This window comes from Emydura macquarii, unplaced genomic scaffold, assembly GCF_026122565.2.
Source record: "Emydura macquarii macquarii isolate MOO-44397 ecotype Brisbane River unplaced genomic scaffold, CSIRO-AGI_Emac_v2 contig_705, whole genome shotgun sequence".
Lineage (NCBI taxonomy): Eukaryota > Metazoa > Chordata > Testudines > Chelidae > Emydura > Emydura macquarii.
In genome coordinates, this window is record NW_027130842.1 from 8,617,072 (window position 1) to 8,689,160 (window position 72,089).

Consider the following 72,089-nt stretch of genomic DNA (forward strand, 5'->3'; position numbering starts at 1 on the left):
TGCAGGCATAAACTTTCGTGGGCTGTAACCCACTTCATCAGATGTAAGGAATAGAAATCAGATTGGGGGTATATATATACATCTAAGGTTAAGGAACAACAGTGGGGAAGTTAGGTATAAGCAAAGTCCATTTAATTAGAGTAGTTGAGGCCTATTCACAACCATTGATTAGGAGGTGAGAATGTGTGAACAGTGACAATTACTTCTTGTAATGAGATAACCATTCCAAGTCCCTATTTAGACCCAGTTTGATTGTGTCAAGTTTGCAGAGGAGTTCCAATTCTGCAGTTTCTCTTTGAAGTCTGTTTTTGAAGTTTTTTTGTAGAAGTATAGCAATTTTCAAATCAGCTACAGAGTGTCCTGGGAGGTTGAAGTGCTCTCCGATTGGTTTATGGATATTACCATTTTTTATGTCTGATTTGTGTCCATTTATTCTTTTGCATAGTGACAGTCCGGTTTGGCTAATATACATGGCAGAGGGACAACCAGACGGGTACCCAGAAGTCACCTACTACAGGACAGACCCAACAAAGAAAACAACAGAACACCACTGGCCATCACCTACAGCCCCCAACTAAAATCTCTCCAACACATCATTAAGGATCTACAACCTATCCTAGCAGATGATCCCTCACTCGCTCAAGCCGTGGGAGGCAGACCTATCCTTGCTTACAGACAGCCCCACAACCTGAAGCAAATACTCACCAGCAACCGTACACCATACAAGATCACTAACCCAGGAACATATCCCTGCAACAAACCCCATTGCCAGCTCTGCCCACACATCGACTCTAGTGACAACAACACAGGTCCTAACCACATCAGACACAGCTCATTTATCTGCACATCTACTAATGTTATATATGCCATCATGTGCCAGCAATGCCCCTCTGCCACGTACATTGGCCAAACTGGACTGTCTCTACACAAAAGAATAAATGGACACAAATCAGACATAAAAAATGGTAACATCCATAAACATTCATAAACCAAAGCCTGATTCTCTTCTCACTTACGTCATTGTAAAACAGAAATAACACCACCAAAGCCAATAAAATTCCATAAATGTAAAGCCAGCATGAGAGCAGAATCAGGCCTGATAGACTTAAGTCTTATAGAAATTTATCCCTATATAAATTTTACATTAAACTTCTGATTTGATTATACATGAATTCGAGAAAGGAAATCTTGATCTTGTTATAGGTATTATTATGTCTAAATTTTTGTTTACTTGTCTGGAAAACAATCTTACAATCTGCAAGATAAGTGCACTATGAGTGTAGCTCTCCTTATTAATACATTCCAGTGCATGTCTGATGCTACCAGCTCCGCTTGCCCCTATGCCTGTTTTTGTCCCTTTCTGCCACAGGAGTATCTGCACCTTCTGCTGTGCCACCCAGAACAGCCTTGCTTTCCATGTGTGCCTACCAGCCTTGGTTTCCTCCTTTTAGCTAGCATTCTGCCCCTAAGCTTTATTTAGATGCTTCCTATTACCACTCCGGTCTGACAATTATATAATACAGATTTTAAAAAGAAAACCCTGGAAGTTAATGTAGCATGACAAATGACTGAAAACCTAAAATGAAAGCTTAAAATAAAATCTGTCTCCCAAGATCAATTCTCTTCTGTGTTTTGACACTCAAGTATTCTTCTCACCCATCTCCATCTATACTCAATGCATCATTCTATCTATACACACTGGATTGTAAAGTCCTTAGGGCAGGGATTTTGTCGTACTTTTGTGTCAGACACTAACAATGTGTCCACTCACTTACTGTTTAGCAGCAGATACGTTTTTTAAAACAGGTGAAACATGGTAAACCAAATGCAATCAGTGTTGGCTTCTGCAATGTTATGACAGAAAGCTGTTTTATAATCACAGGAAGCATGTTTTATTGGATACATTTAGGTATAAAGGGAACTGAATTTAGAAGCAAGCATTTTAATGGGAAATTAATGAATGAGAATGTCATTTAGTCCTCTGTTGTGAGAGTCCTTTTAGAGGAATGAAACTTCTCCTATGCTTATTAATAGATGTAAGTGGTGTTATTCCCATGAGCTGAAGTCCCTATAAAATGCTTAATACTAAATCCAATTCCCTTTGTATCTAGTGAGAAACGTCCCTTAACTAAACAAAACACCCCTTTGCCATGATGGTCTCCAGAAAAACGAAATGGAAGAAAACTTGATGGCAGATAGAGAAAGGTAAGTGACAGTTACAGTTTGTCAAAGGAAGCGGGGAAATAACCCTGGGATCAGGCTAGAGTAGGACGACCAGATGTCCTAATTTTATGGGGTCAGACCCAATATTTAGGGCTTTGTCTTATACAGGCACCTATTGCCACTCAACCCCTGTTCCGATTTTTCGCTTGCTATCTGGTCACCCTAGGTTAGACACAAGGAGGAGATGAAGTGTCTGGTGCAAGGCCACAGAGCATGTCAAGGGGGAGGAAAGGAAAACGCTATGGAGAGTCTTTGCTTTGACATCTTGCCCTTGGACATCTTCCCTGCCGCCCTGGCTCCACCCAGCGATGGAAGGGGGCTGAGGGAAGAAAGGCAGAGGCTAAACTGGCCGCCTGATGAGCTATGAAAGAGGCACCGGCATTTATCTGCTGCTGCTGAACAGACTGGAACCCCAGGAATCCCCCACCCAAAAGTCTCGCACGCCCGGTCTGGGCCTGGCAGTGGCGCAGAGGAGCCCTGTCACTCCCAGGGCTGCCCGGCTGCCTCGCACAAGGCAGCACTTTTCAGCCACCAGCCCCGCGCTGGCCTCTCCCCGCAGCGCTACCCGACCGCTCCTGCAGCAGCTTCCCCAGCGCTGGCTCCACGTCGCGCAACGCCCCGGGACTGGCTCCTTCGACACCAACGAGGTAGCGCCCCCCCCACCTCCCGGCAGCAGCAGGCGCCCGGCCGGCGCTCTGACTCTAGGGGCTGGGCAGCACGTGGGCCGAGCTCGCCTAGACTCATCCTCGCCCGGGCCCCATGAGGCGCTGAGCCGGGGCACGGGGCACCTCCCGCTCCGCCTAGAACGCCCCGCCGACGACCCGCTGCTGGCACGCGGCACCACACGCCACAGCCCGGGGAGTGGGTGGGGTGCTGGCTGCTGCTGGGTGGGGCCTGGGGAAGGGCGGGACCGGCGGCCGGGCAGACCCAGGAGCAGGCGGAAGGCCCGGGCCTGGGCTCCGCCTCCTCCCCCTGCCACTCACCCTCCTCCCGGGGTTTTATAAGGCGCCGGGTTTCCGTGTCCTGTGACTCTGGTCAGGTGGTTGTTGGTTCCCCCCTGTCTCCTCCCTCTGGAGCTGGGGGTAGGCGGGAAGAAGTAGCAAGAAAGTTGCTGGGCAAGAAAGTTTGCGAGCACTGCCTGCGCCAGGCTCGCTTCTTCCCCAGGGCTCCGCGTTGCTGAGGGGGTCCCCGCGGAGCAGCAGGCGCTGGGCGGGCCGGGCACTTTTTTTGCGAAGGGCTCCGCTGGGCCTGCAGGGGGAAGAGGGGCGGCGGCGGTGAGAATGGCAGGCGGGGGCGCCGGGGTGCCCGAGTGCCGGGAGCATCTCTTCAAGGTGCTGGTGATCGGGGAGCTGGGCGTGGGCAAAACCAGCATCATCAAGCGGTACGTGCACCAGCTCTTCTCGCAGCACTACCGGGCCACCATCGGGGTGGACTTTGCCCTCAAAGTCCTCAACTGGGACAACAAGACCCTGGTGAGGCTGCAGCTCTGGGACATCGCAGGTAAGAGCGAGAGAGGCGCTGCAGTGCACTGATTTGAGGAGTGAGCACGTTTAATCTCGCCTCGGGCCCTCCAGTGCACCTGGGCCCCTTCTGGCGCTGTTGCTTTCAGGCAGCAGTAAACTGGGGAGGCAGATGGGCAGCTAAGCCTGTGATGAGATCATGTTTTACTCAGCCTTAATGGGGACACAAACTTTTACTAGTCCTACTCTGGCTTTACAGTCTTCTAAATCTTCACGCTGCCTTCCCCACTCTGGATTTCCTTTTTTCCTTTCTGTGTTCAGAGCAACCGCCTTTAAGGAGGGATCCTATTTTTGGAGACATGAGAAACTGCTCTTTCTCAACAGCTGACTTCAAAAGATAGTGAGTCTTCTTAAGCTGCTGATTTAGGGGAACATAAAACAGTTTATGCTCTGTGACTTATTCCAGAATTTCAGTGGCATGGTAACTGTAAAACTTTAGCTCACTCAGTCTTACCATACTCATGGCCATCATTCTAAAACAGTTTTAAAGTAAGTGTGTAGCCTATTCTAAGTTAGTGCTGTTAAATAGAGCCCCCTGGCAGATTCTAAGTAACTCCAAGCATGTAGTGAAGCTCATCAAATTTAGAGAAAGCATCTTTAGACTGCAGTTCAGGGCTGCCTTGTTAAGTGAAGGGCTAAAGGAGTCTTTCTGCAACTCCTAACTAGCAAAACTCAGGGGATTGGCTCATGCTTAGTTTGTATTATGGACACTGCAAAAAACAAAATGTCTAATTGTAGTACTCACTTGTACATCTGGAAGATGCATAGGAATATTCTTGAGTTTTCCAGCGATAAAAGCCTGCTGTTCACAAATCTTGTTCACAGCCTGCAATTACATAAGAGAGGAAAAGAACGTTGTATGAGACAAACCTTATGCTGCATGTGGGAACATGGGGGGTTAGAGAATTATCCCAAAGTCTGTCACTCTGTCAACTTAACTTATGCTGTGGCAGTAAACAGCCCACCGGGTGTAAAATCACACTTTTCTCTGCTCTTTACACTATAAAATGGATTAAAGATGCAGACACGTCTCTAACATGACATCTCTTTTTTCACCTAGCTTATATCTCCCCCTTAGTGTCCAGCTATACATCTCTTTTCCCTTTCTCATCACCTTGTTTCAAGTGTCTGTCTCTCTCTAGATGTGAGCAATTGGACTTTAATTTGTGTCATTGCTCAGTATTATGTGCTTTCCATGTGAAGGATGGCTTTTAATAGACTGCTTACTGAGAGAGTCTCATGACTTTCCCACTACACTATGTGATCCAAGAGGAACAGTAGCTGCAGTCTTATGCTGGAGTAAGACAGCAAAGCACAAACAGTATAGTGCACTGCTCTCTACCTACATGGCAAATAATGTCATCAGTCACAATTTCAGTTCAGTTTGATTCCTGGGTTGATCTTAAAAACAGAATGTGGATTTTCTAAACCACAAAACCCTAGATGTTAACGCAATATGTAGAAAGTGTTTTCATATACCTCTTTGAAGCTGTTACGCTATAGAGTAGTATGAATCATTCTAAATGTTTTTTGGAGAGTAGTTACATCATGAAGAGGTTTAAGCTATTGCTATAGCAAATGTATCAAACTCAAAAGGGCTGAAGTTGTGATACAGTTTATTGCATTTCTACCCCAACTTTTGATGGAAATGTGACATTCTTCATGCACACAAATAGAAATAAAAATCCTGCACTGCTTGTGCAAGAGAGCTGGAGGGGGTATAATGATGATCTTTATGACTTTTAACCCTGCATATGAACTCCTGACTTCTGCAGTTGAGTTCACACTCGTGAGAATACTGAAATAGGACTCATTTTGGATTCAGCATAACTGTTCTGACTTGCATCAAATATTTATGGAGAAGAAACTGTACTGAAGTTGGTGCATGGACTCTTAGACTACAAAAGCCTTCGTATTCCAACTATGAAAGTGAATGCTAAACATAAGTGACTGTGCAGAATTCAAAATAAATACATTGTAGCAAAAATATACTTACTTTTAGTATATTAAAATTGGGATAGTGGAAGAAACACTTTCAGAGTGTAAATGAACAAGAGCTGTTACTTCACAATAAGTCACTTAGGGTAACATTTTCAAAGGTACCTAAACTGATTTTTCACTAGGCCTTAGGCTTCTAAATCATGTGGGCATTCTTGAAAATGTTACCCTTAAATGTCTGTCTCCTTAAAATGGAGAGACATAAATCCATTTCTTGGATCTTAAGGTAGAAAGACGGGTGATTCAAGAGGCTATTAATAAATATAGGTGTTTTGTCTAGTTTTATCCCGCCTAGGTCAGTAGTGACTAAAAGTTGCCTACTTAGCTGTGACACAAGTTGGTGGTCCCAGTCATTGGACTGATGCCAGTGCAATAAATGATACTGTTAGTAGTAGCCAAAGGCTGAATGGGCACGGAGACTGGATATATTGGCAAAGAGCTTGATACCCTTGTGTTTAGTTGGACTTTGTGTGGAGAACTGATCTGGGATCTTTCATTATGGTCAGGTGGCTGGTCTTGCTACCAACTTCTGCAGTTGCAGGTGACTGGCAGTGGACTTCTGTCTTTAGCAATGTGCATTCTGAGGGTGGGCTAAAGTAGACTGGAAGAATGGTGAGAGAGCTTGTACTGTTGTTGCCAGGGGATTAAAGAATAAAATGTACAGCCATTCATTTTATGAATGATAGCAACTATAGTAATTATATCCTATTAAAAAGATTGGGGAATACTCTATTGTGAGTCTATCACAGCCATCTTCTCACCAGTTTCCACAAACCAGCCCATCTTTATTTTCATGATGTGTTTTGAAAAATAAATATGCAATGGTGTCTTCCAGTATCAGCTGGAGCCCATGTTTTAGTGGCTTTTATCCTATGTCTTGTGGTGCCAGTTCATTAATGGAAGGCATAAATTAAGCTTGTGCTTGTTCCTGATTTCCATTCTGCTGAAACCAGTTAACTTGGCCACTTCCAGATGGTCAGAAAAGCTGCAAAAATGGACTCCCACAGGACTCCACACCTCATTTAAGCACTGCAGTAACACTCAAAAATCCTTTGTGCTAGTATCTGCAAGCTGGTTGCTAGCAGCTGGCTGTGTGGTCTTAGAATGAAAGCTAACACTGTGTTAAATCTGTGCTAGGACTTTTGTTTTTGTTTTTCAAACATCCAATATTTAGCGATAAATCTGCTTGGACTTAACATGTAACTGAGGCCATTAGCAGGTTCAAATGGAAAAAATAGAGAACCTTATTGAAATATTTTTAGTAACAAACTTACTTATAAATGTAACTTGGGTTCTCTTAATAAAGTCTGTCCCTTTCCTTAAGGGTGTGACACTGAATAGTTGAACATATAAGTCATTCCCTCTAGCACCACATATCAGCTGCTTCTAGTTCTGCACAGCTGGATATAAATAATGGGGCTGCATGTCCTTGCAGGCTAAGAACTTTAGACTTTTTTTGGGGAGGGAGAGGGGAGGAGAGAAGGGGTGGAGAAGAAGAATCCTTACAGATAGGAGGGTGCGTGACAGAGGGCTTGTAAGGAAGGTGTTGTCCTTATTGTGGACATCTGGCCTTCCCAGTTATTAGTTATTTACACATGCCATTGTCCATGAGGCTCTGATATGCCTGTCTGTTAGTTATGTAAGTTTCGGCCTAGCTGAAAATTGCCTCAGGCCTAACAAGTTACTTAAATGTTTGTGTAACAGGAAATGCTAGACAGATATGCATGTGTTCTAAAACTCTGACTACAACTTACCCTTAATCCTATTGAGTTTTGGGGCCTGACAGAAAAAGTGCTGTGTAGTACAGTCTGTACCTTATGGAAAAAGAGGCTTTTCTCCCAGAATTAGTTGAAGGGAAGACTAAAGTCAGGGTTCTCCTACTAATTCAGTATTCATATAATGAATTATCACCATGTGGGGTCACCTCCTTAACTGAGCTAGCCCATGATGGGTTCTGATTGGGTTATCACTGGATGATGATTGGTGAGGTAGGTGAATGTCCACAGAATTTAGTCATGTCCCTGAGAGAGGCTAGGCCTTATTAGAGGTGGCATCTTTTCTTTCAATGTAGTGAGTTGCTGAAGTGATTTGGCATTAGTTCACATGCTCTGGTAGGATTTTTTTTTCCATTGAAATTCCCTAGTGTAGAGGTTGTGGGAGTATCAGGACTTCTTGTGGTAGGGTCAGAGGTAACACACTAGCTTAGGGGAATGGTAATGGGGTGATACCATACAAAACACCAGAATCTCTTGTATTCTTGCCTGAATACTCAATTTAAAATAGGCTAGGCTGCAGTCTTTTTGAGGAGCAGTGGTTTAAGTCATAACTAGAGCGGGAAACCAGGTAGTCCTGTCACTGTTAACTGATCTTGAGTGTGGCCTCTGAATCTGAGCAGTAGTGAGTTGCATGCTGGTACAGGAAACAAAATTCTTAAGATACTTAACTTTGTAGTGTTCTGCTAATGCATGATGTCCAATACCTTTGCCTCAATTGGTACCTGATATACTTTGCGGAAGAGATTTTGGAACAAGTTTATCTGAACTCCTGTGAAATGAGGGAGGAAACAGTAGGCAAAATACAGAAGTGATGACTCATTCTGGTGTGCTTTCACACTCCAGAAGAAAGGCTGCTTCATTATAGTTATGTATTGAAATACAGACTGGGGAAAAAAATTCTTAATTGGGTATTCCTTCTTGAGTAACATACCCTATATAATATCTGAAGAAAGAGGTTGAAGGGTGTGCTGCAAATGTGCCTCTATCTAGAAATCAATAATTTCTCTATTTGAAAATCCCTGAAGGAGCAAATTTTGAAGAGACATCTAAGGGTTTTTAAGTCTTATCTTTCTGTCTGCCTAGATATTACCATGGTGATTGAGATTTATAGTTCTATAGAATGTCAGAATCTAGTTAACTGTTATAAAGAAAAGAATAATGCAAATGACAAAATGGTGCTGGTGTTATTAGTCCATATGTTTGTATTAACATCAGAGCTCTAGGGAGAAAGAAGTGGAGTGAGCTGGGAGAGCAATTGATTTTGCTTTGTTTCAGAGTCATTAATTTCAGTGCCAAACTAAAGTAATAGTGGTGTGAAAGCTTCAACAATTATATTACTTCAGTATTTTTTTTGGCAGAAACCCCTCCCTTTTTCAAGGGCTTTCATTGTGGTAAGGAAGAATAGATCTACATTTTTTTAGATCACTAGGATGCTTGCCTAAAACTGCATGGCTATCAAACAAATAAAAGAAGAACTGGAAATGCACGATTTAAGGATTCTGTACTCTTGTGCACTACTTGAATTTGAACATACTGAATTTTCCTTCACCTCAACTAACTCCAGAGTTCTTATTACACGCAAATCTTGAACTACTATAGCTTTCCATCTGAATATCTCAAAGCATTTAGCAATGAGTTAGGAGAGCATATCCCAATTTAAAAGGTGAGGAAACTGACAAAGGTGAAGTAACTTGCTCAAAATGTCAATGGAAAAGCTGTGACTAAAGCTGAGTGGATAGCTTTATAAAGGCACTTGAAGATGCAGATACACACCTACTGGAGTTTATAAAAGCTCACAAATGAGTTAGTCTGTCCTTCCTGCACTCCCTTCCCAGGTTCCCCCAGGCCCATGAAAGTTACTGGGAGTTAGGCACCTATCTGTGGTCCTGATTGACAGTGGAATATGGGGTGGGGGTGAAAATAGTTAAGGGCTGGTTTACTATCTTCCTATGTATAGAAGACAGAATGCAAGTCCCAGTTTTTTTGGAGAGTGGTGGATGATCTCTGAGGCAGAGAGTGCAAACCTTGTATTTGTTCCCTCTCATCTAGAGGGGTAGATTGCTTCAGGGTTAATGAGTTTGCTATGGCCACCTAGTTTGGCTTGATGTATATTTAGACCATTTGGTTTTATTGCAGTAGAACATAAAAGCCCTTGATGGTAAACCCATGTTTAATTCCTACACAAATCAAAGGCTTATTGTGACTAAGTTGTGTGTATATTCTTAGTCACAGTAAGCCTTTGATTTATGTAGGAACCAGTGTTTTTCAGCTTGGTAACTTTTTATTTTTCTTAATACAATCCTAATTAAAAGTCCCAAGTGCAGCATTTAGCTTATTACACAAGGCTTTTCTTCTATTATATCTTGTGCAGAGTGTACCTTCTTACAGATGTCTGCATTTCACAGCAAGCCTCAAACTCTCTACATTTGGTGCGTTAAGAATTTCGTCACTTCAGAAAATGATCATGGTTGACTTGGAAATCTAGTTTCACCTGTGATGTGAGTCATTACCCTTGGAGATATGTGGTGCAGTAACTCAAATGTGTATTAACATGTTTACCTACTTTTCCACTGGGCATGTCTTTGAGATACAAAGAAAAATAGCTTGTCTCAGTTAGTTAATTTAGACTCTGGAAAGCATGCATTCATGTTCTGAGAAATAATAGGATCAGACATGCCTAACTTTGGCAATTTTTTAATTCTTCATCTCAAATCTAAATTTAGCACATGAAGTCTAAAAACTCTTTATAAGGGGAGGTAACTTACAACTCTGAAAATACTAAGTAATCTTTTCTGTAAAAGATTGCTAGCATGCAAAAGTACAGGTAAATTATAAACAAGTAATCAATAAACAAAGGAACTAAAATACCTTGCCATAGTAGAGTACTGCAGTTTTAAAGAAGTATTTCCTAAGTGTAAAGAATTATGGCATCTTATAACTTATTGTAGCTCAAATATAGTACAACTTGTAATACCATGTGCTCTAAACAAATCATAAGCATTATGATCAATTTTGGACTATTCAGTTTTCTTCATTTCAATTAACAAATAGTAACTGGCTGAAGATAAATCTATCTAGCCCAGGTAAACAGGCACTGTAGAAAAACTTAGGTTGCAATGACTTGAGCTCTTGTGTGTATTGCAATATTGTTCTGGGGCATCGGTTTTCTTAGCTAGCGTTCAAGAACTGTTTGTACCATCTTGTTGCCATGGCACAACACACCTAGGATGAGGTCTTATCTAATGCACTGGTTTAACTGGACATTAGTTAAGACCTAGGATGAGGTCTTAACTAAAGTCCAGTTAAACTAGTGCATTCTAGACTGGCAATATCATATGATGAGGAAACCACGAACACTGCAGTTGCACTAGTACATCTAGTAATTTTGTTTCACAATGCATTGCTTTGTGTTAGGAAACCATCATTACTCAATGCAGGGGGTTTTAGGCACTGTGGAATGCATGATGCAAGAGACCCAGAATGCATGCTGAAGTTGTAAGTGTGTTACCTGCCCAACTGGGATCTGATATGAGTGCTTTCAGGAATTGAGACCATGCTTGTTTGATCATGACAGAAAGGCTTTAATTATTACACTTATAAAATGAACCCCCAAGCCAAAAGTCCAGCATATATTAGCTTCACAAGCAATTTTCCTCATCACTGCAGGCAAGAAGCAGTGGTTTTCATTTTTGACAGCTTCTCCGAGAGCTTGGATCCATAGTCTCAGAAGAAAGTTGGGTGAGATGACAGTTCTGTGTCTGGAATGATTTCTCAGTCTTGAAGCACCCTTGCTTGGAGGATTGGTTCCCTCTTTATACTCTTAAGTTCAGTGTTTTTCAGAGCATTTTTGATGATTACATGAGAGAACAAAGGAAGTCCAGACAAAAATGGGAAAGACCATCTTTCTAAGAAGGTGTTAGCCACTTGGGTTTTGCTTAATCAACAATCTAGCACTTGTTTGTTACAAAGTTCCACCCTTCCCTAACAAAAGAGGATTGGGGTTTGCTGAGATGAAAATTGAATAATACCTGAGGTGGTGCCCATCAGAAGATGGGATCAAAAGGTGTCCTTGAAAAATATGGAGCCACTGAGATAGATGAGTTAATTGCAGAAGATAATTTCATTAGGGAGGCTGGTCAGTTGAAAGGCCATTAATCATAGGAAAGGTAGTTACCCATGTGAAGTACCAGACATGCTTAAAGAAGACAACAGCACCTGTGTGATGCAATAAGAAGCAATCACTACTTTTCCAAAAGGATTCCAGCCACCACCATATTTTTGCAATATACTTATTAGTAATATTTGGTAGCTTAATTTTATAAATAGGCCCAGCCTCGCTTGTATTTCATAGTCTGCATGTGTGTTGTGCAGATGTAGTGAAACTCGCCAGTCAAAATGTTGCTCTGGATTTTTGCAACTATTCCTAGAACAAAGATGCAACAAGGATTCCATAGTAGTTTTCTCAATTAGTGTGACATCAGTTTGCAGTACTAAGGGCAAAAACCAAGCACATTAAAGTGACTTTCAAGAGAGGAAAAATATATTCATTATAATGAAACTTGTGCTTTACAGAGAACAGGCAGTCTGTGACAGTCTTACTAGTTATTCTGAAGCTAACTGGCCAGGAATCACTTCTACATAATTAAGTTGGTAAATCTCAATCTTCTCCTCTACAAGCTTAATTTTAAACTCCTGGATAAAACTAGCTTAAAGGGATGTTAAATTGGGGCTGACTTACTGGCTGCCAAAATGTCATCTTCTAGTGAATTGTCCTCTAATAACAAACTTTAAAGCTGGAATTCCTGTTGGTACTAGATGATCAAAACCCTTATAGATCTGAAGTATTAGTGGAATTCTAGAATGAATATTAACCATGTGTCATCTTATCTGCAAAGGTTGGTGAAGACTTAATCTGAGCTGTGATAAACAGACTACTAATTTACCCTAATGAAATAGACCTTTTAAAGGATTATGAATAGCTGTAACCTGAAATGTGTGGTGCTGCATGGATACAGTTCAGTCAGGTACAAGTTGTGTACCATGATTTTATTGTCCTTAAACTGTCCTTGCATCTCCCTGGAAAGGACAGCTTCATGGTATGTGTTGGTTTGGTCTTAAACTAGTTTCCAGACCTTTATGAGCGCCACAAATGTCTCCATTATCTTCTGTTTATGTCCACCACCTTCTTCTTTTCCCCCTTCCACTCCAGCCCTGTTTCATGCCCCAAGTGCTGTTCATTCCTCTCCCTGAACTTATTTAATGTTTGTCACCAGACTCCCAAAGCAGATTTGGGAGGTACTTCCAAAGGTTGAATGTACTGTGTAGGCAGTGTTCTGCCAGGAAGTAAGTGATAAAGAATTGGAGGGTAACTGATCCTGTTGTGTTGGAGACACACATAGTAAACGCTTCTAAAATCTTATCCAAGTTATTTGGAAGGTAGCTTCATGAAAGAAGCTGTACAAAATAGCTTTGTGACAGAACCCTGGTCTCTTACAGGGCTCTTAAAATCAACTCTTTTGAGTTGCAGTTGACCTTTGGAGTGAATGGCTTCACTTTTTTCCAGATGTCTTCATACTAACCTTTTACAAAGAAATTTATTAATCTTGTATCTGCATGTGGCATGGCAATGTAAGAAGGAAGTGGCTTGCAGCTGAGGTATTCTGAATCTCTTAAGTCATAAAATCACAAGCATGAGTTCCCTAAATTCATGAAGCTCTGACTGCTCACATCTTTCTGTGCAGTAGCTTTCAAGCATGACATGAATTGTTACTTCATATAGTAAAGCAATACTTGTTTTAACTAATTAAAGTTTGTCTCCAGAAAAAGCAACAGAACTAAGGTTGCACTAACATAAATTCCATAACATGTAGTAATCTGTTTATTTTTCAAGTGTTGTCTCCTGAGAGTGCACAATTAGCATGTGCATTTGGGAGGCTAATTTTATGTAAATATCCTAAAGGGAGGAGACCAGATTCTTTAGGGGGAAAAATACCCACACTAGAAATGTCATGCAGGGCATGGCGGAAAGCCTTGAACACTTAGTGTCTTTAGAAAGCTAATTCTTCCCCCCCCTCCCCCCTTTCTTTTTGGGGGAAAGAGGGTGTCTTTTGACTGAAGTGTTGCTGTTGAGCTTTATACCTGCTGCTTTCTAGTGAATATTTGTAAATTTTTCTGATATTGATGTTTGAATTTCATTGCTCTATAATCCAGTATAACTTTATAAACAAAGGCATTTGCCTTTTATTTTTGAGTTGAGTTGAATAATACTGACATATGGTACTAACTTTGTTACGTAAGTTTAGAAGCACAACTTTGATCTGCCTAGCTCTGGATCATACAAGTAAAATTGAAAGCTTCTTGCCTCCTATTGTTATAGGAGATGTACAGAATGTAGTGAAACACATGTTAAAACTAACTCCCCACTTTATCAATAAATGATCCATTTCTTACCCCCAATGAAGGCGGGGGGGAGGGGAGTGACTCATGTTTGGATCTGTGTACTTTATTAAAATCCAGATTCTTTTGATCTGTTTCTTCCCATAGAAATATAGCAATATACTGTCAGTCTGGACTTGAATACTCAAGTTGTATGGTTTATCTGATCACTGGATAGCACTAGCAGAGTTTAATTCTTCATAACCCTGTAACCAGAAGCTGTTTCTTGAAGATTGAACTGGGCAACTGTCATTGGCCCAGAAGTGGTCATTCTTTTTACTGTTCTATAAAACACTATGCAGATAACTATTGTACAGGTGCTGCATTCTTTTACTGATCTGCCCTGCCCAAAAGGGAGGAAGCAGCATTCCTTACTGAGACTTCTGGGTTGGCCTTCAAGGAAATGCATGTTGCAGTACTCTAGCCATAAAATAACAGGCATAAATGACTAGCAAAGTCTGCTTGGAGGAAAGGATGAAACTGCCTGGCAAACCAAAGGAGGGACAACCTCTAGTGCAATCTATGAATACATTAGCAAAGACGAACCTTGCAGACCCTCCAAGACTTGAAACCACTCTTGTAATAGATGGGCATCTCCCTCAGTGGCCAAACTGTAATTCCTAATGCTTTCCAAATAACCAGTATTATTTCAGTCAATCACTTACGGTATACTGTTGTCAGAGCAACCCAACCACTCATATAGAGGTAGTAGCATGTGTACAGTGTGTGACTTATTGGTCTGGTGAAATAATCCTCTTGTCTTGGCTGATGCAGGACTTAAAGAAACACAAATAGTAAGAAATTATGTGCTTGGCATACAAAATTTTCACTTTAATTAAAGAGTAACTTGACCTATACCTATTCAAAGGGCAGGGTTGTGTGTGGATACACTTGAAGCGGAAGAAACTCTAGGTCTTCAGTAATCAAACTGCAGTTGCATTGGAGTCTTCAAACAAAGGAATGTCACCCTTCTGAGTACAGCTCTGACCTTAACTGCAGTGATGGTGGATCTCTTGCTCTGTCTTTCTTCCCTGCCAGCTTCCTCTTCCCCCGAGTCTCTCCCATAGCTATTGAAGTCAGTGATCCAATTCTGCAGTGTGAGTTTCTCACTGAATGTTGAGAAACCTGGTTAAGTGAGGACTGCAGTGGTTGTGGATTTCAAGCTATTAAGGGCTTGCTTAGGGCAAATCTAAACTACAAAATTAAGTTGACCGAAGTTGGCTACTTACAGCCACGGCAGTAATTAAACTGCTTTTGCATGTCCACGCTATGCTCTTTGTGTCAGCGGTGTAAATCCTCACCAGGAGTGCTTGCACTGATTCAGCTGTCAGCAAGGGGCATTGTGGGATGGCATTTTGAAAGGCAGCAACAGTCAATGTAAGCAATGCAGTGTCTACACTGACACTACATTGACTTAAGTGCTACGCCTCTTGCACATTACGTAGACTTAACTCCACCTCTGCAAGTTACATTGGTGGGAGCTGCATTTTAGAGTAGACACTTAGAGTAAGGTCAAAGTAAGCTGTCTTATGCCTAAAAACAATACTTCTGTAGAAAAAGGTATTTTGCTTTTGGCTACAGAGGGAACATGGCCACTACATAACAATACTTTGCATTTGGACTAATTTAAAAAAAATGGTTTCTAAGTTTTTCTTTTTAAAAGTCTGGGAGAATGGTTAAGAAAAAAGACTAAATTCGTTCTAGTTTTTATGTTGCCTTTGAAAACAAATGAAAAGAAACTGATAGACCCTTGTTCAGGTGAGAACTTTTTAGAAAATCAAACTAGAGTAATTTTCTACGTAATAAGAGGCACTTTCTCTTTTTAGGTACTGAGTAGAATTCAAGTTCATTAGGCAAAAAAATAATTTGTGAAATGACATGTTTGTTACCATTTCAGAGATGAATGTTTTTTCAGACCTGTGATACAGAATTGGTTATGGGACAGTCTGACTTCAGAGCTACTCGTGTGTGAGTGTGTTGTGAAGTGCTACACAGTGCACTGTGATATCACTGTTAGGTACACATTGCACTGTTGGCTGCTTTCCAGCAAACTGTGGAGGGGAGACTGGCAAGGGCGTGTTCTGGCTCAAGTAGCAACTCCCTCATGCTGTGGCTTTCAGGTCTTTGTTCTAGTTTAGCAGGTTCTTTATCAGAGGATAACTTAAGTATCTGACCAACACTAGTTGAAAGAGGAAGAGGGTTCCCCCCCGCAACCACCATCCCTGCTTGGAAGTGACCGTTAGCTTGTCAAGGCCGAGGCTGAGCTTCTAACTTTCTTTCCCATTGCAGGGAATTGTTGACCAGACCTGAGTTTTTGACTTATCACTGATGGCTAAATAAGTGAATTTAACAGCCTTCAAGTTACAGGATTCCAACAGCTATGAAACGATCAGTTATGTTCTTTATTGCAGCAGCATTGCACAGTAGTATAGCACAGCTTTATTTTGGGGATTTGGTCATACACTTACACTGAACCAGATCTTTTGTGATATCAGATCCTGGAGAAACCTAGCAAAAATGGTCCAGAAGTATGTAATTTTTGTCTCCACTTTTTTGCTTAACAATACAACTTAAAGCTGGCCATTAGCATTTCAACACTAGAAAAGTCTGCCTACTGGAGAAATTCGACCATATAAGACTCCTTTAGTCACACGCCCATGACTCTAGCAGCTCTTCTATAATCTAAACTCCTTAGTGTTGGCGCCACAAGACAGGTATGAAACATTCATGTGCACCCATCGTAATCAAGTAAAGTATTAATTGTCTTATGGAAGATGTCCCTCTGATCTGACTGGATGTGGGGGGGCAAAATGAATGTAGACTCCCTTTAGGGCCACTGAAGAGATTCTACTAAGTGGGAAGGGGGGGGGGGTGAAGATGCATGAATCCCTTAAGCGAGTACCCTTTCCAGCCCAGTATCCGCTTGACAAGCTGCCTCCTGACTGGCTATTGGAATTGGTGAACTGCCTGACATGTGAGATACAAATAGTTCTGGGGGGGGGAGAGGGGCAGGAGGATATAGGGAATACAATCTCTATAAACATGTCAGGTCAGGAGCTCCCATATCTCTTTAAATGAGGAAGGCAAGTGGGCTACGGGGATAAAGATGTCTTATCAGGCCTTGAGAGTACCACGGTGATGGGATGGAACAATTCTGGAAGGTGAACTTGGTCTTCTGTCTAAAACACTGAATTGGGACACAAGATCAAGGTTTTGTTCCATGTCTTTCCCCAGATTGCCTGTGCAGCCTTAGAAAAGTCACTTAACCTGTATCAGTAAAATGAGATAATCTCCATCCTTTTGTCTTGGGTCATATTACAATATCTGAAAACAGTGGATAAAAAGGTGGCCTGACGCTGCCAAAATTTGAGGAACTTCTGAATAGCTAACCCTAAATAACTATGCTGCATAATAGAGTTGCTGATCAGATGAAAACTCTATTTTAAGAGATGGTATTCAAAGCACACACTGGCCTTCCTTTTAAGATTACTACTCCATGACTTTTACTAAAAGTTGCTGTTGCTTAATAGGATGAAATAGAAAAATCCAAGCAACAGCTTTCTGAAACACTTTGGTGAAATCTGTCTAAAAGCACTTTTGATGTCCTAATTGAAATAATGTTAACACAGATCATTCTTCTTGTACTTCAGGGAACTCAGTCAAATTAAAAATTTAACTTCTCTGCATATTCTACCCACTAATACCTTGGATTACAAGAAAAATGACACTTTTTGTGCATTTGACAGCACTTTGTGTACAGCTTCAGCTTCACTTTCTCTATATGGATCCTTCATATAGCAACAGAAATATTTCCTCTTAAATGAAAATGTGGCTTTAAAACCAAACTGGCAGGAAGCTTTAGAATACCATAAACTAATCTTTTTCATCTCTGAGAAAAGCCTAGATTGCAGGGCAGTGTTAAGCCACAGGGTGGTAAGAATACGTTGGAATTCCATCCATACAAATACTCCTACCATTGTTAGTGTTGACCAAGCAGCACTGGTGCTAGACCAGTGGTGTGACTTCTTCAATGCTGAAATGTGGGCAAAGCCTCTGAAACATAACTGGCCTCCAGGGGCTACTGGAGATGCTAATCACTTGTGCGCAGCAGTATTTTATAAAGAGTGGGGTGCCCCCAAGTGGGAAGCCCAGGCGGTATTAAAAAGTTGTCCATTTTAACTTACAGCACACAGCAGGTTTGAAAAGGTGCAATTGGTTTCACTTCCTTGCATGGGTGGAGTTTGAGGGTGCATGGGGGGGGCACCCCCCCCCCCAAACTTATGATGATTTTTTGTTAGGACTTATCTTTTGGCAGGGCCTATAGCTGACCTGGGTGGGCCTGGCGGGGAAAACAAGCGCTTCCAGTCACATGACCGAAAGCCAGAAGTTCAGGAAGTGACCAACTGAGAATAAGCTGCCCGATGCTCCAGTTGCCAAGGTAGCTTAAGCAGAGCATTGGCAGCAGCTAAGCTACCTTAGCAACTGGAGCATCGGGCAGCTTATTCTCAGCTGGTCGCTTCCCCAACTTCCTGCTTCTGGCTACTTGACCAGAAGCAGGAAGTTGCGGAAAGCGACCGGCTAAGAAATTAAGCTGCTTGCTCCGGCTTATATATCTGCTCCAGATTTTATTTTATGTGTTTAAAAAAAACAAACAAACAAAAAACTCCCTACCCTTTGCCCCCTCCCAATTAAGCAGTCAAACTCCTCCTATGCTTTCTTGAAGGGGGCTCTGCTTTCAGAAGTTCAGCAAGCATTGGTGTATACAGAAAACACTTAATGACCACTGGATGTTCTTGTTTCTCTACAAATCTGTATCTGTGCAGGATTTGACTGATTTATTCAACCTCTGTCAATGGGAAGCTTTTCCCTAGAGGTGGGGGTTTGGTCAGAGGAACTTTATCAACTTTTGCAATCCCTAAGCTTTTATTTTAAAGTTGTTTCTAGCACTTCTTGGTTGCAGAGAGATTCTTCCTGTGTGTTTAACATCTTAACTTGTGTCTGCATCTGGGATGCTTTTTCAACCCTAAGAATGCCACATCCTAGCCATCCTTTGAGCAGTGGCAGCAAATAAGAAGTTTCAGGCTACTGACTAGGCTAGATGACTTTCCAGGAATAAACCTCAGACTCGCCTGTTGTGGAAGACTTTTTGTATTCTTGAAGGCAGGCAAATGATGAAGTTGTCAGGCAATTCAGCCCATGGAATGTAAATGATAGTACATGGACTTGCCAGAAATGATTAAAACACACAGCCTTAAGAAAAGGAAACTGAAAGACATTATTCTTCATGAAACACCCAGTCAGACTACTAACTTTTTTCCCTCCACAACTACTGTAAATCAGAGGGAATTTAAAGACAGATTGGTTCTCAAGCATGCCCTTTTAAATTTTGATAGTGGCTTTCACTAACCCACTTCTTGTTTAATGGATCCATTCTAACAGAAAAGATACCTCTGGGTTGTAAACTGAGCTGCTGAACAGGTTCAAAATTAGTGATAACTGATCTGTTACTGCTAACTTGCAGTCATAATGTTTTTTGTCTTAAATTTTTCCCACCCATTAATTCTTACACCAGATTTGTGAAGTTAAGGAATGCTTTGGTTCTAGTATTAAGGAAGTAGTTTTGTTTTAAACATGAGTTCCACTTTATTTCTTGCAAAGAAAGACTTGGAGGAAGGCTAGGGCATGGATAAGCCACATTCTGCCTTGTAGTCACTTGCATCGTAACGGAGTTTGAGCTGTACATGAGCATAATTAAACTCTGAGCCCCTTCTATCTTCCAGTACATCTTAGAGCTTTGTTCCCCTCTTGCCCTTTTGTGAGCTGTAGTAGTTCATCACTCAGCTTGTTCAATCTATTCTCAGTAAATGCTAAATGACTTTGAATTAATCATTGCTGAGTAAAATTGAATGTCTTTCCAAATTCTTTGCTTGCCCTCCCAATACACTGCTCAGGCTAGCCTGGGTGTGAGTCCATTAGGTCAGGTGAGATTGAACTCCAATGGTTAGTCCATGTTGCCACCACCACACTATTTTTAGGCACTAACTCAAGCAAAGCTAGAGTACCTGTCGGCTTGCTCTGGAAAGCATGCTTAGCTGTTGTGTAGACTTGCCCTGAGAGCTGGGTGTGAGCAGCCACATTCAAATTAGTGTGTTCTTCCTCGTGCTGCACTCACCTTGTTGCATTGCTAAGACTTCTGAGGACATATCCCATGGCTCTGTGCTGAAGTGAGTTGATTTACTAGGATTTTTTCCCTGTGAATTGTGGAGAACTTGTTTGTCCTTCTGAGCATGGGGGGAATCATAGGAAGGCAACTGAGGACTAGCAGCAATTTGCCTGGGTCCTTTGTGCAAACTTTGTGAGTTATCCACCTGAGAGAAAGTGGTACCCAAACTTTTTAGCATATACCCACAGTTGGGCCAGCTAGCCTAGGTTGAAAACGCCACCAAACGTGTGGCTAGGGGCAATGCCCGAGTTACTTCTGCAGTGACTATGAACCCTCAGTTTTAACCGCATGAAGTATAATTCACATCACTGAACTCTTTTGTACAAGCTTACTTTTTAGTACTGTACTGCATATATATGAGGTAAAGGGCAGGAGAAGTTGTATCTCTGCTTCTGACATGAGCATGAAATTATATAAATACTGCATAACAATACAGCTTAATGTTCACTAAAACCTGCTTTTTTTGCATTTTCCTCAAGTGGAGGGTGAGAAACTTTGTAAATTAAACATTGATTTTAAGCCTGATAAAATTTTAATGTCATATGGCAATGGTAATATGGGTGTGACTTTTTTTTTTCTTCAGGCAAAATGGAACAATTTTTTCCCCCACTAATCAGCAATTTGAATGGCTTTCATTTGTACTTCTTAAATTATGGCAGAACTTACTTTTACTTCAGCATATGTGACTTTTTTGAGGGGGCAGCAGTACCTAGATTCCAACTGCTCCTGGACACGTCTAAAATTTAAATAGTAATTGCCAACATTGTCTTCAGCTCTGACTTTGGAAGCCAACAGTGGCAGCAGTTAGTAAAGAAGATGGTTCTTTGCCATTATTTGTTGGTTGGAATGTCAGCTAGCTAAATCTGGAATTCAGAAATTCTGGAGGAAGTTGTGGCAGGCTGGTGGCCTTGGTAACATAGAGCTAATAACCATGGGCATCCTGCAAAACTTAAAACTGTCCATATAACCAAAGTTGTTGATCAATTTGTATCTAATATGCAGAAAGTGCAGGGGGGGTTCTTCCAGGTCTAGCCTTCTGGGGATGGGGTTGGTAAGAGGTAGGCATCTGCTGGGATTTTCACTTCAGGCCTGGTCTACACTGACCAGGAAATTTGGTGGCAGTCGACAGGAGATATGCAAGCTACATAGAGTAGCTTGCATATCTCCCATCGACTTCCTAACGTCTACTTACTGCAGCGTCTTTACTTCACTGTGCCGATGGGAAATGCACTCCCGTCAGCACAGTGTTACTCTTTTTCCAGGGATGGATTTATTAAATCAACTTCCAGATCGATTGACCCGAAGTGGAGACCTGCTCAATCAATCCCAAAGAATTGATCTGATGGTGGTGAATTTGTTGCAATCAGTGAAGACATACCCTCAGGCCCCAAGACCTAGTGGAAGATATGGCTAGCCCTTCTCAGGGCTTGTCTGCATTTGAAACATTATAGTGGCACAGCTTCAGCACTTCAGTGAAGGATATGGATATCAGCATAGGTAATCCACCTCACGGAGAGGCGGTAGCTAAATTGATGAAAGAGTTCTCCTGTCAGCCTAGCACTGTCTATATGGGAATTTAAGCTGGCTTACCTGTGCCACTCAGGTATGGATTTTTCACACCCCTGAGCATTTAGTTAAACCAGCCTAATGTTCTAGTGTAAACTGGGCCTCAGGTTTGCCAGTACTGCTCCTTAGTTGGTTGAAAGGTGTTTTGTTACAATAATGCATGGGCATTTGATCTCGTCATGGTTTGGCAAACTGGATAAACTTCCACTTGTGTTTTTTTCATTAGGATTTTTATCTCAGGTGAGCTAACTCAAGGTAGGATAAGGCAGTACATTGTTTTTTGCATGAGTTAGCAGGCCAAGTCAAAGCCTATGGGGGAGTCTACGCAAGTTAACTGGTCAAATTAAAACTATTCTGTGCCTTGTCTTGAGGATTTTACCTTCAGTTCGTTAACACACAAAAATGCATTCTCAATTTGAAAGTGAAGACAAAGCCCCAAGAAGCAGGGAACTCTAATACTCTGCAACTGGCCATTAAATCAGGAGTCAGCAAGTATCGGGCTAAATAAGCTTGGTCTGCCAGTTGCAAAACTGTACCACAGACTTGAACAATTTCATATATACATAAGTGGTACAAGGCAACTAGAACAATGAACTTAATTGTTTGTGTTTTACTCTAGCTTTTTTTGGCCACATCTGTTTGTGTTGTGACTAATGGAACAGGCCAGCAATAAAATATCTGAATGGTACGTAGAAGGTAAAGAGAATGAGGTAATGCCTACCCCAAAAACCTTTAAAAGTGCTTGGAAGAGAACTAGGTTATGTCTTCACTGATGATGGCAAATTCACTGCCGTCAGATCGATCTATCCAGATTGAGCAGTCAGTGAAGACCCGCTCAATCGATCCAGCAGTTGACTTGTTAAAACCACCCCTTCAAGTGGTGCAATGCAGTGAAGACGCCACGCACAACGGAAGTTAATAAGTTGACGGGAGTTATGCAAGCTACTCTGCGTAGCTTGCGTAACGCCTGTCGACTGCCGCCGAATCTCCCGGTAAGTGTAGATCAGGCCCTAGATAAGTGTATATCTTGCAAAGAGCACTTGATGCAAATATTGTCCTTGTGATACTTTCTGGTCAAAAGAAGATATTGCTCAAATTTTAATTACTGCTGCTTTTGCCTGAAGCAGACAATAACAGAGTTGCTTTTCTTTTAACATATCTATTCACTGAAGGGCTTGAACAATGCAAAGTCTGTTATAACTACTTAAATCAACTGGTCTCTTGGATAGTTTGCAAACAGGAAGTTAACTGTTCTTCTTTTTTTAAACTTTAATAGATCCAGAGGGGTAGCCATTTTAGTCTGTATACAGCAAAAACAACGAAGAGTCCCGTAGCTCTTTAAATACTAAGAAATTTAATTTCTGCAGGCATAAGCTTTCATGGGCTGCAACCCACTTTGTGAGGCATCTGAAGTGGGTTACAGCCCATGAAAGCTTATGCCTGCAGAAATTAAATTTCTTAGTCTTTACATTGCTATGGGACTCTTCGTTTTAACGTTAGAGTGCTTCAGAACTTGGCACATCAAAAAACTGCCAGTCATGAACAATAAAACACTAATCAAATTTTGGAACAGGAAACTCGTGTTTGCAAGTAGTTTGTGGTCTAAATTATCTGATGCCGCTGATTCACAAGCAGAACAAAAAATAAGTTTTACCACATCTGTGAAAACTTCTCTGAACATCATATAGTCCAATGTAGGGGCTCTCAACCTTTCCAGACCACTGTACCCTTTCAGGAGTCTGACTTGTCTTGCATATCCCCAAGTTTCACCTCACTTTAACTACTTGTTTACAAAATCAGACAAACACAAGTGCCACAGCTTACTTTCTCATTTTTACTAGATAATTATAAAATGAATCAATTGTAATATAAATATTGTACTTACATTTGTGTAATATATACTCAGTAAATATAAATTCAGTAATATAAATATTGTACTTTCATTCAACATAGTGTATATAGTGTTATAAACAAATTGTATGAAATATTCATTTGTACTGACTTTGCTAGTGCTTCTTATGTAGCCTGTTGTAAAACTAGGCAAAATCTGGATGAGTTGATGACCCTCTGGAAGACCTCTGCATGCACCTGGTTGAGAACCACGTGTCTAATGTGATAGAGGCCAGACAAGGTAGAAAGCTTTTTGTAAAGCTATGTATTAGTCTGTCTTTCTGCTAAATTTAGTCCCATGAAAGTGACCAACTAAAAATTACTTCAAACTCGTGAAAGCATGGCACTCTGCTTCAACCTTGTAAATACTATTTATAGCTTCATTTTTTAAAACTTTTAAACAAGTTAGAATTTTTGTTCAAAAACACTAAAAAAGTCTTTAGCATAATCATTGCAGACATACTCGCATTCAGTTTAAATAAAATTCAGGATCTGGCAAACTAACTCATGACAAACACAAGAGTGAGTTACCTTAGTAAGCCTATGGATAAAAGCAGCCTAACAGCACCTAGTCTTCAGGAGTACAACTAGATTAAACTAAGGAGGGCAATTAAAACATGAGTTGATATACAACAGACCTATTCTCAAGGAGACCAGTTGAGAGATTTGGATTTCCAAGAACAAATAGGTCTCAGAATTTGATATAAACTTACAATAGAATTTATGATATAAGCTGTTATCTGAAGTTGAACTTCAGATAACTATCAATATCTGATATTGTTAATGATATGCTGCCTAACAAGCTTCCCATCTCTCAAGCGCCATCTAGGATTTACATATAAGGCTGAACAAACACATCTCTTTAAGAGTTGCCTTCTAACCAATCACTACAGAATTCTGACTAGCAAAACAAGATGCCATAATTCTGAACCTTCAGTCTTTCAATACAGTCACCTGAAATGCTCTGCCACTAGAGGGAGCATAGGTGGAAATTGAATTTAGGTTACCTTGAAGTTTTTTTTAAAAACTGAAAGGCTAATGCACAACTTTTGAAGTTTTAATCCACAAAATACTTTGGAACAGAATTGGACCCCACTAACTCACCTAGGGCTGCCTCATTAATCTGTACAAAACTACAAGAGAAGCCCATCAAAAATCATTTAGTGTTTGGTTCTCTTCATAAGACTTTTGACAGCCATTGGGATATTCGTGAAAATGTAGGAAATTGGGTTAAATCCTCTCTGGTGAGGAAATACACTTCAGTTGAATCAATATTTTCCTGCTATTTTGCACTAATTATCTATAGGAACCTGAAGTCTTTCCTTCAGGCTGTGTCAAAAGGGCAACACTTATCTTCTAATTGTATGAGGCACAATAGTATTTCTCTCTCCTTAAAACAGAATACTAAGGCCTGAATGACAAGGATGAGGTACCCATTAACGGTGTACAGTGAGAGTCTTGGAGCACAAGCCAAAGAAACTTGACATTTTTTTTTACAACCTTCAATCTAGGTTTTATGGCTTCCTGGATCAAAATTTTCTTTAACGTAGGTGTCTAAACACTGATCACTCAGCCATATTTAAGCATCTAAATGGCATGATCCTCAGAGCACTCACAACTCTTATTTGGTTTTAAAGTGCAGATTAAATATGAAAAGTGATTCTTAAAATGATATGATGGGATTCCATATTTGACTCTGACTCTCATTGCCAGTGATTTCTGTTACAAGAAATCATTGAGTTTACAAAGCTAGCAGAACAATCTGGAATGGGAATTCAGAGCGGAATTGCACACAGTGTCTTATGTACCAAAGAGTGAGGTGTTGGCTGATAGAACACCACCTTTTTCCAGGCCCCTTTATAGCTGTAATTCTTAGGAGGCTTACCCTCAACGCAGCCACTTCAGGTTATCGCTTTTGGGACTCTGTCCCACTACTGGAATTGTTGCACTTAACAAACTTGAGGATGGGAGGAGCAAAACTTACTAACATTTAATGACCACTAGCTCTGTAACAAACTTGCTGTCTTAAAATGCAATTGCCAATTTCCATTTTAAGGTTAGAAGGCTCTCCTCTGTGGGAGGAAGAGGGTGAAGAGAGAGGATCTAATCTCTTTGAGTATTGATGCTGGGCTGGATGTCACTCTGTAACATTCAGAGTACTCTTGGTGTACTACCTATCATGCAGAGCTGAGGGGTAATCCAGGTACCTTAAAATAAATAGAAAATTTGCCGACATGAATGGGCTGCGAAGTTACTGTCTCTTCTCAGAGAAGAGCCAGGGGTGGGAGTGGGGTAAAGAGAAAAGTGGTCAAAGCCCTGCTTTTCATGGAAGAGTAAGAAGGAACAGAACTGTTGGATCTACTGCTCCTCTTCCTGGAGGGGATTGTAGGATCAAAGGTCACAACAGTAACTATGGCTTCCCAGCTCCTTTTCTCCAAAGGCTTCATGCATTTTGTTTGGGTGGAGGGCAGAGGAGAGAGGGATAGAGCCTCAAACTCTACAAAGACACTGGGAAGGGGCTGAATTCTGTAACTGGGGAAGAATCCAGATTGTACTTCCTGGAATTTACAGGAAGAGGGGGATGTCAAAATTAGGTGTACCTATCTGGGGAGAGCAGATCTGGTGGTGTAAAATTTAAACATGGAACTGGGATATGGGGAAGGGAAAAGAACAGCACTCCTCACCCAGGCAAGAAGGCTTAGTTTCTGGCAAGTAAGTACCCAGGGGACTTCTCAATGCCTGTTTCAGGAGGAAGCTACAGTACACAAGACTCAAATGGAGATGCACAGATGCTTGAAGAGGATTTCTTCTCTACTCACTAACCTTCCCCCACTTAACTCTTGGAAAATCTAATCAAAAGTAGAGACCCTTTTTGGTAGCTACTGAGTGAGATGAAATAGGAAGCCATCTCTTCATGTCGTTGGAAGATGGACTGGATAAAATGTTAGAAGTTTTTCCTCAATAATATAGCTCCTCACTTGTATTTATGCAATTTCTATGTGAAAAGTCTGTCTAAAAGTTCACTTGAGCCAAATTAATCTACCAGCATTACCTTTCACAACCCTCTAGTCATGTGGGGGTCGTGTGGTGGATTATTGCTATTTTGCCGTTTACTAAACTGATTAATCCGATAGCCCTTCATTACTGGAACAGTATTAGGGATACTGAAACAGTATCAGCATTACTTACCATGGTTGCTCTTGTGTCATAAAGGAAAGCAAGGCAAAACATTAAATTTCAATCTCTGACATGGTTGAGGTGCATGTCTTGCTTCAAGGAAAGGCATATATAATAGTCTTCAAACAGTCAAGCATTGTTGCCTTGGCTCCATGGTGCCAAGCAAACAGCTGCATAATAGGGACTTCGGTCTCTGTGTGGCTAGGCATAAGCTCATTTCAGGAAGTGCCTCGTGTTTTCTCACCAATTCCCCTCCTTGCCTGTGGCATTGGAAAGGGAGAAACATCCTGAAAAGCAGTTTATTCTGAACTTCTTTTGGAGAACCACAGGAAGTACTTTGTAGACCTTCGCTCTGCCTCACCATATTACCTCAATTCCCTAGCACAACCTGGTTTTGAACACTTTTTCTCTTCAGTACAAAATTTTCAAACTGTAAAACTCAGTGTTACAACATTGCAGACTACTATTATTCTCCAGCAGATGCACAGTCTTAACTCTGCTATGCTTGCATACATTGGAAGGGGTAGTTGTGTTGGGAGGCAAGAGTAGCTTATGGCAGAAAACAATTACGGTTAATGAGTTTTGGGATTGTGCCAGATGAAGAGTAGTTATGCAGTATTGTCTTGTGAAACTGGAGACAACATAAGTAGCTGGGTATACAAAATAGTTAATGGATAACTTTCTGCAGATAGATGACTCGTGGTCAGCTAAGGTTGTATGTTGGATGTTAGTGGGTAGATTGGTCTAGGTTAGTGGTTCTCAAACTTTTTGTATTGGTGACCTCTTTCACACAGCAAGCCTCTGAGTGCAACCCCCCCCCCCCCCCCACCCCCCATAGAAATTAAAAAACACCTTTTTTTAATGTCTAACGCGATGTTCAATGCTAAATTTAAACCCAATTGCTTAAGATTTTACCTTTTCTCACTGCTTTTAAATTAAGACTAAAACACACTTATCAAATTGTTATAAGCATAAAAGTTGTTTTTTAAGTAGCATTTTATTTTAATACTTGATAGCAATTAATCACGAGAAGCAGCCAAAAATCAGTGAGATGGATGATGTTGTTTGACACCAGAAGTTTTATTCTTGGTAGTGGTGTTATAGAAAGGGTGCATCTGATGTCATCTTCTCATCAAGCTAGTTTCGAGATTTCATCTTCATTGTGAGAAGGCTGGAGAATCCATTCTCGCATTGGTAGGTAGTGGGAAACAGCAGAAGGACTCTCAGGGCCATTTCAGACACCCATGGATATTCACTTGCAACTGAGCATCAGAACTGGTTTGGAGACAGCTGTGTGAATTGTGCTTTGACTTAGTCATTGATCATGTCAATCAACTATTCCTGTGCATGAATATCCTCAGTAGGTAACTGCTCTGCTATCAAACTAAATGGGTTCTTCACCAAGGAATGAAATGCTTCTAATAGCGCTGGGAAGTAATGAGAACTCTTTTTGTGAAGGGCTCTCAGATGTTCACTGATAACTGACCTGAGAGCACTATCAATGTTCACTTCCTCCCTCCTTGCTGAATGAGGAAAGTGGCAGAAATGTGCCGTATCTGTGTACAGCTTCCTGCACCACAGACCCAACTTCATCTGGAAGGCTCTGATTTTATTAGTTGGGTCTATTAATGTTGAACATTTTCTCTGAAGTGACAGAGCTAGTCATTAAGGCTATCAAAGATAGCAACTAGGTATGCCAAGCAGAGAAGCCATTTCTTGTCACTGAATTGTTTGTTTGTTCAGCTCTTGTTTTCTCCTTTCTCAGGAAAAACTCTACCATCTCTTCACAAAGTATAAAAACACTCTATAATGTACCTTCCCTAGAAAGCCATCAGACTTGAGTGTGGAAAAGCAGAACTTGGTAATCACCACGCATTTCGTTGCAGAGCTCTTGACAAAGACAACTAGTCAGAGCATGCGCTTTAATGTAGTTCACTGCTCATATAACATAATCACAGCATTCAGGCACGTTGGCAATGTCTTTGCAGCTGTGACTTGACGATGGATTCCACAAAGAGTGACTATCACGCTAGGTGACAGACACTTTATCTTCTGCTGAAAGTCAGACCATGCACCCATCATGGCTGGAGCACATCGGTACAGATGCCACAAAGATTTTTCAACTCAGTGCCATTGTTTTCGAAAAAGGCATTCACCTTACTGAGAATGGCCTGTGCTATTGTGGTTGTTTCAAGTTGTTAACAGAATAAGAACTCCTCCTTAATATCACTGGCATTAAAATACTGTACGAATGCTATCAATTGTGCGCAATTAGTAGCATTGGTAGTTTCATCAAGATGCAGGCTGAACATGCTGAAAGCGGAACGTTTAATTTGATGTGCAACTTGTGGTTTGATATCTTCAAACATCTCACATAGTCTGCATTTCACAGCATCATTCAACATGGAAAGGATGGTAAGCTTTTTTTGCAGTATCATTGTCAAGCATAAGCAACACTATCTTTGCATGCTGGCAGAATAAGCTCCTCACCTATCATACGTGGCATTTTGGTACAGGCAATTCATAGCAACACAGCATAAGAGGCCTCCACAAGTGAGGACGTTTGCTGTCGGAAACTTCCATCTGCATCAAGCCTGGCTTTCTTTGTTGCATCTTCTCTGATTGAAAAAAATTCACATTTTGATTTTTATGCTCAGCATGTTTAGTTTCAAGATGTCTCTGCAGTTTGCCTGATTTTCATCAATTCAGCAGATATAACTTCACAACAAATGACCCATCGTGGTTTTCCAATACCAGAGGTGACGGTGCTGGTAAAAGTGTTTTTATGTAAAATTCCAGAGATTTTCGGCTTTTAGCTGTTTCAACAGTAGAAGTGGTCATTATTTTCAGAACAAAGTATGCACCTGTGTCTGACTGTTAAATAACAAACTACTTCGTCAAATCAAGCCTTCTAACGTTGGCTCTGTCTCAGAGCTGGCCAAAGGAAAAATGGCGCCCTGTGCAAACTTCTGTTTGGCACCATTTCTTTGAAGGCAGAGCAGGGCTGGAGGTGAAGTGGAGTTCTGGGGGGGGAAGCTAGCTTGGAGGGGCTTGGGCTGTGTGCCTGATGAGTCTGGGTTCACAACCCTGCCCCTGGCCAGGGTGGGAGCTCACAGCTCCCCTGGTGGCGGGGATGGAGCTAACAATTCCAAGCCTGGCCAGGTCAGGGCTCATTCACAGCCCCATGGGTGGCAGGGCTTGGAATTGCTTGCAGCTCTAAGCCAGGTGGGGGGTGCCTGCTGGGTCTGGGCTGCAGAAACCTAACTGATACTGGTCACAAACTGTAGTGGTAACAGTCTTTGGTGCCACACATGAGCAACCATAATCTGTTATCTCCCCCACAATGTTTGACAACGTTGAAGATCCGGCTTATAGAGGGAGGCTAGCTAGAGCCCTCCATAAAATAGGTTTATGCAGGGCAGGGGGAATGGAGGTAAAACAATCTCAAACTATTTTCAGACTAAACTAAAATATGTGCATCAAGGAAAAAGTGGCACATCTCTCATTAACGCTGGTTTCAAAATTGGTGCATATTTTCTGATTTCAGTGTTATAATTTGCATGTCTTAAGAATAATAACTTGTCAGCAAATCAGTGTCGGTGTTCAGATAAAACATCTCTTGAAGCTGAATAGGAGAGAGAAAACACTTGTAGCGCAACAAGAATCAAATGGTGGCTCTTTAATTTGTCAGTTTATATGGAAAAAGCTTTAAAACTACCATGTAATTTTGGCTGTCATATGTACAGTACTGTATTGTCATGGCTATAATAAATACTCTAATCTCTTTACCGTTGCATAAATACTTTCAGAAACTTTTTGGTTTCTTTTTGCAAATCCAGTTTTGCAACTTGCATTGCTACTACTACTATGTGGGGAAACTATGAGAAATAAGGATTCTGAGACTAGAATTTTTAAGGTAATCCTAAACTGGGACCGAACATTGTCTCAGTTTCATCCCAGTTACTTTGGTTTGGGTGCACAGGTGAATTAAAAGTAAAAGGTTTTTTCTCTTCTGCCTCCCACTCATATTTATAACCAGCTCCCCTCCACTTACCTGTTGGGCTTAACATCCTTAAGTGTGTCTTTTGCCTTTCTTCTCTAGCTGTTAAGACAATTCCTCCAGAGGCTGAACTGAAGGCCCTTCAATTTGTGTCAAGCATGTGCTCTGTCAGTTTATTCAGTGTAATTTAATATGGCTTCCTTTGTCAGTTACCAAAGGGCACATCTGCATTGCAGGTGAAAGTGTGATTGTAGTGGCATAGGCACACCTATGATAATTTTAATCTAGCTCTAATGCAGGTAATAGTGTAGTATGTCCCCAGCCTCCCTGGTAGGTTTGAACTGCGGCAGCTACCCTGTTTTGCCACATGTCCACTACTATTGTCACCTATGCTAGCTAGATTAAAACTAGCATAAATGCCTAACCATGCTACAGTCACACTTTCCATTTGCCATGTAGACCTAACCAGTGACGTGCGGCAGTGCTAGTGGGGGGGCTGCATGTTTGAGAAAAGAAGTTCCTTTGCTTTCTATCTTCCAGGAAGGAAGAACTTCATCAGAGTGAGAGAACACTATTATCCCTCAGAATACTTTCTCTGCTTCACTTCAGAACTTCTGCTTAATGCCTTCCAGATGCACCTGCTGCTGTAGTTAGAGCAGTAAATATTCTTTCAGCTGTGCTGAGCAAGCTCCATAAAAATCTAAATGAGGCCTGATACAATCAAACCAAAAGATTCCTACTCCCAAAAAGTGTTCATCACTTATCTGCATTTCCTGTCTGAGTACATAATGACTTCAGAATTTATAAATCTTCTCATAAAACTCAGAACACATTTTTATCACTAGACTTCAGTGGTATCAGATTGGATTGCAAAAAGGGGGTGGCGTATTTCTAAACTCTGCCCACATGAGTCACTGCTCACAATAGATTGTGCAGGTGTTTGAAATGTGGTGTGTGCTCTATTGGTTCAGTTTCCTTGTAGGGAAGGGTCTGACTTGATCCATGGGCTGTACTGAGCACATTTTCCTTGGCTTCCTCCTAGGGTGTGTACGCTGCATAAAAAACCTAAGGTAGCAGGAAGTCTGAGCCCAGGTCAACTGTCTTGGGCTCATACTGCAGGATAAAAACTAGCAGTGTCAGCATTTCTGAGGGTTTCACAGGCTAGGAACACCTCCATTGCTATTTTTAATCCCACAGTTGACCCAGGCTCTGAGACTCACTGCTGCAGTGTTTTTTGTAGTGTGGACATACTCTTAGAGGCTTTACATGGTCCACTGGGCTTCTTGTACTGGCTTCCCTTTAGGAAAATGCTTTGCTAGGCTCCTTGGTCTTGATTCCTTGTTGTGGAGGTGGCCGTACTCTGCCAAGTCCACTCCCTGATGTCTAAAAGAGTTGTCACTCGGATTGTACTGATCTTCAAAATCTGATCCGCCTTTCTTACCTGCATAGAACAGTGACAAATGACCTTAAAGTATTACCATTGGACATCTGAACTAACACCCAGGGAGACCATGCTTAACATGAGATGCACTGAACCCTCTCAAAGCTATTGTTTTAAGTTCTGCAAATAGATGTCATTACAATAATTAACTTGATTCATATTTCCAAGGCTTTTAAGGTATGTCTACACTGCAGTTGGACACCCACAGCTGGCCTGTGTCAGCTGCTTCAGGCTGCAGAGCTGTTTCATTAGTGTAGACGTTCCGGCTCTGGCTGCAGCCTGAGCTCTACAATCCTCCCACCTCATAGGGTCCTAGAGCCTAGGCTCCAGCCTGCACTGAAATAGCCCCGGAGCGTGATCCCAAAGCAGCTGGCACAGGCCATTCACAAGTGTCTAATTGCAATGTGGGCATAGGTCTGTCGTGGTCGCTTACGCTTTCTCTCAAAATGTAAGCTTAGATTCTGAAGAACAAGAAGGCAGCATGGAAGAGGTGCACCCAGCTCCTTTTAAGACTGATTTGAAAATAGTTGTGCAAACACGCATTACTGTACGTGTATACAGTCTGCAAGATAGCTTTTTGTCACAAGTTAGCTTTCCCACGAGACTATAGTTGGACAAACATGAAAAGAAATCAGAAATGCCAAAAACTAAAATTCCTGCATAGCCTTAATGCTTTGCCCTATATGCATATGTATTAGTGTCTAGTATGGGTCAAATAACGGCTTTTCTTGCATGACCTCTTACTCCTCCCCCACAATATATCTGTGCAGGTTAGATGACAAATGAGGCAGGTGGTCTGAAGACACTTAAATGTGCATCATCCAGTTTGTACAACAGAGGTGCCCTACAGAAATTATAGTGGGATTGTGTAATTAGTTTCATAACAATTCATTACTCCTTGATTACAGGTGATGAAAAATCTGTATTATAAAAAATCTTTTTTGCCTCTTGGTTGTGAAGATAACTCCTTCTCTGTCATTTTCTGTTAAGTTTTCAGTATGCTGACAGCCTTCAGTACACCTGAAATATCTGAACTGCTTCACTTACCTCAGTGAAGAGCTAACTGAAATCTAAAGAATAAATTGATGCACTGTATCTGTATTTGCATAGCTAGATCTTCTTGTCAATATTGGGGTCTTTGTTCTAGGCACTATGTAAACAAAGTAGAGGGTGGCTCCCTAGTGTTAGTGTTTCAAATTTAAAATGATTGTACCACTATGTATGTAATCTGAAGTGGGCAATCTGCAAAATCATCTGTAACACATGTCCTTCACTCCTTTTCCTATTTAATGATGCTGACTGGTATGTGAAGTTCACAACTGCACTGCAAGCTGCGTGTAACAGCTACCCTTTTGTAGTGAAGCACAAGGCACCTTTAAATGTGCTAGAAATGATTCTTTTGAAGCTAAAATTGAATGTGGCTTAGTATTCAGGTTTAGAAGTTACTGGTTAAGTTCTAAACATACTTTTTTAAATGCTCACTGCTGAGTAGTCTTTCTACTTTGCTTGCCTCAATTGCAAATAGCTTAGTGTTGCTACACTTGTCCTGTATTCTTTGCAGGAAGGCTAAACATGTCCCTAGTTTACCAGTAATATCTCTTCCCCCCTGTACCTTTATCTCTGTCTCCCTCTCCTCCGTCCTCTTCTTGGAAATACCCTACATCTTGCCGAAGGCTTACATGAGGTTGGGATTAGATGATGACTGTACATTTGAAACTCCCACTTCCTTCCTTCCTCCTATCTTGCTCAAAGATCCTGCTTCTATTTCTGAAGTAACATCTGGAGAGGAGCTAGTCAATAGCAATTATTCTTTGTCAAAAGTGTCAAACTGTCCTCCCCTCTGAACTGTTTATACTGCTCCCAAATAAGGGAATACTTCTATACTGTGTTTTTGTGTTGCTAGTATTTGGCTCACAAAATGAGAGCAAGTTGTTTAGTTGAATTCTGCTGCTGTAATCAGTTGCTCACTACAAACACCATCTTCACCAGCCTCCTAGATGTTATCCATCAAGTGACCTCCACGTGTGTATGTCAAAACCAAATTGTCAACGTAACAATACAGCAATTCTGGAGATGGAATGTCCGGTAAATGAAGACATCAAGTGTGTGTAATCTGAAGTGAATCTGACTATCAGATGTTTGCTTCAAACATAAAATTAAAACTCATGATGATCAACAAGTCCTGTGTGTCTGAATTTGTCTACAACCAATGAGAATTATAGAACTTCTGTCCAGAATTGGTTTGAGGAATCAGCACAGGTGAAAACAACCGCAATGAATTTTGGAATAAAACAAACTATTATGCTCAACTGCCAAAACATATATTCCAAGCACCATGGTTTGGTCTGACACTGACTTATCTGAGAAGGTGTTTGAGCTGGTGGGAAAGGGTCAGAGAAGAGTGGCTTGGAAACTGAGGAACATAGGAGGGGAATATAAGGAACTGAGCAGACCGATTCAAAGATAAATTAGATGGGAAGTGAATATATAAGGGCAAAATGTAAAGCACTTCAGAATTGTGAAGAGTAATAATACAAAAGGTATGTTCAGTGGTCAGACTTCTTACCAAAAGGGCTTCTCTGCTTATCAAACAGAATAACAGATCTGATAGCAGAGCCCTCGCTGAGGGTGTGTGATATTAAACACAGGTGGAGAAGTTAATGCACCAACGTGTATGCCTCACCGCAGCCAGTTACAATACAGGATGACAGAGTACAAAGCTGGAACGATCAATCCTGTAAGAAGGAAGTGGTGCATGCTGTTTGAAAATAAGCCTAGGAAAGCATAAGGGGTGAATAATTGGCAAATGCAGTACTTAAGTTACGTGGGAAAATTTGTAACTCCTGTATGGCTCACTAGAAAATGGCTAGGGGATTGGCTGAAGAATTTTTCTGCCCTTACTGAAGAAGGGAGACATAACAATTTAGTAACTATCTCCCTGATATCACACATGAGCAAATTTCTGCTCTATATAAACGAGGATTGCATAAAACAAAGGAGAGAAGCAGAACCACAACAAGCTGATTCTAAAGTGGGCTGAAGCACATGACCTAACTGCAGATATCATCACCTGATTTGAAGAATGCAGAGTGTATGATCACACGTGCTTTATTGACTAATCAAAAGGGTCTGATATTGTCCAACATGACTGTGTTTGGAGCATGCTGATGGTCCTGGGGGTTCCAAAGCAACTCTATTGCAAGTCTCCTCCACAACCGCCACCAACAGATCATGGTGCAAACAGCAATAGATGACTGAGAGTGATTTTCACCCTCCTTTCCCCTCACACTCGCCTCACTGGGCAGGATGTGAGACATGGGTCTTTTTTGTCCCCAGACCTCTAACATATACACAGAGTTTATTATGAGAAGTCTTGGAAAGTTTTGATAAAGTGGAAGATGCTGGGATTTCTACTGGTGAACACCTCTTAACAGACTTCAGATATGCTAATGACAATATTCTCTGCTATACCCACTGATGCAATACAACAATGTTGGTGTGTAAAACGAGTGAGGAATATGGATTAATCCTGAATACAATGAAAACAGTGTATATACATTGACTTTGCTAAGCATGTCGTCTTGTGTCCTGTTTAACGGACAAGCTGTAGAGGCAGTAAATTATCTGGGATCACATCTCCAACTAAGGAGCCTGTTTCAAAGAAATTGAGCTATCTCTAGTCTTTCAATCAGCTATGGCCTCACTTAAAGTATTGAAAAAACATGGCATCTTGAAATGCATGAAGGGGTGACTGATAAGCAATTTAATTTCGACATATGTATGTGAATCATGGGAAGCTAATGCTGACAAGAAAATTGAAGCTTTTGAAATGCTGGTGAAGGTTCTTGCCTATTTCCTGGGGGAGGGGGCAAAGGAATATTATTGAAGAGAAGCAGACCCTGATGTCAGAAATCAGATGCAAACTTATGTATTCTGGTCACGTGAGACAGATGAAGGTAACCTTGAGAGTTATGGAAGGAATGATGGAGAGTTATGATAACGGGATGACCAACCAGGGAATTGTGCACAGCAAGTCACTGCTCAGCAGCTCACCTTCCATTCTAAGTCTGAGATGGATCATGAAGACTTCAGAAAATTCTGCTATGATATCACTGATATGCAGATGTGAATAAATGAATTTACTTAGTATATTAATTACCTTATCAGACTCGTACAGCTTCCTCTCTTATTCTCGTTAAAACACTTGCGCTCCAAACAGGTGGTTCTTGGGGATTCCACCAGTTATTGATGACTCCAGGTGATTCCAGCACAGCACAGGGGTTCTCAAACTTTTTTGCTGGGACCCCCTTTGAAAATATTTCATGTTGTGATGACCACCCCAAAAAGTGAGGACCCCCCCTCCCCCGTGCCATGCTACCCTTACTTTTGTGCTGCTGCTGAGGGCTTTCAGAGTTGGGTACCCGTCCATCAGCTCTTTGGCTACCCAGCTCTGAAGGACTTGGTCTGTCGTCCCCCCACAGTGCTGACAGCCAGAACCCCAGTATGCATGTGGGCTAACAGCTCATGACTCCCTATAATAACCTGATGACCCCTGAGGGGTCCCGATCCCCAGTTTGAGAACCTCTGTTCTAGCAGCTGCTTGGCTGGCACTTTATCCTAGCAAACCCTATTGGAAATGAAACCATCACAGATTACATTTAAGTGCTGATATTACTAAAATAAGGCTATTGGTCTGAGAAGACTTGCTGTTGGACTAAACTTGCTGAGTTCCTTTCCTACACAGTGAGTTGTGCAGTACTGCTAATATTGGTTTACCTCTGCTGGGAAGTGCAGCCTATTGTAGTCAGCTGAACACGTAGACCTTTACTTCAATCTCCTTTGCTCAAAAAAGTAGTTGAGCACTTTCATAAAGGTTGTTGAGCTGACAGTAGCATAGTTGCTATTTTACTACCTCCTACGTTAGAAGAGCTTGCGTAAAGCAGCAAAGTGGTACATTCAAAAGGATTGCAATCATGATGGATTGGATATGGTATAAATATCCTAGATTATAAAATGGTGGAAGGTGACTTTTTTTGGCTCCCTAATTGGATTTCCTAACCCCACTTTAATATCAAAGTATGGTAATACAAATATCTTAATTGTATGCCCAACTTTTTCTCATGGATATTCTAGCATTTGGTAATACCTCATACACTGAAACGTGGCTTTTGGCTAGACAATTATGAGCATTCTTCTAGGCTTTATCCTTTCCAAACAGCAGTAAAAATGAATGCAATAAGAATATATTTAGTCTAAATATATACAAGAATATAGTAATAAAATAAATATTTCTGATCAACAGTTTACAACTTCCTTTAGCAATTTTTTTCCTTAAGGAGAGCAGTCTTCAGTATTTTAGAGACACTTGTGACAACAGCTGGCCTAACTGGCTTTCCAGTATATATCCATGATTTTTAGGTCTGAATGGATTCTATTTTCTCCTGTCTCTAACTCTGTCAAAAAGAGGCTCTTGCATGTTAATTTGGTGTGGTTCCTTGTTCTACTCTCTGAAGTAGCTAATTGTTAGAAGGAATTCCAGAGATGAGTTTGAAAAAAGGCTTAAAATGGCCCATAAATTAAAAATGGGTTCACGGTGGTACTGTGTTTAGCCAGTTTTAGTAGTAACAAATGCCCCTGAGTACTTGTTTACTTCTGGGAAAGGGTTGGGTAATGTTTGTTGCATAGATTTCACTCTCAAAGTCTGATTCCCTAAGAACTGGAGACTCCTACTGTTAATACATGGTAGGTATCAATTCTCAAGGTAACTGCCTCTGACCCCTTCATGGCCTCTTTGAGGGCACTCCAATTAGGTGATGGCAAAGGCTCTGGGACCTTTCTCTGGACAGGATCCTACAGCTCTTTAGGCTTGGGTCTGAGCTGCAATTCCTCCTGCGATTAAGTGGTCATCTTAGTAAATCTGACTTCAGTTCAGCCCCTGCTGTCCTGTTCTCCCAGGAGCAGAGACAGCCAACCTTCATAAAGTATATATTGCATGAGCAGAGACAGCCAACCTTCATAAAGTATCTATTGCATGAGCAATATTAACAGCATGAGCTGTTAAGCATGAGAACATATTAACAGCTTATCAAGCAGTTATTCATCTTTGAAATGAAGACCCTGGCAGGTTTCACAGTACTTCCGGCCCTTTTTGCAGGTTCTGTCACTCTTGTTCACAGTATCATGTAAGTTCTTGGACTTAGCAAAGGAACTATTTCCACTGTCAGGTTGGTGACTTAAACATCCTTAACTTGCTCAAGTTGACCAAATTAGTATGTGCAAGTTTCTCTAGTCCTAGGCTTGCATTAATTACCCCCAGTGACTTCAGTTACTGCAAGAATTGTCTGTAACTGCCCTGCGAGCTAGAATAGAACCTCTAGCTCTACATACCTATATAGTATTCAGAAGGTTGATACAGTACTCTCAAAGACATGATGATCTGTGTCCAGGACAGATGTTATGGTATGCACTATTGAACTAGCTGCTAAACTGAAGCACTCTGTAGATTCACTGTAGGCTCTCTGAAATCTGTTCAACTATAGGGTCTAACTTTAAGAAACCATAAGAGGTGATTTGAAACATGTTTTGGTGTAGGTCTAGCAAGCCAGTGACATTTTAGAGGACGTTGCTTATATCCTAGGAAACACTATCAATGCGTAGAATCCAAACAGGAGTTAAGAAAAACCACTACCACTGACTATTGACAAATGATTGTGTAATATCAACCAACATATAACAGTTGTAAAATATGTAGTGTAATGTAATATGTAATGTAAAATATGTAATGGTCTTCATATGCTGATTAACACAACAAATGGACTTGTTTTTCCAGCTTACCTAAATAGACTCTAATTTTGTACTTAATCCTAGAGTCAGATGTTGTATCAATCAGACAAAACTGCTTTAAAAATGTTTATCCTGGATAATTTCAGTTTATATTCATAGCTTCTGCTGATTTTAAAAACAAATGTAAAGTGATCTCACTCATGTTGCTGCTCTGTTTTGTCTTTCAGGCCAGGAACGTTTTGGGAACATGACAAGAGTGTACTACAAGGAGGCAGTTGGTGCTCTTGTGGTCTTTGATGTCACGAGAGGCTCCACTTTTGAAGCAGTTTCCAAGTGGAAACATGACTTGGACAGTAAAGTGCTACTTCCAAATGGTAGCCCCATCCCTGCAGTTCTCCTTGCAAACAAGTGTGACCAGAAAAAAGATGGTAGCCAGAATCCCTCTCAAATGGACCAGTTCTGCAGAGAAGGTGGCTTTATTGGTTGGTTTGAAACATCTGCCAAGGTGAGCATTCCTAAAAAATAAGGATAGTAAAGTTCTGTTAAGCTAACATTTTGCACTGTTTAATCAGTGATCCTGGAGGCAGGCTAGGCTGTACTTACCAACATCTCATCTGGGACTAATCTGTCATCTTTTGTCAGTTTCCCTTCCTGATATGTGGTTTGTGCTACATCTTATGCTGCTCATGTGCCTGCTCATTGTGAGGCAGAGTATATAAGAACCCCAAATTAAAATCCTGGGGAAGGGGAACTTAAAACGATGTCTTCTGAGTCACTGGTTTAGTTAAACCAATGATACACAGTAGCTGATGTGTGTCCTGTGAGTCATAAGTGAGTGTAGAACTGGTACGGTAGATTTTATTCTGTTTGCTCTTTGATTTGCATGATTCAAATAGTTGTGTAACAACAAATTATTATTCCTGATCTGTGTAACGATGTATAGGGAGTGTTTAAACTGGTAAACTGCACAAAATGACCAGACTGAATCTGGGGAACTGTCAGTTCTCACAATAGACAAAAGGACTCTTGCCAAGTCTTTAAATGGCGAATATTTATGCCAGTACAGATTTCTAGCCATCCTTTTGTGTAATCTGAATAGAGTTTTATATAGCGGCCCATCACCATAGCACCTGAGTGCTTTCCACAGTTTGGCAATAGTGAAGTCCCTAAGGGGATTCATAGAATCTCCTGTAATCAATCCACAGTTTTTCATATTGGGAATTAAGTCACTGAGTCTGTATTTTTGAAGACTATGAAGGAATCAAGTAGGCCAGTATACTGCACTAAACCACAAAGGTCCCTTTCTCCCTTCCCTTTATTTGCCCACTTCCCCTTCAACTGTCTCAGATGAGTCAGCATAGGAAAAATGGATTTAAATATGAGATGGCTGTTCCAGGCAGCTGGTGTGTGAAAAGAAGTGGAAAAACGGGGGAAGGGAAGAGACTGTCAAGGAAAGATGAAGGGTACACCTTTAAGAGAAGAGATTAAAAGCCTTGAAAGTTAGGAGATGATGATTGCATTAAACAAATCCAGTGGCAGGAGATTCAAGGCAGCCAGGAAAGAGGTTTCAATAGTTAAGGCAAGATGCACAAGCCCTACACTAATGTTAACAGACCTTGATAACGCAAGAACACTGCCTGTCAGTTTGTTGCCACAGGAAACTTGCATTGCTGGCATAATGATGAAGCCCTGCTTATTATGCCTTAGATTCAGGGGTATATGCAAGGTGGGACAAATAGGGGGGCATGGCCTCCCCAATTGGCAGGGGCACAGAACTTCTGGAGACCAGGGTGGGAGATGACGTCTCCTCCAGCTGCGGGGGAGCACAAAGTACCCCTCCAAAAGCGGCCAAATTTTTATTCCTGTGCACACCCCAGCTTATATTAAACAGAAGCTTTGTACCTGGAAATTCCATTATGGGTAACTTTTTTTTTTTTTTTTTTTGTTCTTGCTCTCTTTAGAGCTCTCTTGATTGTTTGACAATTGCCTTGTGTTGCACTGCTAAAATTTACTGCATGGAAGTGATAAATGACTATTAATAGTGAAGCATCTTAGAATTCATCTGGGGTTCCTAGTTTTTAATAGTACCCTTTTAATCCCTAAATTGCTGTTACTACCCAAAGTGTGAGTTGAAGGTTGTGTCTCCTGCAGCAGCTGCACTTCTTTTGATGCTGTATTTACAGCACATGAGATTCTGTGGGCAGAGAGGCTGAATCAAGAACTCTGGTCTCAGAAAGCAAGCTGAGAGTTGACCTGTTCCCAAACACCTTTGTATTTAAGGTTCTGAGATGAGCTACAGTTAAAACTATTTTTAAAAGTATTTTGGGTTGCTTTTAAAGAGAACCAATCACATAGTTCCTTTGTACACTCAAGATTGAGAAAATATTGTTGAAGAAAAATGGTACAAGTATTTTAACTTGACATTCACAACTGCTTTCCTGTTCCTCTATTGTCCACAGTCTTGTATTGGAGACTAACTCTTGTACACATGGCTAATAACGAACACCCTTCTGAGGTGGGGATATTTTTTATACCCTCAAGATGTACATGTCTGTCTAGGTGAACCTAGTAAAAGGGGAATTCCATTCTTGCCCCATCCCCCAGATAGTGCCTACTTATCCACACACAATGTTAATCTCACAGCCCCAGAATGTAGTTGACTGTAGTTAGCCACAACCAAATGCCAGAATATGGGCTCAGAGTGATGCATTGAGGATGCAAATTGCATGCCCATGTTGCAGTGTGGGCCGCTGCAATGTGCCTTCAGGGGAACTGTGCCAGGATAGGGTGGCTCTAAATGTCAGGGTTCCCCAGGGGCCATGCTGGTTGTCTAGATGACACATTAAACTGGCTAATCATCTGAATGCTTTGACCAAGCTCCTTCAGCTACTGTGGTTTACTGTGCGTCTGCACTAGCCACCTGGGCCCGTCAGCAGAGGGAGAGTTACAGGTACCTCTAATGCCCCTCCCCTATCCCACCCCATAGGCAGGCTTCCTATCCCTGGAAGTCATGCAGCCTGGGCTACACCTGCAGAAGCCTTCATAATCCGGGGCTGAGCACTCTAGTTTTCTTTGGTAACCGTAACAAAAAGTCATCCCTTAATGTAAAACACAGTTTACTTCTGAGCTTTTATAAAATCCAGCATTCAAGGCCTTTGAGCATGAAAAAGACTCAATATTAGGTCTTTCTAATGACATTACTGAGGTTGGCATATAAAACATTGAGGCTAACAGGCAAGGTTTTAAAACAGGGATCGAGCCTTGCCACCTACTGATTGTGGCTGTCTTGCAGTATTTGCAAGATAAAATCAATGGCAAAAAATCCACCCAAATAAATACTGGTATGCCAAGGGGTGAGTTGGCAGCCTAATCTGAGTCACAAAAAGGCCACTTATTCTAAAATTCTATTGGATTCCAAATCTCACTTAAGTGGGGCAAACCATCAGTAGAATCTCTAGCGAGTTAACATGCTAATACTTCATTTTTTAGGAAGCTTTCATTTTAGTCACTTTCTCACTTCAAGTCTTTATTTCCTCTCCCCCCCATCTCTTTACTGCTAAGTGTCTTGATACTAGTTGTATCCATAAAAATTGTCCATTAATTCAAATTTAAAATGGAACAAGAAACTGGAAGTGAGGGGAGTCAGCAAAGATTCCACACTCAAGCTTGATTATGCCCTGTTTCCTTATCTATCTACAAGCTCTAAATGCAGGACCCCAAGCATATAGGCTTTGCTCCATGGATTTTCATTGTGGCCCACAAACTACCGAGACAGATTATCCTCCTCTCTGCTAGGTAATTAACGGTGCCCCATCCCAACTTCCCATTATGTTTGAGAGGCAAATCATATGGGGATTTTTAAGAGCAGGTTAGACAAACTCCTGTCGGGGATGGTCTAGATAATACTTAGTCCTGCCCAGGAGTGCAGAGGACTGGAATAGATGACCTCTCAAGGTCCCTTCCAGTCTTGCAATTCTGTAATATCAGTTCAGTTGTCAGAGTCTGACTTGGTTGTTCATATTGCATTTCAAAGCCTCCTTCATCGCCTCTTTGCTGCTTTAAGGTGGGGCAGTAACTGGATAGGAAATCTTGGCTAACTTTTATTTGGATGTTGGTCCTAATTGTAGCTCTTAAGTTTGCTTGGATAATTGGATGGGTCTGCTGGGATGGCTCCCTTAAACTGAAATAGGCAATGTCCAAGTCACTGCCAACATTCTACTGAGCCAGTAAGTCCTGTCCTATCCCATACGCTTTCCCTCTACAGATGGGAGGGGAGAGAGAACCCCTGTAGATTTTCTACAATTACAATACCCATGCATCAGAATCAGACCATCCAAGTAAAGCACCTACTCACCTTCATTGTACACTAAAGTGGTCCACAGAGTACCCTGTTCAAATCAGGTGAACTCTTTTCTATATAAAGGACATACAGTGAAACTAAACAACTTTTCCCATGTTTTAAAGGACTACAGCCTTTACATAAGGCAGGAATATAATGCAATGTGTTGAACTCTATCCAAGCTGCTTAAGTCAAGTTGCAGAGAATTTGCACAAGTTAGCATTTGCCGAACTATTTTTTAATAAGTAGGTGTGACTATCACCAGTTTGTGAAAAAATTGCTGACTTTTTTTTTTTTTTTAAATTTTCACAACTTTTTCAGGACAACATCAACATAGATGAAGCGACTCGATTCTTGGTGGAAAACATCCTTGCCAACTACAAAAGCTTTCCTAATGAAGAGAATGATGTGAACAAACTAAAACTGGACCCAGATCCCTTGAAAGCAGACAGTAAATCACAGTGCTGCTAATATTACCTTTACTCTGGCATGTAAATGCAACTGAGTGAGCAGCAAGACTCTTGTTCCTCAGATCAGGCTGCTGCTATGGTGCTGCATTAAGGACAATCCAAGGGAGGGATTTGATTATATTTGAACTGGTGATATTTTTGGGTGTTTACACACTTTGTTCTTTTTGTATAACATTGAAAATGTTTCTTCATCCTCCACTAAAAGAGCAGTTGTGTCTAGTAGTTGGTTACCTTCTTCTGACATGAAAACAGAGGGTAGTGTTTACACTTCGTTCTCAAAGGAATACAGACAACGTTCACTATGATGCGTATCCAGGCGAGGCATTAGTTTAGAAGATGAATGTTGTGTGGTACTCCAGGACAGTATTCATTCTTGACAGAAGTAGTAGCTGAATAAGCACTTGCCTCTTTGCCATGAGTGTCCTTATCCCTAATGACATCCTACTCTTGCCTCCCTGCTTCCCCTCTCCCACATACTACTTTGTGCCTTGTGATTACCTCCTAACAATGAGGGCCATACAACTACAGTCCTCCTGGAGCAGGTGACTCTACTTTTTCCTGACTCAGACGGGGATAGCTGAGCAATGGCAGGAGGTCCTGCCTTACTTTGTCACTAAGCTCCAATGCAAGATGAGCACACTGCTTAACAAGTTTTAAAAAAACAAAACAAAAAAAAATCAAGGGAAACACAAGTGTCCTGCATGCCAGGGTAGACCTGGTTATTGGGGTGACACAGATGCTAGCAAGTTCATCTCTTGTGTAGCTGAGAATTTTATTTCACATACTCAACCAGTCTGAATCTCTAAAACACATTCCAGCACAAATAACAGGCTTTTCCTAGAGTAGTACACCTAGCTAAAATAAATATATGGGAACATCATCCATGTGCACATATTAAAACAAATGACCAGAAATACCTTCAGGTACTCTTGCTTTGAGATGCTAGTTTTAACTTGATACGGGAGAGGGCTGCCAATAAATGTTCATTTTGGTTTCCTATCTTGAACTGTTATGTGAAACTAACTTAAAGTATGATTAGATAAATAATTTGAATTACTCAGATCTTTGGCTTGGGGTACCTTTTTGATTAGTGGCATGTAGAAAAGAAGGATGCCTCAGGCATCTTTTCTTTTAAAAAAAACAAACAAACAAACAAAAAACCTTCAGTGTAACTATATCTGAAGTGATCGAATTATTGATCTATTACAAAAGCCTTCACTAACCAAAAGGAATGCTGTACTTAATTCACCAATACACCAGGTAAATGGAAAATGTGTTACCAATTCATAACTGTGTTGGAAGGCTAAAGTTTTCAAGTGAGAAAACTCACCTGGCTTGCTTTGCCTCCTGCTAGAAGACAGATTATATGAAGTCTTTGACTTCTGCAAATCATGAATGTGATCTGAACATTGGGGGGCAGGTTGGCTGGTGAAAAGGCATAACTTTCTCTAGTGATTGTGGTAATCCTACATTAAAAGGAACTCCTGCATTCTCACAGGCTCTGCATGCTGGTTCTCTTGCCAGGCCTGGCACCTAAAAGTCTCTTGTTTTTGGTTGGTCTGACTGTTAAGTTTAGGTCATAAGCCCTGTCCATGTCAGCAGTTAGATGCACTGTCTTTTGTACTTCACTATTAAAATGATAGAAAAGTGTTTGTCATAAGTACGAGCTGCTTTTTAATGAGGTGCATACAGATGAATTTGTTTTTAAGAGAAATAAAACAATTCAGGCACACAGTCATTACTCCTGTGTGGAAATAAGACTCTTGTGCATGTTTGTGTTGAATGGTCCAGTTTTTCTCAAAAGAACACATTACCAGAAACATTCTCACTGAAGCCTGCTCTACTGGGTACTATATGAAACTGCCTTTCTTGATTTCCTATTTTATCTCAAGATAAATACTTAAAATTACTATATTTAATATTGACCAACTTGAAAGCTAGGCTGAAATGACTTAAACTCTTAGCTTCTTAAAATTAAAAACATGGCCTCCTCTTTGTAGATTCTTGTCTGCCTTGCTGAAGGAAAAGGCTTTGAAAGAGTACTCTTCCCCCCTCTCTCTTCCCCCCCCCCCCAAAAAAAAAAAAATTTAGTCAACTCAAGGGTAATGAAAGTCAGTATGTGGGGTCTTCTGTAACTTACAGAACATGCCAGTGTTACAAAAGAGCAGACTTGTTTTATAGTCAAAGTTTTAGCCGTTAGGCAGAACATTGGGTAGAGGCATGCCATCTAGTGTGGCAGTTATCAGAGCATTCAAGATCCCTGGGTTTTGTGCAGCTATAATTAGAACCAAAGTGCTGCATGAGATGTGTACGCTGCCTCATTTGGTTGATGCTGCCTGAGTAGGTTAATATGTGCAATAGCTGAAGATAATCAGTTAAGCAAAGAGACACAATCTCCTGTTTTGTGGTCTTGTGTATTTAAGATCATTAGATATATGAAATATTACACGAACTGTTCATTACTTGGTTCAACTTCTCAAATCTATTCATATAACTGGCACCAATACTACCTGTTTAAAAGGTCAGTTTAGTTCACTTGAGAAGGTTTTTAAACTAATCTCTTCAGTTTTCAAAACTTTAAATGAAGAAACTGTCCATGGAGAAGTATCATTTAATATTTTCCTCTTGGCATCTATCAAACTGGTCACTTTTAAAGTAAAGTAGCTTTCAAACAGTATAGTTGACCAGAAATATAAAGGTAGTTATTCTCTGAAATGCAACAGCAAAATTAAAACCAATATTGCACTAGGTGAAGTGTAGACACTGCAACACAATTTTTAAAATTCTCCTGGCCAGATCTCATAAGCAGTCTCTAATGAATTTAGTTTTATCATGTATAGTTCACAGCTGAGAGACTCTCTTCTAAACTTTGTTTTGAAGAACTAGACTTAAATGGCCAGGATATTTTTCTGTTCCATGCTTAGCTTGTTTTACTTAAACCATGTGCATGATCATATCAAAGCCAAGTTCAAATATAGCCATAATAAAATGATTTCTAGGGCTAGAAATCTTGGATAGGGGATTCATGTTTAGTTGGAGGAGGGGAGGAGGAACAGTCAGTTTCCTTTTGCCCTTCATAAAAAGGAAATGGTCCATCTTTAAAGGGTTAATCAGCCCTGAGGCAAGTTGTTCAAAACTACCTTTGCAAGGGTAATGAAATGTTACATAGTAAATTCTTGGAGACCTCTTCATAATGGTATGTAATAAAGTTCTTAGGCTGATAAGAGAGCTCTCATCAGAAGCATTAACTGCTGTAGATTTTACAAAATGGAGTCTAATTCATAATAATGGTATCTTATAGTTAAATGGTGACTGTAAATGGAAGAATATCTTGAACTGATAACTATGGGAACATACTTTCTGAGCAGCATAAGCTAGTAGATTGTGGGTGGAATACTGAGCTTTTGCTATGAAATACTGAAGAGCTGACAAAGTGGAAATACTATTGCAACAAATGAATAGCAGTTTACTGTTAAATTTCACACTGCCAAAACTAGGAAACCTACCATAAACCTAAGATGAATGCAACATTGCTTTCCTCCACTTACCCTTAAGGAGTCTCTACGGGCTTGAACTTAAATCCATTTTCTGATAGAGCACCTGTTTAAAGACATTCTTTAAATTATCAAAGTCACCACCACTTCCAGTGACTTAAAAAGGTCTATGAATGCACATTGCTTAGCTTTATTCAAATGCATAGTCTTTGTGCATTAGTTAAAATTAACCACAGGCATATGTTTTTTGCAAGATCAGGGACCTATTTGCTAACAGTCAGCTATAGAAAGGAGCTGCAAAAATGACTGTATGTGAAGTGGTGTCAACAGTACCAAGCCAGGTGGGAAATCTAACTCTGGTTTTAGCGACTTGAAATACAGAAATTTTGAGGCAAATGTGATTTCCCATTCCCCCCCTTCTCCCCTTCAAGTGGATTCTCTAAGTTTCTCCTTAGAAACTTATAGAACATTCACTTTGAGGTGGATATATTTATTGCAAGCTGCAGGAAGTAAACAACTTACTGGTTATTGCCAGATAAAGAATTTAGGAATCTACTCCAAAATAGTGAGACTCTATATAAAAACATAGTACAATATTTAAGTAGTATTCAGGGAGTCTCTAAGGAATTTGAAAATATTACTTTGTTTCTATTGGCTAGGAACTAGTAAATGCACTATAAAATAAATCTGTTTGATTACCCTAACCCAATAGAATGGGTTTCTTCCCCTCCTTTTTTTTTTTTTTTTTTTTTGGGAGGGAACAGTTAATGAAATGATCAGACTGGCACACTTTGGTGTTTAATCTTGGGTGGACAGGTATCTGACTGTCTAGTCCCCAAGTAGCAGGAGCAATCTTGGAGAAATTCATAAATTCTCTATCCTTATCTGAAGTTAAAACTGTCTCCAGGCCTCAATGAAATGTCACTCCTTTAATATACTCTCCAGGATCCTGAATTTATTTGCAGGTAGAGATGGAAAAGGTCTTCCTGATTCTCTAGTCACTAAGTATTCTTATGTCTAACACAGATGTGGCGTCCTATTTTTAAAACCTGGTGAACCTTAATGAACTGTCATGGTGGCTGGGTAAATTATGCAGGAGTCATTAGAGCAATTAGTGAGCTTTCAGTATGGGAATTTGAGAAGCACTTTAACTGTGGAGGAGAATGAAGTAGGAAAATCTGAACTCTCCTGGACGTATTAGAGAAGACTAAATGAACTGAGTGTAACTAAGAGTTTTTGGACCTACCAACTTTTGATAACTTCTGTCCTAAATCACTGAAAAATACTAAGGATGTTAATGATTTGACTGCTCACTGTTGAGTCAATGACAGCAGCTCTGGTCTATCCATATAATAAGAGTGATAAAAGGGGAAACCATGATTAAAAAAAACCCATTGATGCTAAAGTGAGACATTTTTAAAAGCAAAACTTGTTTGCCCCCTTACCTTTCTTCTGTTCTCATCAATAGCTCCAAACTTCCACCCCAACTTTCTCTCCTTTAAAACAACATCTTAAGGCGATAGCTGAATGTGTTACTCTAAATGTGACTAAGATTCAAGGTGCTTCATATAATGAATGACAGAAGCTAAAACATTCTGGGCCTGCATTTCTTATAGGTGTAGAATGCAGTATAACTAAATGTCAGAAAATTAAACAGCATTGAAATATATCAATTTCACAGAGTATGAAAGTCACATACTGTAAACAGCAGGCTGGTACATTGAAAATAAGAAACAGGCCAGATGAAAATCTGACATATAGTTAAGATACAGTCTAAAGAAGTGTATCTGTATAATCAATGTCTGTTTATGAAGATCTGTATGAAAATGATGGAGAAAGGATGTGGGTTTTTTTGGTAACATCTTTGTCACGTTTGGCTGATGTACAAAATTGACATTAGCAAGAAATAAGGGTACCTAAAAACGCCACACATACTTAAACACATAATACCTTGAATTCTTTAACCAGCTCCTGAAATAGTACTTTTCCACCAGTAAAAAGACTTGCTTAAAATCCTTTTTTATGCTGTTTATATATTTGTGTGAATACACTCACAAGTTCTGTTTCACTGCCTCAAATAAACCTGCATACAAAATGCTTACTGTAGTGAGTTACTTAAAAGATGGCTTATGTTAAGTTGCTCCCACTGCCTTCTTTGGGTAAGGGCCCTATATTGAATAGAGCACGCCTGGGGCATGTATGGGCAGAGGAGTAGCTTTTTCCCTTCTACCTATCAGCCACTGCATGTGTGGAAGAGAGGATGGGCAGGGCCATTAACATTTTCTTTCCTTCTGCTCTATGAAGGAAGGATACAAATCCTGTCTCCCAGTCTTCCTTGTTGTCCCCACCACCTAGTGAAGCACACCAGTTTCCTGAGATCAGTGTTTGAGAGGAGTGGCCACCCAGGAATAGTATCAGCAAGACTCCTTGCCATAATATGGCTTCAGAAATGTTGAGCTTTGCAAAACCCAAGAGCTATAGACTAAATGGGCTGAAGCCATTCTTGTGAGGACTTGCTGAGTATCCTGTCCCCTGCTGCTCTTAGCAGGAGCAGCCCCAATTAGACCAAGTTCTCAAGCTATAACTGTTTAGTCAAATGTACGGTGAATTATTGCCATAGACTAAAGCATGTCTATGGCTAATAAGAGAAATATGAATATGGGCCCACCACTCAGCTGTTCAAGCAACCATCACACTATATAACTGCATGCAAAATTATCTGGTGTGTTATAATGCCATCATTTTACTAACTTTCAACTTACATAACTGCTCTAGCTTTAAAAAAAAAAAAAAAAAAAGCATCCCTTCTCTTGCTTTAGCCTTCCTTGACATATTGAAAAATACATTTAAACTATACTTACACTCAGCCCATAAAGTAGTAAGTCAGAATCACTGGATTCCTCCCATTCTGAGAGGGGGAGCTGTACTGTTTTTTAAACTATGCCTAGCATGATGGTGTCCTGATCCTGGCTGGGCCCTCATAAATATCAAATTACTGTCATAGGAAATGCACCATACTGGTTCCTTGGCTCAGAGGAAACCAGATATATTCAGCAAGGGTTTTATTCGAAAGAATTCTTTGCTTCTAGCTATGAACAAGCTTCTATAATCAAAAAGAACAGAATTCCACCAGAATCCTAATCCCAACTCTGCCAAGGAGCTGCTGTATAGCCTTAGATGAGTCAGTTCATCTGGCTGTTTACTATCCACACCTTTTGTCTCTTCTAATTAGACAGTTAGTTCTTCTGGGCAGGGCTGACTCCAGTATGTAAGTACGATGTCTAGCACAATGGGAAAACAATTTTGGTGAGGATCTCTCGGAGCTAGTGTACTTGTACTACTACTACAGCTAATCCTAGAGGTTAGGCCAGTTCTATGATCCTGAGTAGAGGCCTGCTCTATTGCCTGAACCCCATACTCCTTCCTTTGACACCTGCACAAGGGGAGGGGGAAATGGAGTTGAAATTCTCTCCACCTTGGTTAGAGGGGACCAGTTGATGATCCCACACCCTGTTACAATGAATCTTTGTAAATCACCATATAAGCTTACAGTGCTATAGAAGTGATTTTAAACACAAATATCCATTTGGCCTGAACTCTAAACCAATTAACAATGATAGACAGAAATGCTTGCCACATCACAGTGAAGCAATTTGTGGGCCTTGGAGGATGATGTGTGTGGTTTGGGGGTGGGGATAGGAATGGCTGCTATCTATCTCCTGCTAATAAACTCTATCTTCTTTAATCCACGAAGGATTTATGCAGCTGGGAACTCAAATTGGCTTTACTTTTTTAGATGTCTTCCCAGAAGTCCATGGTTCTGTACATATAATCATTCTGTCATTGAGATGAATTTGCTTACTCCCTCATAGCAATGGCCAGAGCTAGTAGCCTTTTTTGATCAGCTGCAAGTCAACAAAAAGTGGTTAGAATGTCTTTTTTGTTGTTTTGTTGTTGTTTTTGTTAGGGGAGGGTGTCTCCTTGCTTTGTGTAGGTATTCCTAAGCACTGGAGAGTCATTTGATCATGTCCTTCCCGCCCCCCTTCTCTCAGTATGTGAAATGCTCTTTCAAAAGGAAATGAAAATAGCAAGCATAACCAGAACTGATTTTTTGGCAGGGCCTGTGGTTGACACGGGTGGACACAAGTCCTGTGTCACAAGCAAAACAGAGGCTGATAAAAACATGGGATGACTTGCTTAAAATCTGATTGGGTGGGCCTGCTTTCAAAGTGGTTGGGCCATGGCCCACCCTGGCCCACCTGTATCTACCCCACTGGCGAGGGAGGTAGACGATATTGCTGGCTTGAATGTCGTTGGCCTTGTCATCACTGCTTTAAAAAAACAGGCCTTTTTAACCTTAGAGTATGTAGCAATTCGCTTTGGCCTTCCTCAGAGCCTGGGCCCGAGGAAGGGCCGTGATGCTCCTGCTGGGCAGATCAAGGAACTGCAGGCCTCAGACCCTGGGAGTAGAGGGGCGGGGCCAAGACAGGAAGGGGAAGTACAAAAGGCTGGCCTAGCAGCTCCTTCTGTGGGAAGTTGCTGTCAAAGAAGGACATGCCTTCTCTGAAACTGTAATCCAAGCTTGACCTAGGATCTGTGGCTGTGCAGCGTGAGTCCTCCACAGAGTGGAGCTTCAAGAGCTTGCTGGGGCTACTGGGTCCTAGCAACTGGGAAGAGCTACTGGAGACTGATGACTGGGAAGACCCCCTAAGGCCAGCCACAACCTAGAGGAGCTACTCATTGCCTGGGAGCTGCTGGGGCCCTGTGTGCCGGAGGACCTGTGACCTGGAGGAGCTGCTATCTGCTGATGGCCTCAAGGAGTTCCTGGATCTGCTGAGGGTCGACAGCGAGGGACTGGTGGAACTCCCTTTAGCCATCTATCCCGAGGAATCTGAGGAAGACCCCTGGCTCCAGGTACCTGGCTTCAGGGTGGGAGGAAGTAGCCCAGCGACAGCCAACTACAGGCTGGCTGAGCTTACCCTCACACCAGTGTCCATGTGTTGCAGCTGGAGCCCCGCTGACCCACTGGCAGAACCCTTTGTCATGGGTAGGGCCCTGGGCTGGGATGCAGTGGAGTCAGGTGGGCCTGCATCTCCCTAGCCACCAAGGAGTGCTTGTCTCCTCTGGGCCAGCAGCCACAGAGGATACCAAGTATTGTGGCTACAGGCTCCTTTGCCACCCTGTCCTGCTTGGGAACCAGGCGCAGGCTTGAGCAGCGACCAAACCCGTTAACTTTCCCCTTGTAGCAAGGTGCTGTGGCTTTCCTCAGCGCCTGGGCCTGAGAAGGGCTGTAATGCTCCTGCTGGGCAGATATGTCAGCTTACAAAGTAACTAATGCATGTGAGCTATCTGGAAGTAAAAAGACAGTGAAGCCAACCTGATGTTGCCTAATTTAACTCAAGGTAAAACTAAAGTGCTTTGACTTCACTTTGTTTTTACCTTGGGATGTCTCCAATACATTAATTACCCTGAGATTAAAAATGTACTTTTAATTTTAAGTAGGGAAGACAAGGTATTTTTAATTTTATTTTTTGTATCACTTTTGTCTGTCTGGAAATCTGAGTCAAATAAGGTAGAGGTTGGAAGAAACTTTACCTTGATACATCCTCACAAGGATTCTTCTTGAATTACCTTAATATCAGAGGCTAAAATCCTGAATAGCGATGCAGAGTTATTTTTGCTGACTATTCCAAATCAGGTGAGTCTTTTGTCCTGTTCTGGGATGGCCAGCTGTGTGTCTGGAAATTACCAGTGAGGAATCTGAGTTTGAGCAGGAGCTTCTGGGTGATTGCACCAGAGGGTCATCTATGTGGATTTTTGAAGTGTCTGAAGCTGAATCAGAGATTTCAAGACCAAAAGGAATCATTATGATTATTTAAATTCGACTTCTGTCATAACAGCTGTCATTGAATTTCACCCTGTAATTCTTATATCAAGCTAAATAACTTGTGGTTGAACCAGAGTTTGTATTTCAAGAAGAAATCTGATCTTGATTTTAAAACGCCAACTGATGGAAGATCTAGCATCTCGCTTGGTAAGCTGTTCCAATGGTTAATTACCCCATTGCAAAAAAATTACACCTTATTTTCAATTTGTCTAGCTTTCAACTTAAGAACCTCATTGTAAAGTGTGTTTTCCTTGAATGATTATTGTAGCTTGAGGTTCTGGCCCTATCCGTTAGCCGGTTCTTAATCTATTTAATATGATGAGTCTTGTAAACTTCACCATGTCAGAAAGTCATTGTCAGCCCTTTTGGGAAGCTTTTGTTGCTGGAAATGTATAGAGGATCAGGATGCACAGGCTAGTCTTCTTTCTAAATGCTTCTTCTACACCCTTTCATGATGTATATCAAAATACATAGGTGGTATCCTTCTGGGTTGAAACAAGACTTATTTTGCATTTGCTTTCAATTTGTTTTGTTTGTGTTTGTGGTAGTGGAGTGTTTGGTTAATTTGTATTCTTGTTTGGGATATGCTATTCATTTTCCAGTGTCTTTTGCTGTTCTGTTAATAGATATGATGGGCTGGAAGAGACCTCCAAAGTCAACAAATTCAGCCCCCTGCATTGAGGCAGGGCCACATATGCAGTCTGACAGATGTTTGTCTAACCTGTTCTTAAAAGCCTACAATGAGAGAGAGAGCTCACAACCTTCCTTGGAAGTGTATTCTAGTGCTTAACTACCCCTACAGTTAGAAAGCTTTTCCTAATACCTAACGTGAATCTTCCTTGCTGCAGATCAAGCCCATTATTTTTTATTCTGCTTTCAGTGGACATGGAGAACAGTTGATCAGTCCTCTTTAGAACAGCTCTTAACATCTTTGAAGAATTATCATGTTTCATCTGTCATATTTTCTCAAGACTAAACATGCCCATATTTTTTACCTTTCCTCATAGGTCAGGTTTTCTAAACATTTTATCATTTTTGTTGCTCTCCTCTGGACTGTCTTCAATTTATCCACATATTTCCTAAAGTGTGGTGCCCAGAACTGGACACTATACTCCAGTTGAGGCCTCACCACTGCTGAGTAGAGTGGGACAGTTACCTTCCATGTCTTACACAGACATTCCTGTTAATGCACCCCAGAATATTAGCCTTTTTCACATCTGTATCTTGTTGATTCCTATTCAGTTGTGATCCACTACAATCTCCAGATCCTCTTCAGCAATACTACTGCTGATCAAGTTATTTCCCATTTTGTTGTTGTGCACTTGATTTTCATTTTCCATCCTAAGTGTAGTACTTATCTTTAGGGAATTTTATCTTGTTGATTTCAGACCATTTCCTGCATTTTTCAAGGTCATTTGGCATTCTAATCCTGTCCTCCAAAGTACTAGCAACACTTCCCAGTGTGGTGTCATCTGCAAATTTTATAAGTGTACTCGCCTCCATTATCCAAGTTACTAATGAATCATTCCTGACCCAGGACAGATCCCTGTGGGCCCCCACTAGATACATCTTCCCCCCCCCCCCCCAATTTAACAATGAACCATTGATAATTACTCTTTAAGTATGGTCTTTCAGTATGCACCCATCTTATAGTAACTCCATCTAGACTACATTTCCCTAGTTTGCTTATGAGACTGTCATGTGGGACTGTATCAAATGCTTTACTAAAATCAAGCATGTTTACAGCTTCCCCCATATCTATTAGGCCGGTAACCCTGTAAAGAAGGAAATTAGGTGGGTTTGGCATGATTTATTCTTAAATCCATGTTGGCTGTTACTTATCACACTATTTTCATCTAAATGCTTACAAATTAATTGCTTAATAATTTGTTCCAATATGTTTCCAGGGATGGTGGTGGTTAATCTGTCTCATCTGTAATTCCCTGGATCCTCTTGTCTTCTCATATTAACGATAGGTACAATGTTTGCCCTTCTCCAGTCCGCTAAAAGCTCATCTGTCCTCCGTAAATTTGCAAAGAACTGTTTTAGTTAGTTCCTTCAATAAACTACAGTGCATTTCATCAGGTCCTGTTGACTTGTTCATCTATCCTTAGGTATGAATAACTTAGAATTATTAAATGCTGGGCAGAAACTAGATGAGACATCTTGGCAATTCCTTACCAATGTTGCAAGGGATAGGAGCTTGTTCTCTGGGACTACTGTTCCACGAATTGTACAAATAGCTTTTTTTTATATATAATCAAAGCACAAACTGCTGTGTCATATCATTTTAGAATACCACTGGCATACATAAATTGTTTAAGAACAGGACCACAGATTTTGATGTCCCTTGCTCACTTTCCCTGAGACAGGATCGTCTTTCTCTCTCTTTACTCTTTACTGCAGGGAAAGGAGGAGAAAAATGGAGCCTAAATGACCAGCTCCTTCCCCCCTGTCTTACACAACTGAGGATATGGTTTTCTTCCCCTAAAACTGATTGGTTTTCACCCATCCCACCAACCATCCCTGGTATCCCTACCTGTCTGTAGAGGAGATGCGTGGATGCCTTCGTGTATCTAAAAATGAGAGGATGCTTCACCCACCATTAAGGAATCTCTTATGATTGTTGTCATGTGACAATGATGATCTCATAGTCACCTTCTTCTAACAATGAACAAGGAACATCTCTAGAATAAGGAAAAATGTGATGTGTAAAACTATCTTTCTTTGCCTTTCTGCAACATCTCTGCCTGAAACCTCCCCCAGTCTTCTGCTGTTTGGCTTCTGGCTACAGCCTCAAAGAAATAGTGCACATTGCACAATTGGTCAAAGGAGATTTGAGCTATACCTGAGAGAATCCCTCTGTAAGCAGACACTTTCTCCCAGGCAAATGTCACATGCTATAGATAGAGAAAGTTCTGGGAGCAAAGATTAAGTTTAGCAGATCTTGGTTTCTGTCTAAATTTATATACAAATTTGAAAAATATTTTCATAGCTGTGTCAGGCCAATAATGATTACACTTTATTTTCAGTTTCCGTGTGTGTGTACACATAGATCCAAATTTTGATTAGATAAATGACATCTGGAGAGAATTCTGCCAAATGGCTTAGAAGGAAAGCTACATTTTCACTTCTGGAAGGCAGTGATGTGTTGATCATGGGAATGGAGAGAGTTGGTTTTTACTCTGAAGAGGTGTTTGAGGGAGATACAAGTACCATGTGGGCAAAACTATTTGAAGGAACCATGCACTTAACAATATGAATGTTTCAGCAGGCTTCTAATAGGTGTTGGAATCTACTGGAAATGAAATTTTATTGGCAAAGGTTCATCAAGGTGGTTCTAATTTACTTTAAATTGCCTTTGAATGATTATCCACATTACAAAATTTGAAACAATAGACAAGTAGCTATGCAGGAATAGTTGGAGTTCTGGTGCCTATTAGAAGTGCCTTGGCAAAATTACAGTGATGACACTAGTTAATATTTTTACTAAGATGTAACCTTTAGTAGCATAATATTTACATAACTTGGGAAAGTATGGTAATTAGATGGTAGATTAAGCTACTTTTATGGCTGTACCATGAAAACTATATACTATGTACCATATATCATCATAGGATGTGGAGAAACTTGCCTGCCTCCTAAGTAGTTCAATACATTTCTCACTTTCAGAGATAATAAAATACCCTAAGAAAAATCCATCCTTATATTTTAGCCTGCTAAAAAATTGCAAGAATATAGGGCATCTTGGAAATGACATGACTTATGAAACAGTCTTTGAGGAAACACACAATTTTGTATCATACATCATTTTCTATATCTCCATGGATTATTTGATATTGATGGTACATTAAACACGTCAAACAGTTAATGCACAATGAAGTAGCAGCTTATCTTACATGAACAGTAGCATCTGAGTGCGGTATCAGTTAATGCTGTTAGTCACCCATCACGTTATATTGTATCTATTAGTACTGCCACACAGACACTAATGTATAACCAAGGGTTTCCTGTTACTTTGCATGCTACTTTACTGTCTAGCCAATCACCGTAGTATCACTTTTTAAAATATCCATGGCCAACAAGAGAATGGAATTGTTTGGGTCCAGTTTGTTTTCCTCTTCCTAACACAGATTCTTCAAACAGAACAAGTGTCTTTCAGTTTAAACTAAATGAATTTGACAGATAGGCTGATCATCTGATGTTCTGGGATAAGAATTGTGTGCTGGTAGTGCCTGGGTTATATAATCAATACTTCAAAAACCTCTCCAAGCAATTATTTCACACTTCATTATTTTTGCTCTTTTAAGAAGTATATATTAATTTCCTCTTTCCTTGAAGACATATATTGTGCAATTGCCTATTGGCATTCACATGGTACAGTGCTAAATTGGAAATATTGTAGGGGCCAAAATATGATCTCTCATGCAATGATTTTAACAGTGACCTAAGAAGAACTACACCTGCTTGGCACTGGCATACCAGAGACCAAAATTAAGAACATAGGTTCCCAATTGGTTTTGGGCTTGATTCTTGCTCTGCCGATGATGATGATGAATGGGTGAACTGCAGATGTGATGCTCTTAGCCTGTAATGCTAACACAAGACCCTTGATTGCACTTTCTAAGGACCAGATCCACAAAAGTACTTAAATATTGTTGGGTTGGGGAAAGGATTGCAGGAGTACCTGCTCAGAAGAAGGGGCAGAGTCAATGGATTGACAAAGGAAAACCTGAGGAGAAGAGTTAGCCTGCCCAATAAACAGTGAGATGCCCTCCCCTGGGAGCCCTGGAGAGGGAAGAAGCTGTTTGGGGGAAGTCTAGAGCCAGCCACAGAAAGGGCAGAACTAGCTGTGTGGGGATCCAGAAGAATCCAGGCCTGTTCATCCAAACCTGCAAGGAGATGGGCATTAAAGGAGGTAATGGGATGGATAGGGGGCATAACTAATCAATTCTCCACAGATAAAGATATGCTAGGCACTAAATTTAAACAAACGGATGCAAAGAAGTAGGTGGACAGCATCTCCTTGTGAATCAATCATAATGCAATATCAACATTGGGTTTTTTTGTTTTTGTTTTTTTTACGGCCTCCACTGTGTTTGTGTTCTGTTTGAAACAGTTCCACAGTGTAAAAATCGCAGAGCTGCAGGACACAACAATCATGTACAGTTTTAGTGTTAAGCAAAAAGTACCCGAAAAAATATTGACTGGTTGATAAATGGGTATAAATCAGTAAAGACTGAACTCCTTTAATAAAAAAACCTGGTAATTTCAGTGAAAATCAGTAAAAACTGAAAATGTGGAACACTATATATGCTTAATGCAGAGATCCCCAAACTATGGAGTGTGCCCCCACCCCGGGGAGGTGTGGAGAAACATTTGGGGGGGGGGGGTGTGACTGAGCCCAGGCCAGCCCCATGGGGTGTGAGGAGAATGCCCTCATCTCAGCTTGGTCTCCACCTCAGTCCCAGCTCCTGCCTATGCTCCTGGTCCTGATCACGGCCTCCATTCACGGCTCTGACCCCACTCCCAGCCCTGGCTCCTGACTGGCTCCCAGTGGGGCACAGACCGGGTAAGGGGGGGATGTGACCAGAAAAGTTTGGGGATCACTGGCCTAAAGGATCAGGCTGTACTAGTAAATAAGTGTTCTCCACCTCATATGAGAGTCTGAGTTGGGGCTTCTGGAGCTTCAGTGTGAGCTAGTACTTGGGTTAGCTCCATAGTTGTGGGGCAGTGTCAGCACTGAAATGACTTTGTGAATGCTGACCAGAAGAAACTTCCATGTCTATGGGGATAGGCTGCAGCTGAATAGCAATTTTGAGAATGTCAGCCATGCCTAACTGTTTGTTTGTGTTACTCTCCCTGCCCGCCCTTCCCCCCCCCCCCCCCCGGTACCGGCTTAATTTAATGATTTCTACTTTCGTTCAGCATATGTGATAAATTGTTACCCAGTATAAGTGAATTGAGTGTTGGGGATTTTTTGTGTTAGCCTGTCTCTACACAATACCATCTACACTGGAGTGCATGTTAATACCACATCGCAGTTAATCATGATTAAAATGGATTTGTTCTGATTTCCAGTGCAGGTCTTGACTTAAAAAACAAATAAAACTGTGTAGCCTTTAAACCTCCTTCAACATGCTGGTATTTCCAACACAAATGAAAGAATTGTACTGTCAAGATGCACTAGGAGCTCCATCATTAATGTTGCTGTGACAGGCTAGATTAAGGGGACCATTTATAATATTCTGTAACATCAATATTTCAAAATTACAATAATTCATATGAGAGGCCATGTCAGGTACTGTTAGATTATAATTTGCTAAGTATAATGATATTGTGCATGTCATATTTGTATTGGACGTTAGGGATATATTTGATGTATCTTTATTTCAACTTGTGCTGTGTTTCTGCGTGACACCCCAGACAGGATGGCTGCAGTAATAAGCTGGTTAATAAGCTGCCCATTAAGGAAACTCATAGGTACAATGGGGCCTGGGAGAGAAGATGGGGCTGCACCTGATGAGTCACCAGGACTTACTGATGTGACCCTGGGCCTGGACTCCATCTTATTTCAGTACATTTCCACAAGCAGTATGGCAAAGGCGAAGGGACATAAAAGGCAGCTGCACCACATCCATTCAGTTGTCAGTCAGTCAGTCTTCAGCTTTCATCTACCTCTGGATTAATTCATCTACAACTGAAGTTGTGACTCAAAGGACCGAGACCCATCCAGGTACTGGATGTACACCAGAAGGACTATACAAGCCTGCAAATTGGACAATTCTACTGAACCTGATATATACAAATGATTTGAAAGTCCATATATACATGATTGCTTTAATCCTTTAACATTTCTCAAAGTTTTGTTTCTTTTTATAATAAACTTTTTAGTTTGTTACTAAAGGATTGACTGGCAGAGTGGTATCTTTGGGTAAGATCCAAATTTAGATTGCTCTGGTAATGTGGCTGAACCTTTGGGGTCAGGAGAACCTTTTTGGTAAAGAGCATAAGTTACTTAAAACTCTCTCTCTCCACTGGACCTAGTAGCTGATTGGGAGCCAGAGACTGAAATGCAGTAAAGGGGGCTGTATATGTTTTGTTTTTAGCTTCTTCATAATCAGTGTGGGGGAATCAGAAGCCTTGTTTGCGGCTGTTTTGAGAAGCCTGACTTCAGTGTCACTCACCAGTGCTGGAGAATCTGCTCTCCTTTTGCGGCCTGCCCTGACCTCAGCATTTTCAGATGGTCTACCTGAGGCATGGATGGGTCACAGTTGCATTGAGATTTACATTTAAAGTAGGATTAAATTCCCTATATTTCACACTTTAATGATTGAATGTGGTCTCCAAACTTAAAACAGTAATTCTTCATAGGACAACTGATTTTTCCATAATAATTTTTGGTCAGATTTAGAAAGCCTGTCAGAAGTGATATCTCCCTTCTGATGTTTCTGCTGACTAACTACAAAATTACAGTCACGCCAAACTTCACCCAAACACACACTATCTCTGCAATGGGTCCTTTTTCAAATTTTACACACAGTTATTCCCTTTATTAATCACCTAATTTAGATCCACCCAGACAAGACAATTGAACTGGCCAAATCTATCGTGTTTCTGTCCTCCATTGTTGCCCAGTCCTCAGCTCCGTTCCTTACATAGGACCTGCTCATGCTCCCATTGAAGTCAACAGGAGATTTGCCATTGACTATTGTAGGAGCAGGATCAAGCCCACAGGCTCCAATCCAGTAGGATGTTTTAGGCCTAGCTTTAAGCACACAAGTAGACTCGTTGACGTTAGTGGCACTACTCATACGCTACTGGTTATTTTACTGAATCAGGGCTGTACACCCACTGATTTTTGGGGTGGAAAGCAGGGCTATGTCATGGGATTTGTATCAAAAGGGGCTCTAGCAAGGGCTGCATGATGAGTCAGAAGAAGAAATTTGCAGATGGCAGCTATGGTTGTCAAAGTGTAGCTGCAGTCTGATTCGAAGCAGGGTCAGGGAGAATCATTTAAGTTAGGGGAGGCTGAGGCACAAGATAGTATGGGAAAAGGCATGTGAGGAACAGGGCTGTAGTAAGATGAAGTGGTGGTGCTGGGGGGCCATTCTCTGTGTGCGTGGAGTAAGGGAAGGTGGAGCTCCTTTCTGACAAAGTTACATAGGTGGTTTGTAAGAGTGCAGCCCCCTTAGAACCTGTTTATTCTTCTACCATTTCTGTCCCCCAGCACAAACCTTCTCCTCACCACCCCACCATATCCAGTCTAATGACACCCCACCCCAAGATCTCCTCTTGTCCTCTTCTCACATAATCCATTTCCCCACCTAGCTCCCCACTGATGTGAGAAGTGAACTGAAAAGAAGCTTCAGTCCAATGACAATCCTGTGGTTTGACAGCCTGCCGCTGCTTCTGACTAACCTCAGGTTTAGTTGGTTTGTCAGAGTGCTGCTCTGCAAGAGCTCAACTCCCCCAACCTATGGCTCCCCTGCAGCAGAAACCCAGCTCTTCCCTATCCATACCCCTGTATTACCTATCAACTCTACTACCCCACTGCACAGCTTCATTTCTCTCCATCCACCTCCAAGAGACAGGTTCTCCGTGACTAGAGCCGGATGTAGGGGCAGGGGACTGCCTGGGGTGCTGTGTTCAGGGGGCTGTCTTTGTTCGTGACCAAAGGGAAAATAGAATGTTTGAAGTAAAAAATGTTTGAAGTGTTCCGAGCAAAGCCAAGGCTGGAATGCAACACGAGGCACAAAGCCTGACAAACCAAGATCACGGACTTCAAATTTCTGGTCTCAGTTGTGGTTTGGCATGATCTGTTCCATGTAAACAGTATAAGCAAAGTATTACAAACTCAGTCAATGAACATCACAACCGCTACTACTTTGAAGAGAAGCTGCCTTGATTTTGTTGTAGCCTATGGAGACAGTGGATTTGAAGATGCCTTCACTGCTGCCAAAGAAATGGCAGAAAGCTTAGAAGCTGAGCCTGTCTTCAAGGAAACTCGTATTCATTGGAAGAGACAGTTTAGTTACGAGTGCAGAAATGAGGTGATGAGAAGCTTAGAAGAAAAATTCAAGAGGGAGTTTTTTTGCTCGCTCATTGACACTGCTCCAGTGTCCACTGAAGAAAGGTTTGGACAAATGAACCATGAAAAGACCTGGGGGTTTTGTATGACTTTAGAAAGCTGCTGACTGACAGGAAAACACTCTTGAACAATTGTACGTACCTTCACAGGATGCTGACACAGCAGGAATGTTTGGATGTCAATGATAAAGACCTCTGTCAAATTGGACAATATCAGTCACATTTTGTCACAGGGGAAGCACACTCCACTCCCAGTTCTCCAGGTCATTCATGATTCAGAACTGAAGGACGTTTTTCCTAATGTGTGGATAGCTTTGAGGAGTCTGCTCATGCTGCCGGTCACAGTCATGAGGGGTGAGCGCAGCTTTTCGAAGGTCAGGCTCATTAAAACGTATCTTCAATTGACGATGGCTGAAGGAGGACTGACATGGCTTGCTATTTTATTGTTTGAAAATACCATTGGCCATTTTCTTTGAATCTCTCAGACACTGTACTTTAGTTTGTGAGGGCAAAGATGAGAAAAGTGACCTTTTGAACTAAAGGACTAGAGTTAACATTCTAAGGCTATCACCTACTGTAATACTATTTAATACTGGTCCCCCCAATGTTGGTGCACAGTTCAATTTCTTGATGTACATTTCAGTTACTCTTAAAATGAAAAAGTTTCTAGAAGCTTAGAGGAAATGATTTATTTGCTTATATATGGCATGACTCTATATTACAGATTCTAGCATGCAAATCTATTGCTTTGTCTGACAAGGATTAATCATGCATGCAAATCGTGCATCAAAGTCGTGAAATGGGCTACAAATGCAATAAAAAACAAGGTATTCAAAAGTTTAACAAATGGGGGAGGGGTTGCTGAAGATGCTTCTTGCGTGGGGCACCATTTAGTCTGGGGCCGGTCCTGTCCCTGACCCCCTCCCAGCTCCCACACTACTCCTTGCCGTGCACCCTGTGTTTCCTGCACAATTGATGCTCCTCCTCACAAATGGTGCTGCTCCTGCTATGCTTCCCACCCAGTTCCCCATCCACCATTTCTGTTACTGTATACTTCCCTTATTCTCACCCTCACCTACTACCTTAAATCAGCAATACATGGAAGGGAGCAGTGGATGCCATTGTTGCTTTTTCTGCCCACTGAATGTAGTCATTATCCATTAATAAAAGAAATACAAGACAAATCACTTTTCCTTCACCTCACCCCCTGCCTTGCTTGGCATCTTCAGGTGCCAGTTTGCTACAGTTCTCAGTTTGTTGTTACACAGGGGTTGTAGTGGTCCAGCTTAACTCTTTTTGTGTATGTGAAAATCTTCTTTTTTCGCTAATGCTGAAATCTATTAGCACCTTTTGGATGAGCAGAAGGATAATTAAATTTGTGAGCAGTCTTTTCATCCCAGTACCCCTTAGAGAGCCCAGGTGGTGTTTCTATTGGCATTTGCTGTTTGTCATCTCCAGTAGCACTTGCTGCTACAAACACTGCACAATGTTTAATGCAAGAGGCTATTGTTTTCATCAGTGATTCATAGGTGCTGCTAGAGCTGCCAATATGATGATTTGAAAGAAAAAAAAAAACCCAAGACCATCAGTGCTATTCTAGAGGCACTCGCTTGCTGCTAACAAGCTCCTCTTTTGTCCCAGGATCTGTCCAAATGGATCCCAAAGGGATTTTCTTACATTCTGTTTTACTTTCTCTTGTAAATCCCTCTCTCTCTTCCCATCTTTAAGTCTGCCACACTCTGACCACCTTCTCTTGGGAACTTTCTTTTCACACCAGGGAGTGTCTCTCTGACACACTTTATGGTATGAAGAACTTTTGAGATACACAGTCCCGCAAATATATTGGTTTCACCTTCCAGACTCTTCTGCAGGAAACTAGGTCTTTGCTGTACAATTTATTTTCTTCTTTCCAAATAAGCTGCCCTTGTAATTGATTTTAGGTTTTGGAACTTTCAATAAATAAATCTCACACAAATAAAACGACATAGCACCTGCAAGCTAGCAAAACTTCTGAAGTCTTTTTTTTTTTTTTTTTTTTTTTACCTACAGAGCATGCAGCATTATATAGCTGCTTCCAACTATAATAACCTTTGTCAACAACTATATTGTTGAATCTTCACTTTTACTAAAAAAGTCATGGTTTTTATTTTTTTAATTACCATTGTAATCAGGGTAGATTGATTGATTGATTGAATCAAAGCAGTTTTAAATTGCTGATTTGAATCATGATTCAAATTTGATAGGAGATCTTGATTTAAATAATCAATTTTATTCTCATTTTGCATTTGTACTTTATTTTCTTAAATTTATTTCTCATTGGTTTTTAACTATTATAACATGTTGATTTGCAACTAAATATAGCCTTTGCACTAAATTTGGTACATTTACCTAAACAGGATGATGCACTGTATATTTATTTAAGCAATTATGTAGCTTAACATACATTTATTCAGATTCTTTATTTTTATACTGTAATTTGTGTCAAGCTCTATTTGGATGGAAATTGGAATTCAATTAATATACAAAAACAGCATTTCAAAAAATTTCATTAAACTATCTGAAATGTGTTGGATGAATAAGAAAAAAGTGTAATCAAAACATTTTGCATTTAAAACTGATTAAACAAAGGAAGTATCTGCAGTTAGTGAATTGAACTGATTGTGTCTGGTCACCATGTCCTTCAAGATTTCAGGAACTAGTAGCCCTCATCCTCACACCTAATTTTTATTCTTAGACTGGTAGAGAAAGGCAAACTTTCCTGCTTTCCAACTCTCAGTTGATTTCTTAACTTTGGCGGCAGACATGTACTGCTTAATATTTTGTATTTACTTTAAACGATTTTATAGTTACTTTTTTTTTTTAAAGTGATAGTTAGAGGAAACATCAGAAAGGTGACATTGAATCTGACTTAATAGTAAGTTTTGGCCTTAACACAGGTTGTCATGATTTGATTAAATGTGTTTAAATAAAAAGTCATTGGCTTTTATCCACCCTGATTTTAATTATAATAAACCAAAAACAAACCACTACAACTCAACATACAACTGCCGTTTTACAGGACAAAGGGCACAGGCCTAGATCCACAAGGATATTTAGGTTCCTAAATTGTTAATTTTTCACAAGGAGGGTGGTGAAGGACGGTTACCTAGGGAGTGGTGGAATCTCCATCCTTACAGGTTTTAAGGCCCATCTTGACAAAGCCTTGGCTGGGATTATTTAGGTGGGGTTGGACTAGATAACCTTCTGAGGTCCCTTCCAGCCCTAATCTTCTATGATTACCAAAAAAAAAAAAAAAAAAATCAATGGAAATTAGGAGCCTAAATACTTTTGTGGTTCTGGGCCTCTGTAATTTATTTCTTCTGTCATGCCTTTGTCCCTGCACTGTCCTGACCAGATAAACCACTTCTTGTTCACATACTCAAGTGCTTTTCATGGCACGTGTGTTGTCAATAGTGGTGGGTTTGCACTTGCTTTACGTAACACTCACTTTAACTGTATGATGCATTGGGTGGCATTGCACCACTACAGGGCTAGTGTAATATCAAAAATCACTGGTGTTGCAGCTGCATCTTTCCCATGAATCCTCTACAGTCCCACAATGTTTCTGCCACAAGTAAAGACCTTTGTTAAATATACAGTGTTTCCTATCATGCTGATTACTTTCTTGTTTTGAATTTTGCAGCTGTAGATTTATGCACATATATTTTCCATCCAGTAAGATACAATGTCTGTAAGATGAGGACTTTTAGTTAAAAAAAAAAAAAACAAAGAATATTTTAATGCAATACTAACCTAACTAAAATAAAGGAGTTGCTACAGTTCCCCCTAAAACAAAACAAACTACATTAAAGCAATGTTAATTGTTTACTTCACAGTTTAACTACAATGCAATTGCTTAACACAACCTTAAAGTTTTCCATTACCTTTCAGAAGCCTGTGACAGTAAAAATCAACTTTCTGGAATTAAAAAATAAGCACCTATGAATTAGTAATTTATTTTTGTATTCAGTGCTGCAGCATTTTTTAATTTTATCAGCCCTGCTTGTTTTTTATTGCAAATACTTGATGGCATAATTGCCTGGAAGAGACCAGCTGCTCAGTTTAAAAAAAATGTTTGCAGAGTTCTTAAATGAGCCCTATCCCCAGGCATATTATTCAAACAATATGACATCAGACAGTATCTGAAGAAAATGCCAAAATGCTGAAGAATTTCCCACTTTGAACTCTTGTAATATTTCCCTGGTCTTCTGTCCAAGACCAAGATCTGATATCTGTCTTAAATAAAGCCTCCAGATGTTGCAGCTTCTGAATAGGAATAAATACTCTTCCTTTATCTGATAATCTACTCATGTCTTTTAAGACTCGAGAAAAGATTGATTTCCATGTTTCCAAAAGATACAGCTTGAATGAGACTGATCTAAAATTGAGTGAATACATACGTTTATTTCATCAGGGCTCCTGCATTAAGTACTGAAAATTTGGGAACAGCATTTAGGCTAAGTACTTCAGAAAACAGGACATGGTGGAAATCCAATCTCTCTACCACACATCTGAAAAAATTTTATTTAATGCCAAATATTCATAGAAATATTTTTCATAGCCACTAGAATCAAAAGTGAAATAAATATATAAATTCCACTGGAATTTATATTTATAAAACTGGAATATGAATATAAATATTTTTCATAGCCTCTGGATTCAAAAGTACTTAATATTTGCTTTCAAACCATGAGACTGATTCTCCACTGCTTTGCACCTTACATAGTCATTTGCACCAGTGCAAAGTGGGTATAAAATACTACCATTTTGATCTGATAGCATTTTATACTCACTTTATACAGATGCAAATAGATACACAATGAGAAACATAGGAGAATTTGGCCATGTGACCTTTTAGGCATGATAGGAATTGGCTGTATTACATTTAGAACAACAAACTATTGACTAATTTTTCCATATGTTCACTGGCTTTATGGAAATTTGCACCTGTAACAGGATGAGCACCCACCTCACACAAGTTCCCCCCTCTGGTCGGGTGTGAGCCTGCAGTGACTCAGCCCGCTGACCGAGTCATACACACTATCTGTAGGTGGAACAAACAAACTCCTTCCAGGGTATACAAACTACCTTCTCACAGCCCTGGTATGTGGCCATACTGCCAAAGCTTTGTCCCTGGAGACACTGCCAACAGGGCCCATTGCAGTACCCTCCATTGATGTCTCCTTTTCGGCAGCCTTCCCTGGACGCAGTCTTTAACCAGATCAATAAGGCCCATCACAGTACCCTTGCTTGGCCTGCTCAATCCCTACAGCCAGCCAGGAGCTCCTTCTTGGCTCCCACGGTCTTTGGCAGCCCTCCCTAGGCTCAGTCCTGCCCACTGTCCATGGTCCTGCTCCTCTTTCAGCCAGCTAGGAGCCCGGTTCCCTCTCTTCCAGCTCCAGACAGCAATTGACTGCAGCCTGTTGCGCCTTTTTATATGGCCTCCTGGCCCCTGATTGGCTGCTCCAGCAGCCCCTCTGATTGGCTGCTTCCCTTGCAGTCACTCTAGGCTGCCTGGAGGACTTTTCCTTTGTTCTTTCCTGGGGCAAGGGGGAGGCAGGGCCGCCAGGACTCCAGCAGGGAGCCGCCAGATCTAGTCCACCCCATCACAGCACCCTGCAAACAACTTTGAATTTGGTGGAATACGTTCAAAAAATAACATTGTTCACCATCTTTAATATTAGAAATCTCAGCCTATTCTTGAACAAAAGAGAGTAGATGTTCTACTAGACTTGGGTTTACTTGATTTCATATTGACTTAATACAGTAAATTGTATACTATATCCTTTTAATGTATTTTCCTGAATGAAAGTGAAGAAATTAGTGATAGACTATTTTTTTAATAATCCTTTCTTCCAAATTAGGAGATTAATAGGGCTTTAGGGTAAAATACTGGTCCCATTGAAATCAGACGTAAACTACCATTGACTTCAATAAGGCCAGGATTTCATTCTTTGTTTCTCCTGTTTAGAAAATGTTTTTCAAAGTTAGGCCCCAATTCTGCTATGAGCTCCACACACAGGTAGCTTTTTGTGCCTATACAAAGCTCAAGAGGAGCGTCTTGAAGTTATAGAGGTGCCTCTAAATGCAGTTCATTGCAGGACCAAGGCCTTAAGTAATTTTGGGAAATTGTCTTTAAGCATGTTTTCAACCCTTAGTCAGCTTCTCATCATTTTAACTTCCTCTCTTTAAAACCTTAAGCCATAGTTGCAAAAAGCTATCTAGTGCACTGAAACTTTTCTAATAATATAAAAACATCAACCATTAACATAAATGCTATATAATAAATACATTTCTGATACAGGTAATTCTTATTTAAAGAGACACTGACAACTGAAAAATCCTATGTTGTAAACATTTCTTTTTCGATGTTATTAATAGCATCTGAGATTAAAAGTAATTTATTTTTTAAAATCCAATTTATTTGGTCACTGTTTACACACCTTGTTGAGCTATTTTTTCTTTCAAGCCCTGAAGTCAATTTCACTTTTGTTTATAGTAAATTATGCTGTCACATTCTGAAAGATGTAATGTCTGAGTTATAGACTAGGCAGTGAATGTTTACTAGTTGAAAAATAATAGCTTCCATTGGATTTTTTTTAAACTTTCAGAGAAACCTTTATTTTTGTCTTAAATTTTGTAAAACTTTTTTTTTATAACCTAAATTCTGACCCAGATTTGAATAGACAATGTCATTTTAACTGGTCATCTTAATGGAGAGTACAAGGATCAAACAAGTAACTAAACTGAACTCTTGCTATAGTATTGTCCAGGTCAGGACTCTGGTACATGGACAGCGCAGTATGAAGAAGCTTGAAAAGCATGCGTTTCTACTTCTGTTATAAAGGGTAGGAAGAGTGATGGTAGAAGAGAGAGTTTTTTATTTCCTGGCCTCTGTTAGATGACATAGGTTAAGAGTGCAAAAGGTTATACCCCTGTCATATGGAAGCGATCTGTATGTACTGACTCCACTAACTACTATTACCTAAAGGATTTCAGTTTCAAGTGCTGTCCATGCAAGACCTTTCACAAATACTAAATCCACTATGTAAAAAATGTAAAACATCTGTCACTGCAAATAAATAGTATTTTGTCTTGAGCCTGATGTTTTTCTTTGTAGACCAATCTCCTTGCCTCCTAATGCTTGTCTTTTAAAACAAAAACAAAAATCCTAACTACATCAGGAAAACTAGTGATTATATATAAATGACTATTAGAAAAACTCCATAAATAAAAACAAAAAGGTAAAATGTAACACTGCAGTAGAAGTGCCACAGAAACTTGTATTCAACAGTTTCATATTGTGTATTTTATTTCTATTCACTTGTAGGCAAAACTTGTAATAAAGGGATGTGGTAACAGATACCCGTGGATTGATAATGTTGTGCATTGTGTAGTAGAGTCTTTTAAACACACCAGTCTCCAAGTTTTAGGACTTTTTCCTTTTCCCTATTGGTAAAATCAAAGAGATAAAGATTAAGGCCAGATAATGTAGCAGAACAAGACACAGACAATGTAAAAGAATAACAGAAAAGACAGAAACAACGAGAGTCCTGTAGCACTTTAAAGACTAACCAATTTAATTTCTGCAGGCATAAGCTTTCGTGGGCTGTAACCCACTTCGTCAGATGTTAGTCTTTAAAGTGCTATAGGACTCCCGTCGTTTTTGCTTTATACAGACTAACATGGCTACCCCTCTGGAACGTTTCAGAAAAGACAGACTAGTCACTTGTCAGTACCTGTCATTACAGGATTATTCCTTGAAGATCACTAGATATTCTGCTGCTTGTAACTTTTCTTTGGCTAAAAAGAGAGCACACTTACACCCTTCCCAAACACTTGTGTATGGTATGTACATCTCTACTTGAACTTCTACAACACTCTCAGACATCAAATTCACTACATCTATGCCTACTCCCTCACATAATGTATACTCACACATTGCATAGACACATCACGCTTCTGCCCATATCCACTATAGCCATCCATAACTTGCATACACATCACACTTGCTCTCTTCCACAGAATAGCATACTATCCATTCCCTCATCTCAGTCCTTAACTATACCTTCCTAACCTTGGCCTTCTGGAGGATTTCTTAGTTCTGCTTCCACAGACTTCAGGACTGTGAATGATGCCATAAGGGCTATAGTTCCCATGGTTTCAAACATCGTAAGGAAGAAAGCAACCATGGTCCCTGCCCAAAGAATCTGTAGACTACTTCTTGAATTACATAACTCCTTCCCCCTCATATGCATTAAACATTTGGTTGGATGATTCACATGTGTAATAGCAGCTTTCCCTTCCAAATCAAATGATTAGCTCTAAGATAAGAACTTAGGGCCCCAGTTCCACAAAGGCTTACCTTTTCATGTCAATGAGGCTACTCATAATGTACAAAAACTAAGCATGTATGCCTTTGCTGGATTGAGGTCTTACATGGGAGGAGCAAGGGAGTCAACATAAATTACTAGGAACATCAGATTTCTTTTCTTGGATGTCATAAATCTACTAGTCTTCCAGTTGTTCTAGAAGTCTTTTAAGAAAAAAATAGAGTGTATAAGACTAGAACTTCTAACGGGGAAAAAAAAAAGCAACTAAAAAAAGTAAGTGAAATATCGATCAGGTCTTCATTATTTATCATAAAAAAGTAAGGAGTGGAAATCCAGTTTTTCCCCTTTGTAGGTCACCAATAAAATTTCTGGGTACATTGAATCACTGGCTTGACTAAACTAAGTATGGCAACTGTAAGAAATAGAATGAAGGCAAGCAGGATTTGGTCAAACATACATGTTTTACAAAGCTCAACTCATACCCATAACACCATTATTTCTAATAATGTATAAGCAGGATCTGAATGAGCTCTCCGCTGACATCTAGTGATGAGCTGGGGGAGAAGACTTCAGGAACTGACCTGTTTTGCATAGACACGCCCACTCTGCCTTGGTGTGCAGCATAATGGTGCTGCTTTGCCCAAATGATCACTTTTGGCTGGTGTTGGATTGCAAGTCATTTTGTTATTGGGTGCAGGGGCAATAGTGTAATTGTTGTGTGAATCAAGGGGAGCAGAACTGTGCTTAGCATGCCCTGATTGAGTTCACCCTCAATTGAACTACACTTGTGACAGCAGCAGGCAGCAACAGTTGAGGCACTGCATGCTGCTTCCCTCCCACTCTCCAAGGTGGGAGGTGAACTCATATGACTGCACCTCTGAACTCTGGGTCATCATTGACCAAGAACAACAACTGTGTGTGGGGTCCAGTGGAAGGGGGTAGTGGTGTGTTAAAGGGACATTTGTTTGTCAGACTTTCACACCACAATGTGAACAATGTACTGTAAGGTGGGTTTTTTGCTCATGGTCATATGTTTTTAAATTGTGCTTGGTGGTGTTTTCCCAATTTAATGTTGGGTTCCCTTCCCCTTTTATTAAAAGTTTTCTTTTCCATACACAGACTTCGTGAGAGGGTAAGTATTGCCTTTTAGAGACACCCATGGGTAGTGTGTAATTTTCCCAGATTATTGGATGGGGCCTTGAGACAGTTCTGTGTTGTATTGTCAAAAGGAACCTCTAGATATTGAACACGGCCCTTGTTGCTGCTGACTCCACCTGGCAGAAGGGTTACAAATGAATGAATGCTGATGGGAAGGGTAAAGGGCTAACAATAGGCTCTAAAATGTATATCTTTAATTTTAAATGAAATTTGACATGTCTTCTCTCACAGAGGAAAACCTAATTTTC

General features: G+C 40.7%; 1 protein-coding gene across 1 annotated transcript; it reads left to right on the plus strand.

The window, feature by feature from the left end:
• Window positions 1–3,259: 3,259 nt before the first annotated feature.
• RAB32 (RAB32, member RAS oncogene family) lies at window positions 3,260–45,598 on the plus strand. The gene is made up of 3 exons (XM_067542367.1): window positions 3,260–3,723; window positions 39,259–39,536; window positions 43,692–45,598. The coding sequence occupies exons 1-3, from the start codon at window positions 3,504–3,506 to the stop codon at window positions 43,839–43,841; spliced, it is 648 nt and encodes a 215-aa protein (XP_067398468.1). The 5' UTR covers window positions 3,260–3,503; the 3' UTR covers window positions 43,842–45,598.
• Window positions 45,599–72,089: the final 26,491 nt, after the last annotated feature.

Bases quoted from the DNA above. Each gene is read 5' to 3' on its own strand.
- RAB32 (XM_067542367.1), top strand. From the start codon at position 3,504: ATGGCAGGCGGGGGCGCCGGGGTGCCCGAGTGCCGGGAGCATCTCTTC. The intron at 3,724-39,258 runs GTAAGAGCGAGA...TTTGTCTTTCAG, and splicing joins GCAGCTCTGGGACATCGCAG to GCCAGGAACGTTTTGGGAAC. The intron at 39,537-43,691 runs GTGAGCATTCCT...CAACTTTTTCAG, and splicing joins GGTTTGAAACATCTGCCAAG to GACAACATCAACATAGATGA.